We start from the raw sequence: 72089 nt of genomic DNA, 5'->3' as shown, positions 1-72089 counted from the left end.
CAGTTTCCTGAGGAGCTGATCATTCAGCAGGACTCTTGAATTTTATGAATTGTCCTTTGTTAAATGCTGTCTGTAATCACAAAATAAATTTCACTTTTTTAAATTAGTGTTACTCATTCTCATAACCAGGTTATATTTCCATAATAAGCAGTACATAAACCATTAAAATTGTAAACATGGCGATCCTCCAAAGGTTTAAAAACTACCAAAAAGGAAATTCATTTTATTATGCACTTCAAACCAGCTCCTCTAGGAACTTATAACATGGCACAATCAAGGCATAATTACCCTTTTCTCATTTCAACAGCTTTTTGCGGAGGAAACATACAGAATAAATCTGGTAGTGTCAATCATTTTAATTGTAATGCCCAGCATTTCACAATTTAATTTTGTTCTTATTTATGATGCTGAGATTGAAAATATATCTTATTAATGGGTACAATATGCAGACAACATTCATTACAAATTACAGCCTTGTCTGAGCTGGAAAAAAATAAAACGAGAAAACAAAGTGTGACAAACTATAGTTTCTGTTTAACTGGAAATTTTCAGCTTCAACTAAACTTCTTGCAAAAAAAACAACCATTAATAGTTATTATAAAACTAATTGTAACTCAATTTACATCTCAAATTACCCTTGTAAGTATATTTTTCATCAAAGGCAGTGTGGATGTGGTTGTGCTTCAAGACTGGCGGACACTCCACAGAAGGATGGGTACAATCTTCAAACCTGGCTTTAGTAATGGAATTTCACTGGCTGGGGGGACTCCAAATAGACATTTATCAGGAAATAGAGAAGTATATCATCAGTAAATAACCTGACTCAAAGGCCATTAAAGGACATTACTGAGGCATTTTAGGTCTGTGTCCTACAGATACAACAAAATAAGCGATACACCTTAGGACTACTTACGGAAGGTGTGTTGGCTATGTCTGTCAAGCAGAGAGAAAACTGCAAAAGTATCCAGCAAATATTTTCAAGAAAAGGAAAAAAAATCCACAAGCCATCCCTGGAAAATTATTTTTTCATTTATTTTTTGTTAAATTTATTTTTGCAAATATTAATTTTATTCTTATTCTGGCCACACAGTTTGGCGATGTTTGTTGCCACTGTTTTCTTATAATTTTGCATGAGTCTGACCAGACTGTTAACATTGCTATGCTTGTTTGAAGTCATGTGACACAGAGGTCATATCATGAACTGAGTCATTGTCCCCAGCCCTTTACCACTTGAAGTGCCTTGGCTGACACCAATTGCTATTGTGTTTTGTAGTTTTTAATTATTTCATCAGTGACCATGTCACACTCCTTTCCTTTCATGATTTATTCTGAATAGCTGCATTCCAAATGTCCATGTATTTTTATTTGTGAAATTTTGTTGAATTGATTGAAGAAGTTTTTCTTTGTTTTTATTTTTTGTTACATGGAAGACCCCCTATTTATGACCATAAGGAACACCATTGCGCATTGGTGTGAATCATGACTTATCTCCTCACTTAACTGCATTTGCACGTCCTTTGAATCTGGGCAAACCCTATCCTGCTTTTGTTATCGATATTGCTGAACATTGTTTTCTCAGATGTAAATTGCTGAATTTCTTCAACAGACAACTAGAGAATGATCACCACACCAGTTATTTTGGTAAACCATGACTACATTATAAACTCTCTTGATATGACACTGCAATGTTTTTCACACATTGAATACTTCATGGAATATAAAGTATACAGCCAGCATCAGCTGTGGTAATGTGCCTAGCCAGGCATTTCCAAGGAAAGGAAAATAGTCCAGTTTAAATTTGGGAGAATGATAAGAAAAGCAAAATGACACTTACTTTGTTTTTTCTTTGACTTGTGTACGTGGTGACACATCCGCTAGAGTTCCAGCACTTTTTTGGTGGGGATAAACGTAGGATTCAGTCTGCCAGACGGTATCTTCAGGCAGATGTCTCTTGTTGAGTGCCGCACATTTTGCCCAAACTTAAAATGCAAGTTTTCACTTGTGGACCAGAATTTTTTTTTGTCAGCACTATATGATGTGAAGAGATACTCTTGGATCAAATTCCACTTCTTTTTAAAAATGACTAGATACAAGAAAAGATGTTTCAGTACTATCACAAAGCTTTGGTTTAAAACTACTAAAGCATTCAAAAAGTGACATTCCAGTGGATTCAGTGAACATTAATAATTCTGCCTGGTCAGAGTGAGAAGAGTTTATCGTGTATGTATGTAAGAGATTTTTCCAGATTTTAATTGAATTATTCACACTAAGCATTATTCTTATTGTGATATTGTGAGGAGGAGTTTAAGCATAAACCTAACCTTTTTACAAATTTCCCAACTTTTCATAAATTTCCAAAATCCGGTGACAATTTTTGGGTCTCGAACAGATATGATTGACTTCAGAGTAAGCTCACAAAGTTCCTTTAATCTTTTAACTATTTTTTTTTTGCATTTAAATTTTGTTTTGTAGTTGTCAAATTCCAAAAGAAAAGAGCACAAGGGTGAAGTTTACTACTATCAGAAAAACACTGGATAAAAGTTCCTTTAATCCTATGTTTGAAACATCTACTTTCAGTTGTAATTGTAAGATACCAACAGGGTGTCTTTAATCTAAACAATTCCTTCTCTGCTGTAGGAGTCCATTAAAAAGCATGTGAAGTTTTATGTGTCAGTGTTATATCAGGTCTCTAATTTATACGCGTCTGAATGCACTCTTTTAATGGAGCTAGCTAAATTGATAGCATGATTTATTAGTGATGATGTGAGACGGAGATGATGATTATTCTTAACAATTATTTTATTCAGTTTCCTGTAATCTATGCATGGCCTTAGGGATCCACCTTTCTTTTCTAAAAAATATAAAAAATAAAAATACAGTGGAACTACTGGAATTACCATTAAAGCCATTTTCTAAATTTTCATGAATATCATTTTTCATGACCTTTGCATCTGGGTGAGAAATGCCAAAAAAAGATCTATTAGAAAAAGGAGCACCTGGAAGAAGGCTACACAATTGCAGGGCTGCTATGGTGGTGAAGAATGTGTGCACTGCTTATTACAAAATCTGAAAAATGTTGATATGCGTTGTTTAGTGCAGTGATATGTGAGCAAGTGATAAAAGCTTAGTAATTTGTTTAATGTAATATTGTCAACACTAGAAATTATAAGATATAAATTCCTTACATTCCCAATCAATTTTGGGGGTCACATGGTTATAATCAGGGAAATCCCAATAGTGCTATAGTCAATATTTCCATCACTTTTTTGTTTATATTCCTTATTGTTAGTGGTTCTTGATTGTTTTTTATAATGCTTCTTAGTTCAGTTATTATTTGTCTAATTATGTATTATCTGTTATTTTTGTTATATTTTTTTTTTATTATGTACTTTGTGTGTTTTATTATGCTGTCTTGTGTTCCATGTATTTTGTGGGTAGGCCTGCCCCTATTCAAGGATTGCCCTCAGTCCTATAAAGGCAGGTTGGGAATTAAACTCCAGGGAGGTTCATTTTAAATGCACTGTGGTGGATTTTGGTAGGAGTTCTGAGTATTGTATTTTCTTTGATTCTGATCTCTGGCTTTTGACTTATTTTTTGTTTTTGTTACTCAGATATTCTTTTGGATTTTGTTTTGGGACTATTTTGCTTTGGATTGCCTGTTTTTCAAGTTTTATTGAGTTACTTTGCTTTCTTGCTTTGTACAAGTCAGAGGGAGATAGTGTTCATCTCCCTTGTGGGGCATTTTGAGTGGTTTTTCAGGACATTTCATAGTATATTTTTTAATTTGATTTTTGAAGCACATTTTACCCCGGTGTAGGCTAAAATCAGCTACTCTATTGGAAGCTGTGCTGTCTTCTACTGCACCTTCTCTAGGCAGGCTGGTGTACCTTCTCTGGCTGTCTTTGAATGGCTCACACCACTTTGGTCACTTTTTGAGATACATCTGAACAAATACTAATGTGTGACTTGAGGTATAACAAAACATTTGTTCATATTATAAAATCTCAACAGTTAGGGTAAGTGTAGGTGAAATACAGTATATTTAAAAATTTCTTTACCTATAGGCCCTCCGTCAACTGAAAAAAATGTTTTTTGCTAGATCTAATGGGTAACTTTGGAAACAGAATTCCATTAATGTAAAACAAATTTTTACAGTTCATGAATCTATCTTTCACAATTTACATTTTCTGTTAACATTAATGCATTGATTTTAAACTTTATTTAACAGTATATAATCTTTTAATGTCATTTTCTTTTACCAGTGGTTAATGCTATGTTGGAATTTTTGCGTCATCTGTTTGAGTGGAAATCACTCCCATAATGCATTGCGGCAACACAGTGTTAAATTTGTCATTTAAGGAGCATGTTAGCTGACTATAAAGAGAATATTACACGTACTGCCACTGGATACATAACACTGATTCCTGTGCACTGGCAGCAGAGCACCACATGGCTCATTATGTAAGAAAATTAGCCAAGTGATCAGTTGTGATTTCCAAAACAAGCCTTAAAGGAACCCGCCTTCATCAGAAAGCACGGAACATGCTGTAAATTAAAAAAAAAAATTTTTTTACTTTATTAATTCTTGGGTGAAAATGTTTTTTTCACATGAAGATTGGAGGTCAGAGCACAGGGTCAGCCAATATAAAGTGCCCTGTAGCCATTATCAGGTTTAGGGCTTTTCTCAAGGATCTTATCTGGGAGGAACAGAATTTCAACTTGAAACCTTTTTGAAACCAGTACAGATCTTTAGCCACAGAGCCACCACCAAAATAAAGTGAAATAATAAAAACAAAAAAAGATTACTATTTTCAAGGTGTTTGTTTCTTCTTGGTGGAAGAAGAAAGTGTGACGCATCTGCACAGATACATTTGAACAAAAAATACGTTCTCACTGTGCCTGGAGCCACAACTTCAGAGAATGCTATAAGCAAATCCAGTGCAGTCACGTTGTGGAATAACCAACGTTTGCTCCAAGAGTGCAACTCTGTGAGCACAATGATCTTTATTTTATTTACTTATTTGTAGTTGGTGGCCAATTGTTGCATTTTGTTTATGGTATTCATTCCATAAGTGTCTTTTGTTGTTTGAGGCACAGGGGTACAGTGCTGCCTCAATGCTCAGATTATAAAGTTTGCCACAATAATCGGTCCATCATAGTTGGCAGACTTTTTCCTATCCCCCTAGAACTCTTAAAAGACACTTGCACCATTATATTCCGTTCAAAACTAATTCAATTCCTCCTTTCGCATTGACTTTAATGTATTTTGTTGAGTTTGTCGAATATTGTGAACACTTCCGTGATTCTGCCCCAGTTCATGGCCAAATGAACTGTCCGTGCATTACTACCTATAATCTTCATGTTACTTGGTATTTGACTTCTTGCATACTTCTTTTTGACTTTGATTTCTGGTTGTCATTTTTGGGCTCTGTCGATTGTATTTCTGACTTTCGGTTTTGACCTCACTGGCTTATTTCCTAAAAAGATTTCAGTGACTATTCTAATTAATACACACCAAACCAAATCAAACCAAGCATTTGCATTTAATCATTAGTTAATACAGACTGAAAAAGACCTTTGTTTGAACAGGATTGACTACAATGATGCAGTTAATGAACAACCACTTTAATTGAGGATGGTTTGCAAAAAGGAGTCAATTTTAGGTCTCCCTCTGTATGTGAAGCTCTCTTATGTTTATTTTAAATACAAGAATGCTGGTTCCCTTCATCTTGATATATTTTTTACAGTTAAAAAAAAGTGGAAATAAAATCTGTACTGCCTGAACTGATCTTCTGAATATAAAAAAAAAATGATTAATTGGTAAATTGTAAGTAAAAGGCCAGAAATGACTGTTGACAGCATGTAATGTTTTCATCAGTGTATTTACAGTAGAGGGAACAAATATAACAACCGTGATGGTTGGATATCACAGTATCTATAAAATGTAGTCATGTCTCATATATCCATGTCCTTATCAATTTACTGAATTAAATGGAATGGGCACAATCAATTATTGTCTTTATTTTTTTTTTTGGATTATGACATTTGGATTAATTTTACCACTACCTTAATTTTTTTTCTTGTCCATGACACCTTGCTTAAAAGTTGGTTCTTCAGCTATTATTATTTTGTTTAAATTATTTGTATACTATAAGTGTCTTTTGTGTTCTTGTGTTATATGTGACAGATCTTTCTTCTGCCTTTCAGCTTTTCCTAATTTTTAGATTATGAGTTTAATGAGTCCGTGAGAACCATAACTACAAAGAGGACTATTTCATTTATGTTAGGTAGAATGCCCAGACGGGACTGGACGGTCCCGTGGCCTGGAACCCCTGCAGAGTTTTTTTTTTTTCTCCAGCCGTCTGGAGTTTTTTTCTGTCCACCCAGGCCATTGGACCTTTTCTATGTTAACTAATGTTGTCTTATTTAAATTTCTTATTTTGTCTTTTATTTTTCTTCTTCATTATGTAAAGCACTTTGAGCTACTTTTTGTATGAAAATGTGCTATATAAATACAGTGGTGTGAAAAACTGTTTGCCCCCTTCCTGATTTCTTATTCTTTTGCATGTTTGTCACACAAAATGTTTCTGATCATCAAACACATTTAACCATTAGTCAAATATAACACAAGTAAACACAAAATGCAGTTTTTAAATGATGGTTTTATTATTTAGGAGAAAAAATCCAAACCTACATGGCCCTGTGTGAAAAAGTAATTGCCCCCTGAACCTAATAACTGGTTGGGCCACCCTTAGCAGCAATAACTGCAATCAAGCGTTTGCGATAACTTGCAATGAGTCTTTTACAGCGCTCTGGAGGAATTTTGGCCCACTCATCTTTGCAGAATTGTTGTAATTCAGCTTTATTTGAGGGTTTTCTAGCATGAACCGCCTTTTTAAGGTCATGCCATAGCATCTCAATTGGATTCAGGTCAGGACTTTGACTAGGCCACTCCAAGTCTTCATTTTGTTTTTCTTCAGCCATTCAGAGGTGGATTTGCTGGTGTGTTTTGGGTCATTGTCCTGTTGCAGCACCCAAGATCGCTTCAGCTTGAGTTGACGAACAGATGGCCGGACATTCTCCTTCAGGATTTTTCGGTAGACAGTAGAATTCATGGTTCCATCTATCACAGCAAGCCTTCCAGGTCCTGAAGCAGCAAAACAACCCCAGACCATCACACTACAACCACCATATTTTACTGTTGGTATGATGTTCTTTTTCTGAAATGCTGTGTTCCTTTTACGCCAGATGTAACGGGACATATGCCTTCCAAAAAGTTCAACTTTTGTCTCATCAGTCCACACGGTATTTTCCCAAAAGTCTTGGCAATCATTGAGATGTTTCTTAGCAAAATTGAGACGAGCCCTAATGTTCTTTTTGCTTAACAGTGGTTTGCGTCTTGGAAATCTGCCATGCAGGCTGTTTTTGCCCAGTCTCTTTCTTATGGTGGAGTCGTGAACACTGACCTTAATTGAGGCAAGTGAGGCCTGCAGTTCTTTAGACGTTGTCCTGGGGTTTTTTGTGACCTCTCGGATGAGTCGTCTCTGCGCTCTTGGGGTAATTTTGGTTTGCCGGCCACTCCTGGGAAGGTTCACCACTGTTCCATGTTTTTGCCATTTGTGGATAATGGCTCTCACTGTGGTTCGCTGGAGTCCCAAAGCTTTAGAAATGGCTTTATAACCTTTACCAGACTGATAGATCTCAATTACTTCTGTTCTCATTTGTTCCTGAATTTCTTTGGATCTTGGCATGATGTCTAGCTTTTGAGGTGCTTTTGGTCTACTTCTCTGTGTCAGGCAGCTCCTATTTAAGTGATTTCTTGATTGAAACAGGTGTGTCAGTAATCAGGCCTGGGGGTGGCTACGGAAATTGAACTCAGGTGTGATACACCACAGTTAGGTTATTTTTTAACAAGGGGCAATTACTTTTTCACACAGGGCCATGTAGGTTTGGATTTTTTCTCCCTAAATAATAAAACCATCATTTAAAACTGCATTTTGTGTTTACTTGTGTTATATTTGACTAATGGTTAAATGTGTTTGATGATCAGAAACATTTTGTGTGACAAACATGCAAAAGAATAAGACATCAGGAAGGGGGCAAATAGTTTTTCACACCACTGTAAATGTTGTTGTTGTTGTTAACTCTAAAGGCCAATATTGACTTACCCACATGTGTACTTTTAAGGATGTGTTCCTCTATCCAGCTAGCAACATGTAAATGGTTTTGGTAGTGTTTTCAGCTATGTTCCTTTACCTTGATTAATTGACCTTCAGTAGTCAATGAATGTGTGCTCACTTTTGACTCTTTGACTCTTTAATTTGATATACTTGATTTTTTTTGTTTCACTCTTAACCTTTTTTTTTTTTATTTGGAACTTATTCATGCCTAAAGCCTTAAATCCTATTTTGGCAGTTCTGTGCTCAGATACTTGCCTTACCTAAGACCTGCTGGCTTCCTTACTCTCAGTCGGTTACTTAAAATTGGCAGATTTCATCTCTCTGCTCCTTGAGTAGCCCTTTGTTCACTTTGCACACCTGAGACTCAATCAAAATTAAACAATAAAAACAGAAGAAGAAGGTGAAGATCTGGTTAGAAAGGTTTTATTAGTTGTGCAGACATGACATTTTAAAAAAGACTGTAATGAATTTTCTATTATACTTCTCAATGTCCTTATATCTATGATTTGGGATTTTTTTTTTATTTAATTTTTCTAAAATTTAAGATTAACCCTGGTGTACTTGCTTCCAACACATTTTACTTTTACAGTGTCTTGCGTTATTTTAACTCCTTATAAAAACATCTTAATAAATAACAACTTGACTTTTTTCTTTTGCATGCTGAAATATCCTTCTCTGTTTCTTTCATCATTATATCTCCTTTTTGTTGTAAAAATGTGCTATGTTGCTTATCACATAAGATCATTGGTATATACAGTCAATTATCATTATGCTACTGTCATGATTTCTTCAGCTTTATTAATTTACAGTTAGAAACTGTATTTTGTCTATATCCAATCCTTGTGACATTTGTCTTTTCCACTTTTGACTATGAGGTATGTAACCAATCTGATTTTAGTGCTGCATAGGTAGGCCAGATGTAAAGCTTCTTTTAGGAGTGTTTGTGTAAAAAGTGAAAAGCACACTTGAATCATCCATGAGTCTGAGTCCCAATTGAAATTGTCAGGAAAGTTTAGTTTTCATTGAGATAGCTCATAAAAAATGGCATATCAATTTTTGAAATCAGAAAAAGTCCCATTTAAAAAGCGTTTGGTATGACATCAATGAAGTCAATTCTTTCAAAAGAATGTTGGCCTCTAAACCACATGAACATTATGCCTTATGTACATATTCTGAAATGTGAAAAAGATATCTTGACAGAATTCTAGCCCGCTTTCCATGATATTATTAGTAAAGCATTCCAGATTGTTGATGCATAACAGCAAAAGCCTGCCCCACTTCTTTTTTTATGCTTGAGTCTTGGAATAATAAGCAAACAAGATTCCAATTAGGAATGCAAGGGCGCAAGCACTACAAAATATAAGAAGGATGAAGTTTATTGAGACGAATATAAACATTTTAAAATCAATTTTAAAGGACACAGGTCACAAATATAAAAATGAAAAGACTGATGAGTTATGCTGAGATTTACTTTTACTGGTTAAGATTGTTGCTGCTGCATTTTGAATTAACTGCGAATGATTTATGTCCTCCTTATGTAGTCCTGTTAGGGATGCATTACAATAATGTCGTTGGCTAAAACTAAAATCATTCATTCATTTTTCAGCATCTTGGGAGTTTATAAGAGATATAATGTTTGCAAGTGTTTCTCAAATGAATAGCTGAAGTTTGCCAATCCACATTGAAAGTTTCTTCAGTCTTATGAGATAAGAATTGATCCCTTTAAGCAGAACTCCAAGCACTCTGTCTGTCTGTCTAGACCAAGCACTGCTCATCACCTGCCTAATACCATCCCTACAGTGAAGCATGGTGGTGGTGGCTTCATGCTATGGGGATACTTCTCAGCAACAGGGACAGGGAGATGGTCAGAACTGAGTGAAGGATGAATGCAGCCAGGGTGGCACGGTGGCGCCGTGGTGGCACTGCTGCCTTGCAGCAAGAAGACCTGGGTTCACTTCCCGGGTCCTCCCTGCGTGGAGTTTACATGTTCTCCCCATGTCCTCTGGGTGCTCCGGTTTCCTTCCACATTCAAAAGACATTCAGGGTTAGGTGCACTGGTGATCCTAAATTGGCCCTAGTGTGTGCTTGGTGTGTGTTTTCGGGGTGTATGTGTGTCCTGCGGTGGGCTGGCGACCTGCCCATGGATTTGTTCCTGCCTTGCGCCCTGTGCTGGCTGGGATTGGCTCCCTGACCCTGTGTTAGGATATAGCGGGTTGGAAAATGACTGACTGACTGAATGCAGCCAAATACAGACAGATTCTTGAAGAAAACTTGCTGCAGAGTTTACATACCTTTCTGCATAACACTGACCTGAAGCATACAGTCAAGAGAATGCTGGACAAGTTTCTTAATGTGCTTGAGTAGCTGAACATGTGTGGAGAGACTTGAAGATGGTAGTTTATAGACATTTCCCATTCAATCAATCTAAAGGAGTTTGAAAGGATAAGCCTCAAAGAATGGGATAACCTGCCCCAATCCATGTGTGCAAAGCTTGTAGAATTTTACCCAAGTAGACTTATGGCTGTAGTTGCTGCCAAAGGGGATTCTACAAAGTACGAAATTAAGGGTCTGAATACTTACATGAATGAGAGATTTCAGTTTTTGATTTCTGATAAATTTGCAAATATTTCTGACAACATGTTTTTACTTTGTCATTATGGGTTGTTGAGTGCAGTTTGGTGGGAAAATGTGGCAATTTATTAATTTTATTAAAATTAAATCTACAGTGCAATAAAGTATGCAGAAAGTGAAGGTGTCTGAATATTTTCTGAATCTGTTGTATATTAATTTATGATTTTTACACATTTTTACTTCCTGTATACATTATATACATATATCTTGTGTACATTATATTTTTCATCCATCCATTATCCAATCCTCTATATCCTAACTACAGGATCATGGGGCTGCTGGAGCCAATCCCAGCCAACGCAGGGCACAAGGCAGGAAACAAACCCCGGGCAGAGTGCCAGCCCACGGCAGCATTATATTTTTACTTTCTGTAATATAAGTAAACTATTTTTTTGTTTCAGTAAAAATAGTTTTCTTTGAACATTTTCTATGACACTACTTTATGCCTACCAGCAAAACTACAGATGGTTTATAGTAGCTAAAGGGAATTAAAATGACCCTTATTATTAAACGAGTCACTTTACATTTTTTTGTATGCTGCATTAAAACTGAAATCAATTTAAAGTGCCATTTCAAACTCTATCTATAATCCCAATGTCGTAATTATATATCTCTCAAAATGCCTTTATTTTTATGGCAATCAGTGATTTTTTTAAGACATAAAAAACACATCAGTCCAGTTTTTTTGCATTTGATTTTCAAATGTTTCTTCACTGTTTACATGAAAGAAAAAGGTTGCAATTTTTAACCTTTGCACTTTTTGGCAGAATGTTTATGTGCTGAATACTAAGCTGAAATTTACTCTTCTTGTAAATATAGCATGATGCATGGCAGCATGTTTCAGTATGTTACAGAGAGTCATTTCAAGTGCTATAAGTTGACCTATATTCACCCTTCCATTTTCTAACCAGTTTATCCAGTTCATAGATAAGGGATGCAGTCAAGCTGAAGAAAGAGGCCTTCTGTTTTATTGTCTGACTGAGAAGTACTAGCAAGCCAAGAAGATGGCAGCTGCAGCAGTATTTGAAGCAAATGTGCTTGTGTGGGAAGAATTCAGTGAGACAGTGGAGAATGGACATCCGCAAAGAGGTTCTGGCACAACATTTAAGCCCTCAGAAGAATAGGTTGATAGAACAGAAATACAATGAACTTGACCGGGGATATCACTTGGACAAGGAAGAAGCTCTTTGTGGAATTTAAAAGTTGACAGATACATGCTGCTCAGAGAAGGATTTGATGGCAACATTGAAATGGGTCAGTTTCTGTGGTTGAAGTCATTGCAGTCATTCAGGTGTTGCTGATACCACCATGCACCAAAATATGGAGATTGGGCAAGAGCTCAAAAAAAAAAACCAAAACACAAGAAGGTACACGAATGAATATGAATAATGTTGCATTAGTGCCACAATGTTTTTCGAAATGAACTATACAGGTCATATCTCTGTTTTTGTCAGTGTGGCTTTGACATTATGGACCATAAGGTGCATACTAATTCAGCATGAATAGGAACAATAAATAAAATTGAATAAAAAAAATTCAAGTGACAATGAGATAGCAAGAAGGCAGATTCACCAGATTTTGTGTGTCAGCTTTTATACATCCAGATCAGAGAATTTCCAGTTCCATTGTCTCAAAACACCACTTACATCTAGTTATTCCCAGTTTTAAATAAAAACTAACAGTGTCAGATCTGGGGTGGTGGGAATGGGTATTGTATCGTGATAGTGACTGAGAGAATAAAAGTGAAAAAGAAAAACACTAACTTTTACAAATACTGTAAATTTACACCGGCTGTTACAGATGCAAATGTATGTTTTTATTGTATAATATTAACAATAAGAGCAGCTAACTAATCAAAACGGTACCCAGGATCGATCTTACCACTGCACCCCAGACGCTGTCATATTGCACTTGCACCTTTTGTGAAAATGTTTATTTAATATTTGGACTTCAGCCTTCATATATTATACAGTTCATGTCAACATTTTGTCATTTATTACAAAAACATGAAAAACGTTTCTGTTTTAACTGTGTGTTTACATAGGTTGTTGTAGACACAGAACACACATGAAATGTATGTATTACAAATAACAATCTATTATTTCCCCTCTAAAACTCCAGCACTTCATTCCAAGATAATCAAGGCTTGAGCTGGGAGAGCTTTGTGCCGTTTCTGTGTTGGTGGGGGGAATGGTATGGCAGGCTGCTTGTGTTGATTGACACATTTATGAGACAAAAGAGGCTGATGGAAAGGTGCGAAGGGACTTAAGGTGGGCCGGATTTACGAATTTTTTCGTAGGCTTTGATAATTCAAGTGTTAACGGTCTTGGGTATAAGCAAACTATGATAAATATAGCAAGATATCATCATTGTTGACAATGCATGCACTCAAGGGTACACCAGGTAACAACATAAGAAGCTGCTCTTTGAAATAAAATGAAGTTTTTATGCTGTAAACAGTCAGAATGCTCACATTCAATTTATTTTTGTGTATGTTTTTCCAGCAAGAACGTTTTCTTCTGGAGTGCATTTCATACAAAAATCAAATTACCTGCTCTCTGAACACCTGCAAACCTTTATTATGTAACACTGCCATATCAGTTTGATACAAATGGTCATATAGGGACTTTCTTAAACAATTAATATTTCTCTTCATAATCTGAACAGATTTGCATTATTTTTGTTTTGTATTAACTTTTGTTTGCATATATTGTAGGCCACAAATTATATTACTTACGTTACATAGTAATGACCTAGGCTTTGTGTTTAAGAATTATATTGAGAAACTGTACAAGAGGTATCAAATATTTTGGAGGTTATTGTATTTTTGTTGAGTGCCTTGATAAAAGGTGAATTAAAAGATTAGGGTAGAGTACAAAGATTTAGGCTCTTAATGTTTGAGTACAGACAGGTAAAATTACTTCTTCTGTCTCACAAAGTGAGTCAAAGACTGCAGTTTAGGGTCAAGTACACTGTTTAAAATAAATGTCCTAGAGTGGTTCTTCAGAGCGATGTAATAGGGGAACCATTTTTGGTTCCCAAAAGACCCATTCACATAAACGTTCCAGAAACAATCCTTATTTATTTAGATACATAATGGGCTCCATTCAGTAAATAACCACAAGTGGATGGTGATAGATTTGTGAAATATCAATGGGTCGTGATTTGAAAGGGACTCTTGCTTCATACAGTACCACAGGCTAAGTCCAGGTTAGTGTCCTGCTTGGTAGTCTATCACACATTAAAGCATTCATTTTATTTCTACATATTAGGTTTTCCAAAGCACACAGAACCAACATCATATGTAAAGAAACCTTCCCAGAATGAAATGGTTCTTTGTCAAGCAATAGTTCTACGATGAACCATACAACCCAATAAAGAACTATAAACTGTCATTAAAGAATCGTTATTGTTAAGAGTGTACTTTATCCACCACACTACACTCTTTACCTACTGTGGTTTAAAAAAGCCTGAATTTGTAATGTGATTTTATGTAATTTTATGTTTCGTAAGTGTGAGAACTAGCCCAAACACCATCAGACAGACACCTGCTACTAGACTAACACATGCTTTTATTTAATAAATATCCCCAACACAACACACAGTGCTCCCACACCAGCCACCCTTACACAAGCCTTTTAACGTCCGTGGGCCGCCTTTCTTCCTTTCGCTCGAGCTTTGTCCACCTCCAGCACCTGACTCACGCTCCCTGACTGTAGGAAGGCAGCCCCTTTATAGTCACCTGGATGTGCTCCAGGTGCTCGCTGACTTTCTTCTGGCGGCACTTCCTGGTGTGGCGGAAGTGCTGCATGAGCACCCAAAAGCACCCCGGGTGTCCCTGGAAGGTCCTTCCTTCACCTCCCCAGGTGTGGCGGAAGTGCAGATCTCCCGGGCTTAATGAGGCTTGGGGCGCCCCCTGGCGGTAGCCACGGGCCACAATGGGTTTGAGCCTCCCTGCATCTTCCCCATGGTCCCCTCACTATCCAGGGCATTTGCCCCATTGTGGCATGGGGGACGTATAGATTGCCTTCCATTCCTTCCAGGTGTCCCGGCTGGGTCTGGCCCCCAGCCTCCTGCCACATAAGTTATAATAACATTTACTATGAAGGAACTGGGAATAATGTCTACTAAGTTAGAAATATTCATTACATTAAAAAATAAATTCAGAAATCAACATAAGGCTGATTTTTTAATATTTTTGAAGTAGGATCTAAGGGATAAGTTGTTTTGTAGGTTAGAATTTGAATTCCCTTTTCTCTAATTGAAAGAATGTTTTCACATGGGGGTAATATATTGAGTTTCGTTAGTTAGGCTTCTGAAGCTTAATTCTCAATCTGCAGTTTTACAAAATATTGATATTAAAATTTCTCCACATATTAGTAATTACTTTATCTATTTGCATGTTTTGCTTGACTTCACTTGAGCTTTTTTACCTTTTCATGAAAATCTAAAAGATGTGGTTATGTTGTCACCTTTTTACTGGCAAGTGACTCTAAGAGTTTGGATAAATGTGGCTTATGTTCGAGGGATGATTTATGCCTTGTGTCTTGTCATGCCAAACGTGCAAAAAATGTCCTAGTATTCTGGGGGTTTCGTTAGAACTCAAGTGTTGGCCAAACATCAGGATCTTTCTCTGGTAATATACAGTAAGTTAACTATGGGGAATTCAGTCACTTAAGATAGGTATATCTTAGACAAATCACATCATATGTACAGACAAAGCCATGCTACCTTGTACTTCTAACCAGCATCTCACATAACATTTACTTTTCATATCACATGCGCAGTTAGCCATTTTAGTGTTGCATACACAATATGTATTTCATTGAGCAGGTTCAAGTAATTACTAGGCAAATTATTGTGGACACCTGACTTGTACACCTACAGTATATAAGCATGATTTTATGTCATTTTATGTTTGTTATAACATCTACTATGAAGGAACTGAAAGTAATACCTGCCAAGTTAGAGATGTTCATTTTATTAAAAATGAATTCAGAAAACATTACAAGGCTTATTTTTAATATTTTTCCAGTGGGATCAGATTAGATTAGATTGTTAATGTCTATTCCAAACCCATGGGCATGAATATGTAGCAAGCCCCCTTTGCAGCTCTACCATCTCCCATTTGGTACTGATATTGGTCAAGAAGACATGGCTTGTACTCGGCATTCTAAGTGTTCCCAAACATGCTCAGTAAGGTTGAGGTCAGGGCCATGTGCAGGGCACTCCAGTTGCTCCATGTCTGTATGGACCTGGTTTTGTGCACAGGGACACAGTTATGCTGGAACAGAAAAGGGGCTTCCCTAAATTAATTCCACACAGTTGGCAGCTCAAAATTGTCTTAAATGCTGAAGCATTAACAATACCCTTCACTGGAACCAAGAGGCCTAGTCCAAATCCTGAAAAATGGCCTCAGATCATTAGTCCCTCCTGCACCAAACTTTACATTATACATTATACAGTGCAGAAGGGGTTGTTCACCTGGCATTCACCAAACCCATCAGCCTGCCAGATAGTGAAGTATGATTCATTGCTCTATAGAACTTATTTCAATTGCTCCTGAGGCTATTGGTGCAGTGCTTTACACCATTACAGCCAATGCTTGGCATTTCACATAGTGATCTTAGATTCTGTCATGGAAACCCATTTCATGAAGCTCCCAAAGCACAGTTTTTGTATTGATGGTATTTCCAATGAGTGACACAACAAACAATAGGTGATTTCTATGCCCTATGCACTTTGGCATTCTATGGTTTCATTCTGTGAGTTTGTGTGGTCTTACACTTCAGAGCTGACCTGCTGTTGCTCCTAGAAATTTCCACTTAACAATAATAGCCCTTACAGTTGACCAGAGGCAGATCAAGCAGAGCAGAAATTTTACTAATGACTTGTGGCAAAGGTGACATCCTATAATCCTATAACAATGCTATGGTTAAAGTCACCGAGCTCTTCAGTTTGACCTATTGTACTGCTAAAATTTGTCAATGGAGACTGCATGACTATATGCCTGATCATATCTGTTAACAATGGGTGACCTCAATAATTTGAAGGGATGTCCACATACTGTATGTTTGTCAATATACTAAATTAGCAGCAGCCTCAACCAGCCCCTAGACCAGCACTGAAGCTCTAGTTAGTTAAATGCATGGAAGCCAAAAGCATGCAATTACAAAGGTAAAGCAGGCAAAAATTAAAGGAAACATTGTGTTTTCTTGTAAACTTAGTTATTCACAGTGAGTGATTTATAACACTATAGCATGTGTTTTTTAAATATATTTCTAGGGACCCAACAATTGAAATTCTCAGACTTTCAGGGGTTCAAAGGATTAATTTGTACATCTTCCATATTAAGGTTCGGCACCATATCACTTTGTAATGCAAAAGTGGAAAAAAACAACTGATGGATGATGGATGTGTGATTTTTTTTAACTGGCTATTACCTATTTACTGAATTAAAAACATTTTTTTTTTCATTTCCATTTTAAGTTTAGGAAAATAATTAGAACTCTTAAATACTTTTAGCTCAGGGAAGCTGTTAAAACTTTTTTCTTATCGGCACACACTTCTGCACTCTTCCAGTTTGAAAGAACATGATGTACTATTTAACTGTACCTGTTAATTCAAAATGTGTTTATTATATCAGATTTGATGTGTTTGTTGTATTTAATGAACTTTAAGTACTGATACAGAATTATACTCAATCCATGTGGTATTCTGTGTAGATGTCACAATCCAGCCTCTTTAATCCGGCATAATTTAGAGACACAGATGCTTCTGTTACTTGAAGGCATTTTATTATAAAAATAAATAGGGAATAATAAGAACATGAGCATCCACAAAGAAAAAACCTACCAACTCTGTATAGATTTGCCTGAAAACCAGGTAACCAATGAATTTCTTTAAACTTATATGCTCTATCTGAAAATAAAGATAGAAATGTTATATTTTTACTTACTTTGGTGGTGTAGTGGTAGTGCTACTGCCTAGCAGTAAGGGTAGCAGGGTTCACATACTGTGTCCTACAAGTGGAGTTTGCGTGTTCTCTATGTGGCTGTGTGGGTTTCTTCTAGGTGCTCTGGGTTTCCACCTAATGTCCAAAGACATGCTTAAGATCAGGCAAAACTAAATTGGTGCTAGTGTGTGGGTGGGTGCGTGTGTGTTTGGGGTTTGTTCCTGCCTTGTGTCCCATACTAGTTGACATATCATCCAGTACCAACATGACCTTGGTCTGAATTAAGCAGGTTAGGAAATTACATGAGTTTTTGAATGACCTTTGTGTAATTAAGTTTTAGATAAATTAAAATTTGCCCATAAATATATGCCTCCAAGACCTCAGAATCCATGTATTAGAATTATTTTTAAGATTTCAATGCACAAATTCTGCAGTATTTTTGGATTTTTTAAAATTTGTTTATGAATGTACCTTATAGTACCTTCTTTTTCTTCTTCTTTCAGCTGCCTCCGTTAGGGGTTGCCACAGTGGATGGAATGTACCTCACAGTATACTGTAGATATCAAGAAAAGGAAAAATAATTAAAGTCAATATTCGTTAATATACTAAGGATTCAGAAGGTATTTAAGATGTCTTTACTTTCTGCACACTTAATTGTGTTGAAGATTTAATTTTAAATAGATATACTTGCCATTTTTGTTAATACATTTACACTCATTAACCCATAAAGCCAAAATGAAATATGTTTTCAGAAACGTTTGCAATATTATTAAAAATCAAAAACTGTATATAACAACAACACCCTTTATTTATATAGCACATTTTCATACAAATAATGTAGCTGAAAGTGCTTTACATGATGAAGAAAGAGAAAAAAAAGACAAAGTAAGAATTAAAATAAGAGAATACTAATTAACATAGAATAAAAGTAAGTAATTAAGTGAATAGAAGTATATAAGGCACTCCACATTTTGTTCAGGTGCATTCTTTTGGGTTAAATTGTCCATGTGATGTGTCTAGAACCTAATTAGAGTCCACTTATTGCAAATTAAGTTGAACTGACATAATGTAGAAAGGCACACACCTATGTATATAAGGTCTTACAATTCTCACTGCTTGTTGGGCCAAAAACCAAGCCATTAAGTTCAAGAAACTCTCTGTAGGCTCCTACAATCAAATTGTGGTGAATCATAGATAAAAATGGTATGAAACCATTTCTAAAGCTTTGAGTGTTCCAAGAAGCACAGTGGCCTCAATAATTGTGAAATGGAAGAAATTTCGACCCACCAGGGGCCTCATGTATAACGGCGTGCGTAGAACTCGCACTATAACATGGCGTAAGCACAAAAGCCGAAATGTGCTTACGCACAGAAAAATCCAGATGCAGGAATCTGTGCGTACTCCAACTTCCACGTTCTTCCGCTACATAAATCCCGATCAGCGTGAAAACTAATGCTCGTGCACGCGCATTATGTAACGCCCCAAATCCTCCCAGAATTACGCCTATTTGAATATGCAAATCAATATAAATCGCTCTTAAGCGCAGCCTTCTGTGAAAATACAATGGGAAAAGCACGGGGGGGAAACATAAGAATTTCAGCGAATACCAAGTGGAGGCAAAGGAAAAACATACTATTTGTTTAAATAAGCCGTGGTATAATCAACAAAATGAAGTTGATCAAGTGACATAGCGTGTTGGAGAAACATGAAAGCTCACATCCACAAAATCGCACAGTGCCGGAAATAAAAAAGAAGTCACATATCAAAGTCGCCGTGGAAAGCCGAGTTGTAAGCCCACTGTCTGAGTGTCATATGAAAGCTTATTAGGGTACAGAGAAAAAAGGCACACGGTGGGGAAAAAGCACGAAATGTCCACTTCAATCTTGACATTTCCACTTTAATCACGTATTTATTTTGTCATTAAAGTAGAACATCATAAAATTCATTTTAAAATCGTTTAATTAACCAGTTTCTAAAATCACATCGTAATTAAAGTAGCACGTTAAATGCTTTGTTTTGTATTTGATTTTCTATGTGCTCTATGTGTGTGAATCACTACTTGCTTCTTAAACCGGCTCTCTTCCTCCAACTGGACACAGAGTCCATTACATTTGTGATATTACAGCTCTCTGAATAACTAAAATACTGAGATGTATACGTGATGTCATTTTCATGATGATAGGAGTTAAAGCACGTTATTAAACATGTTTCACTTCGATTAAATAATTTATTGCAGCAGAACTCAGGGGCGGCACTAAGCTTGTGGTGGCACTGGGCAGAGAAAGAATCGGTGGCTCCTTCGTCCGCCAATGTCATGCACGGTGGATGGCCACGTCTGTTGCAGACACTAGCCGCCTCGTGCTCATGACACAAGCATTTAACTTTTGCCGAAATTTGTTGCTGCGTTTTTAGCTGTGTTGTTATTTTATCTTTCTGTTTTATATTCAATATATATTGGCGCAGCCGTCACTGCAGTCAGTGCTTTTCTTTCCCCAAGTAACCGATCGCCACACAATCAGCTCTGTAATAGACGTTAAGCCATCTGTAAGCTTAGCGCCGATTCTTCAAAACGTTTAAAGAACATTGAAATATCTTCGTAGTTCATGTTTAATTATTCTATCCTTAACGACACTCCCAGTGAAGAATATAGATTATTTAAATGAAGTTAAAGTTTTATCTGTATAATTTAACAAACATATTTTGCTGCATTTCACCTTAAAAATGATATCGTCATCATATGTAAATACGCGCTTTATAAAGTGGCTCAGGTTGTGCGATATTATAACTATAGTGCAAGTTTACAGTGGGGTGATTGTACTTATAAGTACAAACAGTTCTACAAGGAGCACTTGATTGGCTGCATTTAAAGTTCTTGGGATTAAACTGTTTTGAACCGCGAGGTCCATACAGGAAAAGCTTTGAAACGTTTTGCCGTGGCAGAGACAGCGTGTGCTTAATGCCGTATAGCGATAATTCTCTTTCCGATCAGCTGCTGCTGTGATTCACACTCAGATACAGTGTCCTCAGAACTTCAGAAGTCCTCTGAGGAGATAACCTGTTGGAAGGGTGACCATCTCAGCAGCACCGCATCAATCAACCGTTTATGTTAGAGTGACTAGATGGAAGCCACTCTTAAGTAAAAGGCATATAATAGTTTAAAAAACTCTGAGAGCACATGTAAAAATATTCTCAATACTTCAACTCTTTGGGCAAAACACCATGCACTATGTCTCTCAAAGACCAGGTACTGCTCACCACCTGCCTAATACCATTTCTAAAGTGAAGCATTGTTGTTGAAGTATCGAGCTATGGGGGTGCTTCTCAGTAGCTGGGACAGAGAGACTGATCAAAATTTAGGAAATGTGAAGGCAGACAAATACAGAGAGGTCCAGAGTGCATGTGACTTTAGAGTGGGGAAAATATTCACATTTTGGCACGAGAATCACCTGAGGCATACAGCCAAGACAATGCTGGAGTGACTTCTTTGACTGTCCTTGAGTGGCTGGTAAAGCAGGCAGTGTGATGTATTGGTTAAGGTTTTGGACTTCAAACCCTGAGGTTGTGTGTTCAAATCCTGCTGCCTGCCACATGAGCAAGTCATTTGGCCTGCCTGTGCTCCAATTGAAAAACCAAAAGAAATGTAATCAATTGTATCATAAATGTTGTAAGTTGCCTTAGATAAACATTTCAGCCAAATAAGTAAATGTAAATGGCCCAGCAAATGCCTAGACTTAATCCCCATGGAGCATTTGTGGAGAGAGCTGAAGATGATGGTTTACAGAAGGTTCCCATCCAATCTAGCAGAGCTTGAGAAGATCTGCCTGGAACAATGAGATAAACTGCCCAAATCCACATGTGCAAAACTTATAGAGACTTCCACATGAAGATTCAAAGCTGCAAATTCTACCAAAGGTTCTTTTAACACGTTACTGATTCAAGGGTCTGAATACTTATATGAGGGAGAAATTCCAATTTTCATTTATTAATACGTTTCCAAATCTTTTTAAAAATATGTTTTCACTTTGTCATTATGGGTGTTTGAGTTATGAGACTGATGGGCAAAATTGCAAATGAATCCATTTAACATTAACTCTACAACATAATAAAGTGTTCAGAAAATTAAGAGGTCTGAATACTTTCTGAATCCACTGTAACCGTGTAATGTAGGCTTCTTCACTTTTTGGACATGTGTAAGAATATTGGCATTGCTAGATTGGCCCTAGTGTGTGTGTGTGTGTGGATGTATGTGTTTGGCCTGCGATGGACTGGCACTCTGTCCATGTGACCCAGCCCTGTGATTACTGGGATAGGCTGACAAATTGTTAATTTAGTAAATATTAATTAAGTTTCCTGGGATTTATATTTGTATGTTTTTTTTTTTAATAATCTGTACAACATAGCAGAAAGCCTATAGCAGTACAACTTAAAACTAAAAACTGTTATGTACTTTTCTTCATAATATTTTACAATTACTTAAATCCAAATCATGATTAAAATTTGGAATGTTACACTCAGACAAGACAACACAAAAGAAGCACCAGTTAAGCTTTTCTTTTTCTTTAACCATGGTTTATAAATTTTTCCTGCTTTATTTACAATAAGAGCACTTTAATTTAAATTTCTCTTGGATAGGCATCAGCTTTCTGAATGTGTTTGCTCTTTGTAGCCTTAATCTGATGTTAGTCTAAACAAGAGCTATGCAAAAAAGGCATTTTAAGATAAATGTCACGCTGTTTTGATAACAGCATCAAAGTACCAAGAGTTTTATCTTTATCTTTTGCATGTCAGTTATTCATGCCACACAAAATGGTTTGCATATGTATGTGGGTATAGATATGTAAATGCATCTTTAACATTTGTAGGAATCAAGACCAGTTTTTTTTTTTTTTTAATTAAAAACATCTTAATTATGTGAATAAAGGAGGAAAAAGACATTCTTGTGTCACCCTTTTCATTAGATCTAATTTTACCCAGGGCAGGAGATCTCAGCTTTCCCTACCAAGTCAAGCAGAAGCGGGGACAGCTTTATGTCTCTTCCCTCTAAGTTTCTGTCGTTTTGTCTTTCAAAACAGAGCAACTTTCTCTTGCGTCTCCCCCTCTGCCACAAAGACTTCCAGCAGAGAGCAGCTGGTGCTGCGCTTTGGCTGCATTCCCTGGACTCCAAGCGCTTTCACTGAAAAATCAATGGCTGCTTATTTCCCTCTATACTGAGTTTTTTATTTACAGGCTGACATGGTCACCACCATTCTGACCTGTTATACGGAGTTGTTTCAGTTCAAAAAAGCTGCTTTACAAATAGCGGAAATTAGTGGGGGGCAGTGTCAAACCGCCTGTCACATCATGTTTTCAGCCTGTTGAATTCAGATATATAGTGCCTTTATTAACGGATTTTAGCGTCTTTTGAAGCAGAAAATCCATCTTATATGTTCCCTTGGTACAGAATTTGAGCAATGTGATCACTAAGGCAAATAATGACAATAATTTGTTTTACTAATTTGCATGGCCTTGTCCCTGACAAAGGTCTTTCTGCCTCATAGGACAGTCATTTATAAGTTTTTCTTTTAGCTTTTACTGATGACAGTTTATGTGTTTTTTTTTTCATACAAAAGTTGAAGTAGCCTAGTTTACTTTGAGAACTTTTATAATTTTCTAATTAAACTTTTCAGCATTAGCCTTTCTGTTTGAAGACTGAATCATCCATTTTATATTTTCTCTTTAATGTATATTGCAGTTGCCATATAGCTGTTGACCCAATGTTAGGAATACTCTTGTAACAATTTTTTTGAGTTTTTCTTGAAAGAATACTTTGAATCAAAGTGAATTTTCACATATTTATTCATGTCAATAGCTCACTGTGCTATGTTTGCTGTATTAACTGCCATAAACAATCTTAAAAAGCAGCTATGAGAAGCAATAAGATGGGGAATAAACACAATATGTAATACTAGTTCAGAGAAAATGCATACATTACTAAACAGCAAGTCCTGAAATGCTTTCTTATAAGCCTGAGGCGTAGGACAAATACTGGCATTTTTACTTACTGTAGGATATATTTTACCAGATTAGCATATTGTGCCTAATCTTACTGTACTACCAAGGAATAAGAAGGTGGCATCACTAAGAAATGGTAGGAATCAGCAGATGAAAGCATCAGTCAAAAGAACTAGTGAGGGTCAGAACCAGGAAGAGAAACTAATGTACATCAAAGCCCAAAGCCTCAGAGTCTATAATCTGAGTAAAAGGTGTCAAGGATCAAAATGGAAAGGTTTTGATTTGTATCCATACATTTGGACACAGGTACGCACATGGCATGGGATTAAATAACACTGCATTGATGTCGTCACGTAATATGACTTCCAAGACCACACCACTTAACGTCATGATGACAAATACAAAGAATGGCCGTACCCTCTAGATGGCGTCATGGGAACTACCAAACATAATAAAAAAAGGCACTAGAATAAAACAAAACAATGGTAATAAATGAAAGTGATGATAAATTCACTTGACATTCAAAACCTCAGGAAAAAAATGAATAAGTCAACAAGAATAATTTATTAAATCCTAGATAATTCACAAAAGTCTGCAATTTATGACACTTGCTAAGATGATTTCTTTTTAACATTACAAATTGTATGTATATTTCCATGTGCGCTGCTATATTGTGTATAGCAACACCACCCATTTCTTGTAATGTGGTATGAAAGTCACATGACATGTGATGTCATCTCATTGTCTCAGTAAAACATGACTGTTGATTACAACCCTCTCAAGTCTGCTCTTAAGAATGATTTTTGCTGGGAATGACTATGAAATGAAAAAAAGGGCTTAAAGGGATGATAATCTAACCAGCAAATCATCTTTTTAAAAGAAATACAAGAAAAACTGTAGTCAAATAATACCAGCAAACAACTGAAGCCAAATTGAGCAAAAACTACAGTAACTCTAACCAAAGAAAGCACAAAGTAGCGCACATTTGTAGATCAAGATTAAGATAGCAAGCATGTGACACAGCCACCTTAATAATCGATCAATGATAATATTATGTATCGCTTCAACATCAGCCTTATCACAGCAACCAGCCCAGTAACTGGTAAACAGTAAAAGGTAAAAATGTTTTAAAATGGAGGTAAGATGGTGTCACTATCTAATGAGAAAAATAGTAAATGGTATGGTGCTTCCCTAACTAAGATATTAGTGTAGGTTTTTGGGCTTTCTTTATTTGTGACTTTCGTAATTTACATTTTGCTTTAGGTGTTCTGGCTGTTTTCTTTTTTTGTGCTTTCACTTTAGCTTGTATTAGCATTTCTATCTTAACCTTTAGTTAACCTTGTGGGGACAGGGAAGAGGGATTTCAGGTAGCCAAAATTCAACTAATCAAGTCAAAATCTTCATCAGAACTATTTTTTATTAGAAAAGTAAGGAATACAAAGAAGGATATAATGGAGGTTTCAAGCACAGGGTGAGAACAGCGTACTGTGATTGACTCTTTCCTACCATCCACATTTTTATTAGTACTCTGGCTTTTTGTTCTCCTCCAATCCACCACATTCTTCAATCCATGCCTAACTGCAGACTCCCTCAGTCTGAGGAATGAAAGGCTCTCATAAGGTCTGACCTAGAAATATTTATGGAGATGTCAATATGATACCGGAAGGCCTCCCAAGTCAGCCATAAGCCTAATTTTGGGTGCTTCCTACAGATACTGAGTGATTCTTTCCAGCAGGCTGATGCTGCCAGGTTTTTATTTTCCAAGGGGCTACCTTGGATTGGTTGTAATGGCAGATAGTCCTACGATTGCAATCTGTTTATCTGGAGGATAAGTGATTTTTCTAACCAAGCCCTCCAGCCTTTGTTTCAATGTCTGTCCTCTCCAGGTACTTTTACAAACCCTCTCCAAGGACGGTTTTCTGCATTTTGTCCAAGGTGTGGTCCGGAACATTTTTCCTGGTGGGAGAATCAGATTCCTGCAGTGACCTCTAGCATTCCACTTACAACAGACACTCTGAATCCCGACCCTTGCAAGTGTGTCTTTCCTGGATTCCCTTTTAAAGTAGTTTGCATCTCTGCTGCTCTGAATAAAATAAAACTGGGAATTCTCTTCCTTTTTTGATTGTAACTTCATGGAAACCTCAAAAAGTAACATCACGTGGCCAAATTCAGCACATAATTCCAAGAGAATGGCTCAAAGCATATTATAATAATGGCTTGATTATATGAATTATTTCGACTTATCATTTACTTGGTTTGGTTGCATTTCCCTACTTGATCGAAAAATACATAATTTCCCAATTTTTCCTAAATCTTGTGTACGGATGGATCGGAGTTGTTGTGAATATATGCATGCTCACCAGTAATGTTTCTTTTTATAAATTTTGACTTTTACATGGAAAGTTGCAAATGTACATTTCAGGCTACATATTGTCCGTACATGACATATGACATAAAGTTTCTCAGTAACATTATTGTGTGAGACATACTTTTTTACAAATGTGTTTTTGCTTGGCTAGCAACCCTTACCAGTGACATCTCAAAGATCAAACAACAATGATCACATATAGCCAAAGCTTTTAAAATTCATGGCAATTAAACTTCTACTAATAACCATATCCAGAACATTTCCAAGCGTCCCTATTAGGAAATATCGTTCATCTTTCTCTGTCAGATTATTTGGGGTGTTTGCCACCAACAAAAACTCTGTTAATAGTATACAATCAAGTTTGTGCTCTTCTGCAAAATTATTAACAATAAAAGTTTTGTTAAAAAAAAAGTTCCAATAATACATTTGCCATTGTGGGTTCAATGTGAATGTAACTTGGGGTTCATCAAAAAACAATGAGTAAAAAGGTGTGCAGAATAAACCAGTACAGAATATGTCCAGAAATAACCTTTTAAATTGGAGGAATATTTCAACTGATGTCATTTCCTACACTGTCAGAGCTCTAAAGTCAGATTTGATAGATAAGACCTTTTTTGCCAGAATGTATTCCATTTACTGTACATAGTAGAAGATTGGTGTTAGGCAAAATGTGTAACAATTATGATTAACATTTTAGTATATTCTTTGTAAAACAAAGTAGGCAAATTGTTCAGGGAAAGCATGTGACTGAAAGTTTGACAGCCTCTTATTTGGTCAGGATATATACAAAAATGGTGACATTCTTTTTCTGTATTTTATCTTTTTTCAGTTTGTTATATAACTCCGGGATAATACTTTTCAAAATGTCAGCTCTTCAAAGTTTTTTTAATCATTACAGCCAACATATATATACTTATAAAAAATAAACTACCCACTTGTGTATCACTATCCTTTATCTGAGAAGCAAGAACTATACACTGAATGACCACTCATTATTGCATGACAGTCCAATGCTACTAATGATGAAAGGCCCAATTATCAGCACTTCTTCAGGGTCATATGAAGAACTGTCAAAAACGAACAGGATCATGAATCTGTCGCAGATGGTTCTTGCCATGGAATGTAAAGACTGCTGTTGCTTATTCTGCCTTAAGTGACTGTACCTGTCTCCTATTACTATTGTGCGGTGAGGAACAGAATGCTGAATACATGTCAAAATATGCTCTCAAAGTTCACAAAAGTCATCACAGAAATGTGCAATACATATAACTAAAAATAGATTTTACATTGTCCATTTTGTGGCAAGGACTGAATCGTATGCAGGTAAAAAAGAAAAAAGTCCACATTTGATTTATATTGTTAAAGTGAGTCAAATTTAAATATTTTCAATTCAACTCAAATTCAGCCATTTAAATTTAGATACTGTCAATAGTCTGCTGTCACTTTTAAAGATTTACAAAGGCAGCATCTTACATGCAGTTCTTACCTAAACTATCCTGAGGATTATCAAGCAATGATTAACTGTTTTCCATTTAAATAATTTTTATCAGTGCCAAATTACGAATGTATTTTAAGCACAAAAATCCACAATATTTTGATTTAAGTTTTATCTACTTGTTATGAATCTCCATTTCAGCACGTGTAAGTATGGTTTTTCCATCTTTGGAAAAGTTTAACTTATTTTTCTCATTTTATATTTTTAGTAGTTATGGTGGTGACATCAGCACACTGCAATTGTGTAAGGATTTTGTTGTCTGTTGCTTATGGTGCAGGTTCAGGGGCCCAGCCATTTTGCTCTTTGTAATTCATGTAAAAGAGTGATGATGCGACACACTTTGTTATCATGCTCTAACTAGGTAAGAAGGTGGCACCCAAAAGTGTGTTATAATGGAAACACATAAATATGACCAAGTGCCTTCTGGAGAAGTTGGTGGACTGGTAGCTATAATGACTAATAAAAATAGAAGATGGACACACTGGTTAACGAGCAAGTAGACAAACAAAAACAAATATGCATATTTATATTTATACATATTAAGTATTGGAAACCTAAAGATTTGTAAATGTATTTTTAATAAATAATTCTTGTCACAAAAAATATACAATTATTCCTATTCCATAATACCTAAATATTTAGTTTTTTATGATACATTTGGATTCTGCAATACTATACATTAGTAATCCATTATAAACAGCTATTGGCAATCTATAAATAACTTATGAATTATATAATTATCAATGATATTAATAATTATAAATAAGCCATTGTCATTGTTAGTTTGCAAAATTTTCTGTCAAGTTAAAAAACTTATGTTTTATAATTTGTATTATACCTCAAAATATTAAATATAATTTTTTTTATTTTATGCTAAGTAAACTCTTCAATATTACTGTATGTAAAATAAATTAATGAAATAATGCAGGTAAATCAGGCATTCTATTTCATGCTTTTTGCAAATTAATATGTATTTTTTTTCAGAAGAATTGGTCGTCAAAAAATTAGTAATTCAATAAAATTGTATTGCCCCAAGAAGGAAATTTGGTTTGTCAGCAAAATATACTGGGAGACCAGGGCCCTCATGTATAAACGGTGCATATGCACAAAAATGTTGAATAATCCTGTTTCCATGCTCACTACAAGATGTATATAAACTATACTTGGCATAAAGCCACGCACATACTCATGCCAGCCTTACCCTGTGCATATGCAAGTTTCCACTCGGTTTTGCAAGCTGGCAGCACCCAGCATCAAAGCAATGCTACTGTTCCTGTGTGGTTTCCTATTCGTTTTTAGATTCACATCCCTGACACGGCTTTATCAAATACACTGAAATTAACTGCATATTATTTATAAACTTAAGGCATCTGATTGTAATCAACTTGTAACAATATAATGGTCTATGGAATGGCCAAACTATTCCAAATACTATAGCTGCTTTAGCATTGTTACTATCAGTGCACCAGTATTTTAACCCATTGTATCTGAGTGTGAAATCACAGGTGTACAGTAGCTGATCGGAAATTCTACAGTGGGCTGTGTCGAGAGCGCAGAAAATATTTGGAATACAGCATCTAACCCAGGAGCTCAGTGATGCCCTAGTCCATATCTTGGAGGAGATCCCCCAGGACACCATCCGTCGTCTTATTAGGAGCATGCTCCGATGTTGTCAGGCATGCATACAAGCACGTGGGGGCCGTACAAACTACTGAGCATGATTTTGAGTTGCTGTAAAGAAATTTCAACAAAATGGACTAGCCTGCCGTATCACTTTTTCACTTTGATTTCCGGGATGTCTTTGAATTCATCCCTATGTGGGTAGATAATTTTCATTTCCGAGAAACGATGTGGCATCCTTTCGTTCCTAACGCATTACCCAGTCCATATCAGTATAGATATACAGCATGATTTTTTTCCCATTGAGGTCTGTTTTCAAAGTGTTCCTTTAATTTTATGAGCAGTTTATATAATTATAATGGCAAAAATGAAAAGTATGAAAAAATTGCAATACAAATTATTCAAAATTGTAACACTATGAGTTAGCAGCATGGACTCGTGTGCCACTCCTGCTGCCAGCATGACAGCATTTCAGATGCTTAAAATATATTTTTCTTCATTAATTATCTTATATCTAAAACACCCACATTTCTCACTGCATTTGAAAAGATAGATATTATGAGAATAGGCAAAATTCTTCATCTAAAATCAGCTAGTAACTGTGTCTTCCTTGCCTTTTATATATACTATCTCCACACTTAATTCTTTTAAAATAGAATCTTTTCTTTCTACTATACTGATGGTGAAATTGCTATGCCATTTATTAAATCTTCTGTCAAAATGCTTCTATATACATTTGCAAGCTCTGACCAGAATCTCAATAACTTTTTGTGACTTATTGGATCTTGAGCTTGAATGATCTTGTAATCTACCTTATCAAGTGTTGTTTTGGATTGTGTTATTGTTTTTTCATAAACCACTTTGCGATTTTGCTCACTGTGAAAGTGACTAAATCACATAACATTTGATTGAATGGCAATGGCTTTGAAAGTAATTTAAAGCCACAGCAGTTAATTTTCATTTTCATTTTTCACACTTATAAAATGGAGAAGAGCAACTTATAAGAAATCCTATTATCAAATGAAATGTAATATGAGGATAAAATCCTTCTCCAGGCAGATATAAGCTTTAATGATAACAGAAAGTTTATCATCATTTAAAATACTTTACTCTGAGTTGTAAAAGGCAAACTTTAAAGAATTTGCAGAGCAAAAAGTGTCCCTATAGATTTTGGGAAGTAGTAATGGGAGTATTGGGATGTGCCAAAGTTGAAAAGGGTTTCAAGTTCATTAAACCTTTTATTAGCATTTTTTTTTCTTACTTCTTATTATAAATACATTTTATTGATGGAAGTCTACAGTATATAGTACTTATGTTGCATTCTTGTTGCTTAAAAGATGCTTTGACTTTGGCTTAATTTTCATGTCTTTGTCATGTTTTTATCAATCTAACTAACAAATTATTATTTATATTCTTCTTCTCAGTCAATAATTGGATGATTAATGCAGCATTAACTATAGGATTTGATTTATTCTGTTTATCTGCATTTTAGTCCTGAAGGCATAGTCCTTTGTTAAGACTGGAGCCTGAAACAATTTAAATTTAAATCTATACTCAAAATAAAGAAAGCAACAACAATTGTAGCATTATGGTGGATTGAGAGACATTTCTTTAAAAGAATAAACACAATTGACAAGAAATATTGACTGACGGGCCATGAAGCCTGAGCAGATATGGATATTTTTTATCATTTCAGTACAAATGACATGATTGCAAGATACTGAATATAAAAGAATAAAGTAGGTTTTTTTTTTATTCTAAACATTGAAACATTACGTTATAATCCTTTGTTGTTCTATGGATGCACAAAACACTCCTACAAATCTGATGATTGTTCTGCCCTTGAATAACTGCATAGTTATACAAATGGAGGCTTTCAAAGAAGACAAATAAAACACAAAAGTTACAACAATATGACAAAATAACTAATTCCCACTCTATACATAAAGCATTCTAAACTGCCAAAATTGCTTTGGTAGCATTTACTTGTAATTTTTGTTGTTTAAAATGGCAACCAGGGTAAAACAGTACAAACAATAACAACAGCAAATCACCTGCATTATAATGAATAAAAACCTTAACTGTACAATGCTCTGTGGCTTTTATCTGCCCGTTATCTTCATATATGCTATTAAATTTATTAAAATATCCTTTTTTCCATTGATGAAAGTGTCTTAAGAGCATTTAATAAACTGTGGAAAAATTATTTTTCATTTATTGTATTAAACAAAAAAAAAGCCTGGTTTGTTTTTTAATTCTATTCACTTTAATATTTAAAATCAGATTTAATAACATAGCCTTGACTTTTTCTCTTAATTCATAGTTGAACTCCCTCAGTGACTGCTGTGCTGTTTAATTTATTTTGAGATATTTAAAAGCAGCTCCCCTGGGGTGTGATCTGCTAATTGGAATTATGATAGATACAAGTAAAATTATATTATGTAGGTTTAACTCCATGTGTTTCTCTTTTATTTATTTATTTCTATTTTGCAGTTGACTTCATTATACAGTTTAATTAATTAATTAATTTATTTTTTTATAATGAGAGACGTGGTTGTTCAGTAGGTAGCTCTGATGTGTCCCATCTTCAGAAATCCAGGCACATGTCACTGCCTGCAAGCTATTTGAGTCACATTTGTATGTTCTTCTCATGTCTGTCTGGATCTTCTTCTCCAGCTTAATCCTACTTTAGACTGATTTAAATAAATGGCAGATAAAGTTAGAAATTTAATCGATAATTAAGGATTGTACATTTCTAATTTATCTTCTCTAAGAGCACTTTGCACTTCATGTTTAGCATAAAAGTGTGTTTGTTATGGAGGTGTTGAATAATTAGACTCAACGTGACCTCACTGATTGTTTAGTTGAAGAACTTTGTGCAGTATGCGATCACCACAATTTGCCCTATAAGAACAGTCCGAAAGAAATGATGTCCAAAATAATTATTTATTGAAATAGAAGTCCATGCCACTCAGGAAGTTATATACATCAATGCTAGTATATATATACACAGACATTACTTTTACACAATAATGAAGCTGTATTATACAGACATACAGTGGAACCTTGGGATACGAACGTCTAGGACCACGTACAAATCGGGGTACAACCAAAAAGTTCACCGATGATTTCTGCACGTGTTCAGTCTCTCCCTGTGCATTCCCTGTGCAGTGAGTGAGCGAGCGAGCAAGCGAGAGAGAGAGTGAGTGAGAGAGAGAGCGCGAGAGAGAGAGAGTGCAATAAGTCAGTTAAAGAAGACAGTAAGGCCGAGAAGGCAGTTAAAGAATGCAACGGGCTTATTTTTAAAGAGACTGCTTCGAGCATTGTTTTAATCTCGTTGTATTTAATGAAGACTTTTTTCTATTGGATTTTAACCTCCACTTCACTTGTGTTTTTATGGGATCATTTATTTATTGAAGGATTCTGAAAGCACTGCACTTTAATTTGGACTTTGTTTTTGATTGTTGTTTTGTTGATTTTAATAAAAGCACTTGGCACTTTTTGCACCATCCGATTGCTTCATTGTAGTGCCTCACTGTCGTGCTCATCTGTAGCATTACTGACGGTGACGGGTTTAAGGGTTCCCGGAAGCGAGATGGGAGCATGCAGTGAACCTGCATCTTCACAGACTTTACCACAAAACTGTAATCTCCTCTCCACCCAGTTCCTCCTCACTTCCTTCATGCTAGAACTTGACTTATGCAAGGTTAGTTTTGTTGGTTGTTTATGGTTAGTTTTTGTATAAATTACGGATTTTCAAACGTTCATTTTTTTCCCTGTACTTAAAACTCATTAAAAAAGTGTTTACAGAGAGCGGTTCGTAAGGCTGTAGCGTGAACTCTTGCAGTTAGTTTTCTCTGTTCAAGGTTTTCTCAGTGTTATTCAATGTTTTCACATTTAGTTTACTATTACACTGTGCATTCTATGGTAAAATTAACTATTTTTGTCCTTAAAAATCTTTAAAAAAATATATACTGTATTTACATACAGCTTGTGCGGTCCGGAATGGATTAATTGTATTTACATACAATCCTATGGGGGAAAATTACTTCGGGTCACGACCAAAACTGGGTTGTGACCCGAGGTTACACTGTAATGCACATTTCGTAAAGATGCACAATGATTACGTTTCAGAGATGTTTCTCGATGTGAAGAAGATATGAAGCCTGCTGCAGACGAGAAGTTGTTTGAGAAGTCTATCAGAACGGTTAACTATATAAAACTTATTAAGAGATGCAATGAGTTGACCGTTTCTCTGGACCTGGCTGATACAACAACTCTTGGGCTGATATCAACTTTAGTTGGGATGGCAAAAGTGCTTGGGCCGGTCTCTGTATACAACTTTGACAGATTATATTAGAAGATAATTGGCTGCTCTGTGAGTAGCAAACCTGTAGAGGACACTCAGGGTTGAAACCAGAAAATAACTGCAGCTAAATAGCAGATATTTTATAAAGAGTTATAGAAATAAATATTGTTGTTGTTGACAATGTTAAATATGAAGAATGAGTCTGTTATAATGTTTCCATCTTTAAACAAAGAAGTTGTTGCATTTAAATTGCTTGTGATAACTCAAATGAGCAGTAGACAAGCCTAGTAAATGAGTTCATGCCATGTACCAAGTTGTCTAACCATTGCAGAGATAAAGAGAGCTAAAGGACCTTGTTCCTTTAAGAACAAGTGGTTGCATATAATTTTATTACTTGGCAGTTACATTAATTAAAAGCTCCACAATGTGTATTAATAAAAAAGCTATATTAACAAAAATTTAAAAAATTAAATTACAAGTCCTTCTTGTTGATAACTAGTAATGCAGAAACCCCTCTAAGTTTGCTTTGCCTCAAGTTTGGTGAAATTGCAAAAACCTCACAGATAGTCTTTTAAGTGTCCCTTACAGCTAGAGAAACATCTGCCAACTATGTGACCTGAGCTGTAAAACAGTAGTGCTAAACACTGTTGCAATGTGCGTTCGTGAAACAAAGTTATTAGAATTAAATATCAGAACAGAAAAGATAGGGAGCATAAATTTAGTAAGGGTTGCACCCCACAGAGTCAATCAGGCACTCACATCTCTTCAACTGAAAAGTACAGTTTGATTTTTCCTCCATAACGCTTTTGCTCGTTCACTATAGTTCCTTCCAAATAAGAGCAGCACTAAACCACATAGATGCTTCACTTCTTTCTGTTTGCACCAACTGTATAGCACTCTGGATAATATTAAACTAATAAGTCTTGTATATTACATAAATGTCACATACAAAAATACACTGACACATTTCCAATTTACTTCTGCATGCTTGATTTGTGTTTAAATGTATATCCAAACTTTTTAAAAATTTTTAGCCCACTACATCTGCACTATATACTTAAAAGGCTGTCTCATCCAACATTGGCTGCTACAGCTCTGTGATGCTACACTGGCCTTGCAAAGCATCATGGGGCAATGATGGAAAAAAAAGTTTATCTAAGCTGGACACACAATGAATTTCAAGGAAAATTCTTGGTGAACAAGGTCACTGGTTAACATAGCACATTTTCTTCGAAAACACTTTGGAGAATTTCACCACTCAACACTATTGATGATATTTTAAATGATAGCTTATGGAAGGTTAGAATTGAATCTGTTAGCTTAGAAAGTAAATACAAAATTAACTGTGTCACCAGATGTAATTCAAAAGGAAAACGAAAGGAGCTGATGCGGTGATAACACCTGTCATTTTGAAAACCCGAGTTGTTCACAAGGATGGAATGATTTTCTGAAATGAAAGTTGGCATTAGTAAGAGTCAGAAGCACGGCCCCAAGAAAGAAGAAATGTACAGATCAGCAAATTGTCTTTTGACCCAGGTTAGTCCCAGCTGGGCTTTTGAGAAATTTCCACAATATTGAGAATTAGGAAACATAAGCTGTTGGCACCATTGCAACCAATGGAATAGTTCATCACTAAAACTCTGTATTTTTATATGAGGCAGACTAATCTTTATTCTGTCAAGAAACCGAGTACTTTTTTTTTATCTTCTACTGCTTACTCTGTTTTCATTCTGCTGGTTTGTTTAATATCTGCTTCTTCCAGATTACCTGGAATCAAACACGGTGGCCACCCTATTGACTAAGGACATTAAAACGCTTTATTCATTATCAGTTTTCTTTTAGCAGTCTATAAACCAATGTAAAATACAAGAAAATAAATTTTAATGAAAACATTTATTGATTAGCACATACTGTAAATATTAATAAATTTAAATGTGCTAAATCTTGTTTCAGCAGGGTATGATATCAGCATTGAGTCAGCAGCATTGCAAGATAGCTTTCCAACATTAAAGTCAGCAGCTTTAGTGTCAGCTATAGAAAAGACAAGCCTGTCACAGTCCCACAGTCTCTATTCTATTTTTAAACCTGATGCAGCCACAGGTATAGGGCAGCTGGTATGTTATTTATTTCTCCTTCTCACACAATATTCTATATGCATGTAAAACAGAGTTATAAATAAACTGAGCATTTAAATACTGTATAACAAAAATGAAAACAATGACAGTTAAAATGGGTGTGTAGATGTTGGTAAAAATATCTAGAATTGTCAGCAATTTGGAGTTCAGTGTATCCATTAGAAACAGGATACTCATGGAAATAATGGATCAGACTCACTGGAGAAGAAGTAGACTACAGTGGGGCTACGAAGCTCATATATGACAAGTAATGGATAAACATCCAAAACAGAAGTGTGATTATCTTCTCATATTGTACAGCTGTAGTCCTGCCCATATGGAAAAGGTGGTCCACACAGAAACCTTTATGAATGGCTTGGTGAGGGATAAATAATTGAATTAATTATAAAAATACATTTCTTTTGCAGTGAAACACAAGTTGATAAGGAGCTGAGAAACTTACACACAGACATCTGTGGTAGGCCACAGCTTTATACTAAATATTTTTAAAATGTAATCATAGCCTACTGTTTTGTATTTGATTTTAGGGGATTTTCAATTCATTTCAATTAACTTGCTATTATTTTGGCAAGGCAAGTATTTTTTCAGGTATTATCATTTCACACTAAATAACAGACGATAGTTTAATTGGCAGTTAGACAACAGCACTGAGTACAAGAGGACAAACAATTAAAATGAAAATGGGTTAATAAAGAAAAAAACAGAAGGATTTCGATGAATGTAGAATTTCAAACTCATTTTCAGCCAAATAATAACACAAAGCTAAAATACTACTATTTGTCGGGGTATTCCCTATTCTCTTTACAAAGAAAAAACTCAGGCTTACTTGAAAATTCAAAGGGGAATGGGTACTGTATAAGATTATGAATGGCGTTACAGTTATATTTATACTGTGAATAGATGCTTATAATGTTTAAATATTATGACTGCATAAGTAACATCCTGGTGAGCGCACTGGCCTTTACAATCCATTGCCAGCTTGCTGAATGTGTATGGAATGTCAAATCAATAAACAGGATGTGACTGTGAATTTTTGGTAACAAACTCCTGATGCTCACCTAAGAGATGGTTATACTGGCTGCACTTGATCAGTTTCATTATGCCAAAGCCAGAAAAGCTGATATAAAGGTCATCAACATAAAAAAGACAAATCTCTGGCTCTGCTTCAGAATTTATGAAATTTCGCTTTTATGTTGTTGTGAGCTCTGGATTTGTGCCATGTTGATCACAAGCAGAAGTCTCTTGGGTATAATGGAAAACAAATATTTCTCAAACAGTCATACTCTTGTTGAAGTCATTAAAATGCCTGTGGAAGAATTCAGCTAATTTAGTTTCTCAAAAATGTACACCTGACCTGTCTTCTGTACCATGAAGTGTTGGAAAAAGTAGCTTACTGCACATTTGTGGTACAATTATTTCATATCTTCTGCAGTTTTGTATTTCACTGGACACCTCCATCTTTGAAATCTTTGATTGTGTGTGAGTTTTTGATTATTGTGTTTTTCATTTAAGATCCTTAGGGCTACTCTTTTTTGACTGTGAATTAGGACTATTATTTGGCTTTCATTGGGCAAAATTTTGAAAATGGATTGCGACAAATTACACAATGTTTCTTCTCTTTGTCGCTCTCATTTCAACATGGTCAAAACTTAAAGAGTCAGAATAGGATGACAGCATTATCTTTCTTGTATTTACGATTAAATAATAGTTAATGTTTCTTATTGCCTTTGCACGTCTCTGCTTTCAACTGCATTTCCTAACTGTTAAGCCCTTTTCGAAGATTTGAATTTTTTTGACGCCTCCTCAACATATACTGTCCCTCCTGCTTCTTGATTCATCCCCAGATCCCACAAGTTTACCACCCACATCAGAATATAAGTCATAACTACAAATAAGAGAGTCCTGGGTAAAACACAGATTTTGGAGGAACTCCATTGAAGATGTCATTTCATGTGAAGCTATGCGTTTTGTTTATTTGTTAGGAACTGAGTTAATGTCAGTATTTAAGTTTGGCTGTCTAAGTCAGCCAGTCCTTTTTATGGTGTTCAGTCTTCATCCTCTCCTGTGCCATTTAGATATATTGTCATGCCAAGTCATTTAAAATGTCTTCTTCATCACTTGTAAATATGATGGGGTTAATATTATTATTTACAGAAAGTCAGGAATTTTTCTTATATCTCCAAAAAACTGTGAAAAAAATAATTAATGTCTATTTTCTGGTATATTTTGATTTCTTATAAGGATCATGTGCAACCTATAAGTTATTATTCTCTAATCATGTTGTCATTAAAAACAATTCCAATTAATCCAAATGCTGCATGTTACAGCTGCTCAGTCAAATACATTATTACCAGACACTTGATTAAACAGAATGACGCAGGATTTCATTCTTAGCTGTCATTGACAGAATAAACATTCACATGCCAAAGTGCTAAATAAATTCTAGTTCAAACTCAAGACTATCATGCATTACACAGTACAATGAAATTCTCACTTGCATCTTACCAACATCAGACCTAAAAAGAATGAATGAAACAGAGGTATATTTGCAATATATACAATATACACACAACAGCATGTATTTGTCGATATTAGCGGCTTAAAAAATAACAATAAAAAACTCACTTAAAACTTGCTACTTGTGCACATTCTAATTGTCCTGTAGTATTTTCCAGAAAGGTGGAGGACAGTTGAGTTCTTTAATGATAGAGTTTGCCTTTCAAAGGCAGTGTGTGTGTCATATATGTTTCAAACAAATAAAACTGCTGTGTACCAGTAGAATTCTTGACCAGTAGTGGCACACTGCACGATAATGTGCAGTGAACACACTTGACCAGAGCATTCCTAATTTTCATCCTCTTTCTCTGTCTCTGTTTAGCATTCGTTTGCTCAGAGGTTGATACGCTTGCTGCTTCCTGAGCAGCTCTTCTTTTTTCCACCTTAGTGGCCCACTTCTTCTCTTCTTTCATCAGCATCTTTTTGCGTTAAAACTGATTAAGTCAGTGTTTGTGTTGCAATTACTTAGTACGTTTTCTTTAATTTTTCACTTAAGCTGGCACTTAAGTCTTCAATCTGCCTCAAGAATGATTTAAGATATGAAGAGGTAGGGGAAGTTATGGCGAAGGTGGTAGGGATGAGAATGGTGCCCGTACATATGCACCGCATGGCCCCCCTGCTGGCTGCTGCTGAGAGTTTATTTTACAGTAAAATAAAATAAAAATGAAAAGAGGAGTAACCATGAAGGTCAATCATCACCCCGAAAGCAGATAGTAGACGTCACGTAGTATATGTGTACCAAATTTCAGGTCAAACGGTTTGTGAGCTACAGGTGATTTAAAATCCCAGACAGACAAACGGACAGCCATGGTTCCGTATTTTATATATAAAGATCAACTTCATCACCTCCTACAGTGGCCATTGGACATTAGATGAAAAAGAATCATTCAAATAACTAATGTTTTAACCTGGTAACTTTAAGCGTTCTGTGTTTAACAACATGGCATCAAGCCTTAAGATACTGTACACCTCTCTGCAGAAATGGAAACATATTAAGTGAAATGAATAAGTATATATTTAAAAAAACATAAAAGAAATGTAAAAAAAATATACTCAAATATACTTTTTTAACTTAACATTTATTCTCTTTTTATATATTTTTTTAAATAATGTACTTATTTATATTATTGCTTTAATATGCCACCATCAATCCTTTTAATGGTGTTAAAAAATTAAGAAGTTACTTTTACCAAAGAGAAGTAGGAGTCGTATTATGAATCAGTGTGCTACACCACTAAAGGAGATTAAGAAGAATTATTTAGTGGTTCAAGAACCTAGAGACTTAAAATGAATGCAGTGACCTTCATAGAGTTTAGATCTGAATCCAGTCAGAGCTATATACGAATACACACACTCAGATAAGGCTGCATAAAATATAGAAATATAGACAAAAATACTAACTAAACCTTTGATGGAAAGTGGTATAAAAAATATTGGTAAGAGATTAATGATAAACTAGTTTCATCATTACATTTATTTTAAATATTCAATTAAATAATAAATAGTTTATTAGCAATAGGTAGTTTATTATATCTATACTGTATAAAAAAGAAAAAGATAATTAAATAACAGATTTTGAAATATTGAGCACCAACATATTTAATTCAAAGGAAATTAACTGAAAAGAAAAATCACAGACGTCTGGCACCCTCAGTACCTTTCTGTATGTCAAGCTTGATCTCTTCCAGAACTCCATCTTCATTGGTGTTGGGGTTGGTAATGAACAGCAAGTTCTGACGTCTTTATTCTTTAGATTGTCTGCGCTGTAGAAGAGGTAGGACCTCCAGGTTAAAGCCCAGGAAGTGATGTCAATGCTCGTTGTGGGGCTTGTCTTCTGGTCTGCGAATGAAAAAAGTGAGGACATCAGCAACTGTGCTTCCCCCTGTGCTGGTGCCTTTATGCTTACTTTAGTAGCGCCATGCTGATGTTTCCAAAGCATATGTGTGTGACAAAACTAATACAGAAGCACAGAATTTTCATAATGATAAATTTTATTAATGGAAACTGTAGTAATAAAATTTAATAAAGTTTGAAAAATATATAAAAAAATAAAAACTTTAATTGAGGCCTCTTTTACCATTTGGTTTTAGCAAGTTAAATTTGTATGGGTGTTTTTTTTATTTTATTGTAATCTAACTTTACAGATTACATTATACACAACACTTCCACTAGTTGAGATGAATTACTTTTTATTTCCTACCCTTATACAAGGTAGTGCATGAAAAGTAAGCCCTGCACATGATAAAGAGCCTCAAATGTAGTGAGGTTAAGCTATTATTCGTCTCTGTGTACAAAGGATTTGTGAAACAGTGTCATGTTGCAAGAGCTCCTGTGAAACAAGTGATTCTGCAATTGGTAAAAATGTGGCATACCTCTAGTGCTGTGAGCACTGCAATGAAATCAAGAGTGTTTGTGAGTTAACAATTAAAAAAAAAACGTGTATGGAATTGCTATTGCACTATCTAAATATATTAGGATTCTGAATACTTTTTCAAGGTACTGTGTTTAGTCTTTTTAAAAGCAATAAGAAATTCAGATTCATTTTGTTTCATTAACTTTCCTGAACATTGAGTGCTATAAATAATTATGAAATTTATTACCTTGAAATTTTGTTTAATTTTAATCACTATTACTGAAAGTATTTTAATTGTGCTCACTCGTTATATGTTGCCTTAAAAATAACAGCCTTGGTGCCACCTTCTACATGTATAATTTCATCCAGAATGACTATACGATTACCACCAGCAACATACCAGCAATGCTATTTTGCAGTCTTGCACCACTGTTGAATTAATGGAAAAGTTAGAGAAATATTTTACTTTAACACATGCAGTAATCATGTAATATTCAGATCGCTAAGAAACAGAGTGCCTGCCTCACTGGAGGCAAGGCAGGAACCAACCTTGGACTTGGCCAGTCCATCATAATCCCTCTCATCCACACTCACACTAGCGCAAGTTGCTTATTAGACTAAAGACTAGCTTTCTTCTTTGCTTGCAAATACTTTATTCATAAAATCCACACAGGGATTTGAAAAGAGGAAGAAAATGTTAACTTCATGCTGACACATCAAGCACAACATCAATTTGGTAGAATGGTGAATGTACTTATGCAGGCAAATGGCGTTCAAAAAAATTCAATAACATTCTCTTCATTTGAGGAAATCATTGGAATCTTCAGGTGTGTGCAGCAAAAGAGAAACCAAAAGGAGAGATCAAGAGAGGAGCCCAGCAGTTCACCAGCAGTAGCACTGCTGTGCTCTCTTTTAAACACTTTACTCATTTTCACAGCCTAGTGGTTTTACAGGCTACAGAAATATATGAAGTTTATCCAGCATAGTTTGTATTTTTTGTTTTAGTTATTTGTTTTTTAAGACATTTCTGTAAAAACTACATTGTCAGAAGCATATTGGAGTCATTCACAATTCTATATGCTCCCTTCAGTCAAACCAGGGAAAGTTTTCCTTCTTGATCACAAAACTTGTATGGGGCCGATTTAGAAAGCCCAACATACACTTCTTTTATAGGTGGGAAAAAAAAACTAAAGTGGGCATAGAAAACCCCACATAGACACAGTTAGAAGTGCAATTGAGAGCAACAAAGGCATGGAATTCTAACCAACGATGCTGAATCCTAACCAGGGATTCACCATGCCAGCCAGTTCTTAAAATTTTCCATGTGAATTCTTTGGTATAGTGAGGTCCGTGAGCCCCTAGGAGGTCCATGGATGGGTTTCAGGGGGTCCGTAAGGGTCAGATAAAAATTAAAAATTTATATTCACTATATCTATATACACTATACTACTACTATACAGTAGTAGTAGTAGTATTAATGGTAGTAGAAAACGTAGTAGTAGTAGATCTGTTTTAATTTGCACAAGAGGATTATATTTCATAATTATAATGATTGGCAATTACTATTTGCCTAAGAAAGGAGTGGTTTTTTTTAGATTGTTTACTTTAAAGTTATTCTTTGTGTTTGTCATATATGTATAAGGCAATCAAGTCTCGATAAACACATTATATAAATACATTATATATATATAAGTACATTATATTCATTGCATGCAAAGTTGTGTTTATGTGAATATTTCTGGGGAAGGGGGTCAATAGCCTTCATCAGATTCTTAAAGGGTCCATGACTCAAAGGTTAAGAATCACTGGTTACGTGCATGCCATCAATACTAAAAAAAATCCAGGAAAAAACATGATTATTAAAGCCATTTGAGCAACTATGGTAGGTACCTCCTTGAACATTTTAAAAATATGATCTAGCTTGTACTGCACTGCAAACGAGGCAAAAACAAATGAATGCAAGTTAAAGCAAGCATGCTGCTATTACCGTAGTTTGCACATCACACAAAATATGGTGACTCAACTATTACCACTTTGTGTGACCCACTTGTAACAAAGAGAAAGAAAAAATCTCCTTGACCTGTAGCTTGAACAGGAGATTTTGCTCTAAAAAATAAAGAATAAAGAGGAATCAGTAATTTTGAAACTGTGTTAATGAGGGCAGAAAATGTCCCACCATCTCAGTTCTTTTAGCACTTGTGTGAAGATGCATCTTAGATTTTTGCTTCTTAATCTCAAGTAGCATATTTAAGGCAAACTAAGTTAACACATTTCATTATATAGATCCAGCCTCTCTGTCTGTGTGCAGTTTGCACATTCTGCTGTGTGTGCTTTTCTCCAAGCATGTTGGCTTCCCTTTAACATCACAAAAAAGTGCAGGTTATGTTAACGCTTTGAGGGCACACTTTTCTGACAAGCACACAAAGCAATGGTTTCACACAAGAATTAACATTAAATGTCTGTTGCTGCATGCTTTGGGCACGCTGGCTCCGAGGCTGTCTTCACATGATGGGGGACGGGGCCAGCAGTGGTGGTCGTAGTGCATTGTTATCTGGTTTGTACCCCCTGTCACTGTAACTGGCAGTCCTCCCAGGCAAACATTGCCATAGTCAGCTACACAAACCAGCTCAGCACCACAATCAGCATGATGCGGGTACCTCACATTCATTTTCGATCACTTGATTCAAAATCGGAGTCTGAAAAGTCAGAGTTCAATTCAGCGATAAAGTGCAAAGCATTGTACACAGAGTATTTTGCTTTACACATTTGCTTCGATCTCTCGCCAGAGGTCGATGCCATTTTTGCCGTAGTTTGCCTTTCTACTCGTGCTAGCACAGGGAATCTCAGTCAAACCAATGAATTTAACATTCCTTCTAGCAAAGAGAGTCCAACTAAAACATAACGGTGGGTTTTGCCACTATTTACAGTTGATTACCCCTCCTTTTGACAAAAGTCGACATGCGTCCTGAAAGAGTTAATTACAGAATCTAAATTGATCTTATGTGTGTTGATCCAGCAATGCACAATACCTGTTCAAAGACTGATTCCTACTTAAACTCTTGCCCCATCTACAACCATGCATCAGATTTTGTTTGAGCATATTCTGCATACATTAACAAAAGATAGGAGAACAAAATATGTTGGCCATCTAAAATCAAGTACCATGATAGTCTCGGTTGCTCGGGGTCCTCAGCTCAGAAAGCTGAATTTGAATACAGTAAAGAGATTGCTCAGAGCTGAAAGAAGCGACCAACCAACATCTTGCTCTTGAAAATATCAAAGCAACCAATGCTAGTGAAGGTGAAGAATAATTACACCGTGCACCTCAACAGACAGAACCAAAAAAAAAAGGTTTCAAAAGTACATTGAACAATGGGCCATTCGTTTTTGATAGAACACACCATTTCAAAGCAGGCTATATCTTATTCAGTGGTACAGCTGAGAGCAAATGAGACACTCAACCTTGGACATTTCATACAGTATCATTGCATTCTCAGAATACAATACTGAGTGTCTCTGACTGCATTTTACTAACAGCAAGAAATGAGTCAGTCTGAGCCAGCACCACAGTATTGCAAATCAGAACTCAGTATAATTTAGTTTTATTAAGTTTCTTAATTTTAGTTATACTTTTCAGAAATTTGAAATGGTATACAGTGATCCCTCGCTATACTCACTAGCCTCGACTTTCGTGGCTTCACTCCATCGCAGATTTTATAAGTACTGTAAGCATATCTAAATATATATCACAGATTTTTCGCTGGTTCATGGATCTCTGCAGACAATGGGTCTTTTAATTTATGGTACATGCTTCCTCAGTTGGTTTGCCCAGTTGATTTCATACAAGGGACGCTATTGGCGGATGGCTGAGAAGCTACCCAATCAGAGCACGTATTATGTATTAAATAAAACTCTTCAATGATATACAATATGCTTCCCGCGCAGTGCTTTGCATACTTAAAAGCCCGAACAGCACATATTGATTTTTGATTGTTTGCTTTTCTCTCTTTGTCTCTCTCTCTCTCTCTCTGACATTCTCTGCTCCTGATGGAGGGGGTGTGAGCAGAGGTGCTTTTCGCACACTGGTCTAGAGGTTACGGACACTCCCCTGAAAAATGCTGAAAGACTACCTTCACATTGTTTCCCTTGTCGTGGTGCTTCACATACTTAAAAGTCCCAACAGCTCCTATTGATTTTTGATTGTTTGCTTTTCTGTCTCTGTCTCTCTCTCTCTCTGACATTCTCTGCTCCTGACGCGCACTCCTTTAAAGAGGAAGATATGTTTGCATTTTTTTAATTGTGAGACGGAACTGTCATCTCTGTCTTGTCATGGAGCACAGTTTAAACTTTTGAAAAAGAGACAAATGTTTGTTTGTGGTGTTTTAAAGTCACTGTCTCTACAACCTCCTGTGTTTCTGTGCAAATTTGTGACCCAAGCATGACAATATAAAAATAACAATATAAACGTATGGTTTTTACTTTGCGGATTTTCACCTTTTGCGGGGGGTTCTGGAACACAACCCCCGCGATCAAGGAGGGATCACTGTAGATAAATAACTTTTTTCCGATGTAAGAAAACGTGAGAGGGTAGATTGACAGTGCCTGAATTGCATGATCAACACATCCTTTATGTTATTGTACAAACGTAGGCTACCACAGCACAAGGCTTTGTGACTTCCACATTTCCCCTGACAAGAACAACAAGAAAATCATTCTCGTCTTTCTACTTGATCGTAGCCATTTTACCTTTGTACCACACAACCACTTGCACCAACTGAATTCACCAGGCATATCACGGTGATTCTAAATCAATCATTTTTTTGTAATAAAGGACATTATTTTTGGTATTTTCAAGAGTCTATGTTGTCTTTATCTCATGTACTTTTGCTTTCACCTAGTAGCACCATTATCAAGATCGTACCACGAGTTCAAGGGCACGGGGTTCTACAAAATATTTATGATTTTTGGTAGCATAATGTTATCCACCAGATGGCAGCAGACTTCTGTCCCGAAAGTTATTTGGTTTTAATCCCAAGCCCGAGTCACACTCTGGGTAATACCAGACTCAGACCCCTTAATTATTTCTTTTTTCCTTAATTTCTAGCAAAATAATAATAATAATCATACAATATCTGAAAATAAAGAAAGGTGAAGGTCTCAAGTAATGTTGATCTGCTTAAGTTTACAAAAAATTTGACGGTGCTCTTAGAAAAAAGAAAATCAACACTTTTATAAATGTCGGATGTAGTGTGAGACTATCAACAAACTATGGAATTAGGTAACGGGTTTAATTAACAACAAGAACTGACTGCTAAGAACCTGATTTGAGTGAAATCAGTTACATTTTAAGACCATAACTTAGCTGGTCATCTTTTGACTCACTTACCATCTATTTTTTTTGGCTGCCATTTAAGGTAAAAGGGAGTAATTTAGAGGACTGAGTCTTAAAAAAACAAGGCAATTCAAATGAGAGGAAAAGACATCAGTTAGCAGCAGATATTGGTCACTGATTAATATAGTGGTTGGAGTAAAAAATCTGCAGTTGATGTTGCCCTCCAGGTTCAGAGTTAGACATCCCAGATTTAAGTCAAAATTTATCAATCAAGATAAATAAGAGAATAGCCTTCCTCTCCACTTCATTGCCAGATAATGTCTTGGTCAAATCTCAACATCTTGAAATGTTAAATTTGGAATGTAATTGTTCATAGGATGCAAAGACGTTGTCTATATAAAGATCTCTAAGCAAGTTAATTCCAAATTTTTTCCAGATATTAAAACTGCATATGTTTGTGAGGGTTGAAAGAGGTGGTTCTTTTGCAGGGGTGCCACAGAAAGAAGCTTCTCCGTCTTAAAATGCTTTCTACATTGGTTCCAGATTCTAAGTGAGTGGAGCACAATTGGGTTATTAATGTATTGCCGATAACGTGTGTTTATTGGAGCGCAGAGCAGGGAATACAAAGAAGTACTGCAGGATTTTACTTCTATTGCGGTCCATGCCTGTATATGTTCTTCTATTTGTGTCCAGGTTCTTATCGACTGTATATTTGCCGCCCAGTAATAAAACTGGAAGTTAGGTAGAGCCATGCCACCTTCTGCCTTTTGTCTTTGTAGGGTCGCTCTTTTGATGCGTGGATGTTTAGAATTCCAAATAAATGAGGTTATTGTTGAATCTAATTGCTTAAAGAACGATTTATTAATGTATATTGGTATGTTTTGAAATAAAAAGGAGCTTAGGAAGAATATTCATCTTAACAGTGTTAATTCTTCCAGCTAGTGTGAGATGAAGGGTTGACCATCTATGCAAGTCTTGTTTAATTTTTTCCATACAGACGACGAAATTTTGTTGATAAAGAGCTTTATGTTTACTTGTGATGTTTACCCGAGGTATTTAAACTGTTCTGCAATGATAAAAGGAAGGGTGTCTAATCTAATATTATATGCTTGCGAATTCACCGGAAAGAGTACACTTTTATTCAGATTAATTCTGAGACCAGAGAGCTTTTGAAATTCTGTGAGTGCTGCTAAGACTGCAGGCACAGAATTTTCTGGATCCGATATATACAGTACCATGTCATCTGCATATAATGAGATTTTCTGTTCCAGTCCTCCTCTGCTAATCCCCTTTATCTGATCAGTATTTCGACAATGTATTGCCAGTGGTTCAATGGCAATTGCAAACAGCAGTGGTGACAAAGGGCATCCTTGTCTTATGCCACGTTCTAGTTTAAAGTAGTCTGAGCAAATGTTATTGATGCAAACTGAAGCTTCTGGGTTAGTATACAGTAATTTAATCCATGCACAAATGTTCGGGCCAAACCCAAACTTCTCCAAAATAGTAAAAAGGTATTTCCATTCAATCATGTCGAATGCTTTTTCTGCATCCAATGATAATAATATTTCTGGGGTGTTTGATTTAGTTGGTGAGTATATTACATTAAACAGGCGTCGAAGATTTGAAGATAAGTGTCGGCCCCTAATAAATCCAGTTTGGTCTTGTGATATTACTGAGGGGAGCACTTTCTCCATCCTTCTAGCTATGATTTTAGAGAGTATTTTAACGTCGTTATTCAGAAGTGAAATTGGTCTGTATGATGCACATTGTAATAAGTCCTTATTTTGTTTTGGAAAGACAGTGATTAGTGAATTTAACATTCCAGCTACAAATTTCTTTCACTATCTTCAAATCAGGAACTTTGTTAAACAGAACCTTCCAGATTTTCCTCATCTTGCACCCTCATCCACGCTGGAAAAATTATTGCTCAATTTCAAGGAGTTAGACTCCATCTCTACAATATATAAAATCCTTTTACAATCCCTTCCTTTCAAAGATCCAAGAGGACACTGGGAAAATGACCTCTCAATTAATATATCAGAAAAGGAGTGGAAAGTAGCAATGCAGAGAATTCACTCAAGCTCCATATGCGCAAAGCATACAATTATACAACTCAAAATTATATATCGAGCACATCTGTCTTGACTAAAACTCTCCAAAATGTTTCCAGGGCATGATCCAACCTGCGAACGTTGCAACCAAGCCCCAGCCTCACTAGGTCACATGTTCTGGGCCTGCTCCAAATTAACATTATTCTGGACAAAAATTTTTAATTACCTCTCAGACAGTCTTGGACTCACAATCCCTCCTAACCCATTAACAGCTGTGTTTGGGGTTCTTCCAGAGGTTCTTAAAGTGGAGAAAGACAAACAAATTGTGATTGCATTCACTACACTGTTGGCACGCAGACTTATTCTGATAAACTGGAAGAACCCAAACTCTACTCTTTTAAGTCAGTGGGAAACTGATGTGTTATATTATTTAAAATTGGAAAAAATCAAATACTCAGTTAGAGGATCTATGCAGACTTTTTTCAAAACATGGCAGGATCTAATCAGTAATATTTTGAAATGATTTTATAAAGCACAGAGAATTTGTTGATTTAGGTATTTTTAAAAGCCTTAAATTTTACACCGTTTGGCTTGCTCTCTCTCTCAAGGGTGGGGATCGATCTGTTCTTAGCATAATTCTTTTTTTTTGTAAAAACTTGATTGCTATGTATTGATTGTAATAAAATTAATAAATAAAAAAAAAAAAAATCTCAACATCTGAAGTATAGTTACTCTGAAATGAAAACACCATTCTCTAGGCTACCTTTTCTTTTCACATATGAATACAGAATTATGCATCAGCCTTTATGGACCACTTCTTAAATCTCCATTCCTTGTTGGGTCCTGTTCTTCTCTCTTGCACCATTCTAGTGTTAACTCCATCATAGGAAGCTCCCTGCACTCAGAAAAGTGTTTGTATAGTAACAATGAACTTCTTTTATAAGTTGAATGTTCTAATATAATTATTTACTGTTTTATTATTATTAGAATGATTAACAGTTGCATCCATAGCATGTACCCCTATTTACCCTAAATGTTGCTAAAACATAGTGCTGTATTTTGGTCTTATATTGTTACATTTGGAGCATCTTAAAGGATAACTTCAGTAATTTTCAAATTAAACAATCATGGTATAAATTATTAGCAACATAATATAATGTTGTAAGGTGAAGTGTTTTTTATAACTTTTATAAAAATACTTTGTCTGTTCTAGCAGCTTACAATAGAGCTCTATAGAACCCAGAATCTATACATGATAGAAAAAGCCTTACAACATACCAAATATGTCCCGTTAAGTGGAAAAGGTTTCAGTTTAAGAAAATGTGCCTTCCAGACTTATGAGGTGTCCTTGTGATAATGGAATGAAACTAGAAATAATTATTTTATGACAGATTCTTGTTCCTATTTTTTTCAAATTAAAGATACGTTACTTGCTCATTTGTGCGCTTGCCACAGCCATGGAGTTATGCCAACACAATGCCAGACCCTACCCTCATTAAAATCTGTGTAGTGTAAGAATGCTAGGGGTCACTGTCGCCCCTTAAACCCAACAGACAGACCGTTAGGGCATGGGGTAAAAGTACCAAGACATATTTTAATGGTTCTTGTTTTAAGAAGTGCCTCCAAAATACTCCAGCCACAAATAAAAAGGCAATGCACAATAATAATCCCAATTAATACTATACAAAATCTCTCAGCAAGCTCTGTCACACTCCTCCTGACTCCAGCTCACTTGCTGGGTTCACAGCAGTCCTTTAAATAGTCCTTGTCCCGGAAGTGCTTCTGTCCTCCCGTCCATTTGAATCATTAGCCCTTCTGAGTCAGATGGAGAACTTGTAATTTCTTTAGCCCGGGCATCCGGGGCACCGCTGCAGTCCAGGGAAGCTGCCATCTATTGTCTTGGGGGAGGCAGAATTCCTGATAAGTTACCTTCCCCCATCCTTCAGTTACGGGGGTGTCCTACAGTAGTTATTTCACAGGCCATGAAGCATGTATGCCAAATGAGAGCGTACTGAAAAAGAGCACCAACGAGTTTCATTGTACTTTGTACACATAATAATAAATCTGAACCAATTACACAGTATTGTATTTTTAATAAAAGCCTCAGATTTTTTAAGTCATGTTTTGCATAGTCACAATCAAAAAAAGTTAGAGTGTATGATTGGGCAGATTGAAGTGCCATAAATCAATTACTGATTATGTTTTAATACATGTTGAATCACTCCTGCTGACAATATAACTGAGCATAACGTTTTTGAGTGAGTAAATTAGTTTAACCCGATGCCAGTCAATATGTAAATACAGAAAGACTCCATATAGTGCCTGGCACTGTGAAGCAGGAATGATAGCCCAACCTGCCCATATCAAACATCTGTGTTGAATTTCTAAACTTCAGTCAGATTAACTTAGGTGAATTGGTGTTGCTAAACTGGCCCTATAGTGTGTGTGGGTTCTGGTGATTGTTCCAGCCTTGTGTCGAATGCTTGCTGGGATATGTGCCAGCTGGACCATGATCCTGTCCTGGATAAGCATGTTTGAAAGATGAATGGACTGATTTATGGATGTATGTAAGGCTTGAAATGGGACAATATGCATCAATACATTGTACTGGCTTTCTCCCATTCAAGCAATGGATATATACCGGTACCTGAAATGCCTGTTCTTGCGAAAAAAGGTCACTAATTAAGAAAAGGGTTAGAATGAAAACCTGCAGCTACTGGGGCCCTCCAGGACTAGAGTTGCTGACCCCTGACTTAGTGCATTTTTGGCTGTTTCTATTATGTATGGAGGCTGGGTTCTATAAAGCCCCATTGTAAGCTGTAATTCTTAAAAAAAACATCAAACTTTAAAGCACAGTTTTATGTGGCAAATTAATATATACCACAATTTTGAAGAAATAACTTTGAATTGAAAAATACCAAGCTTATCCTTTAAGTAAAAAAGTATCATTAAAATTGATAATTCTAGTGTAAATAATGAATCTGAAGAAATATTTTTAGGTTAGGTTTTTTAAATAACTTACTCTTCTAAGAACAAAGTGTGAAAAGATCTCTTCACGTTTAGAAAAAAAATTAAAAGTGCCTTAGAAATATAAAATAGGCTTAATTTGATAAGCAATATACCTGATATGGCAAGCTCTTGGAATAAATTACCATTTAATGTCACTAAATATCTGATAATATCTATAACACACATATGTTATTTGTAGTATAACAGTTCGCACTCCAGACTTTATGCCATTTTGAAAAAAAAAGAAGTTCCAGAAACATCATGAAGATCTTTGGGGAAAGAAAATCCTGGGAACCCATGGCAGGTGCCTGAAGTGTAATTCTGGCAAAAGCAGGCCAACTAGCCACCTTGTCCCTCCCCAGGCACTGTCCAGGCAGTTAGCCAAGAATGAAGTGACCACATGTGAAATAATGAAGCTAAACCAACCTTGGGAATACTGTGCAATGACACTGCTTCTCCCACCTGCTGTTAAACTACATCCCGCACCGAGAAGAAAAAGCTAATTGGCTGAAATGTAAACTGGAAGTCAAGAGACAGTAAAAGAAATGTTAAGATAAAAGTTAAAGTCAGTGAACATGAAAATCCTACACTCTGTATAATAGCAAAACTAAATGTCTAAAAATGCACCAGACAAAATCGCATCGACTGCTACATCAGCAGTCCTTACAAGAGCAGACTATGCTAAAATAATGAGTCTCTAGCCATACTTTAAATGCTGAGACCAATGAAGAATTTATCACATTTACTGCCTGAATATTCCAAAGTTTAGGATCAATGTAACTAGGGGATTTACTGCCGTTGTAATTTTGTGTATTGCCAGAATTATACGATAGCCAGCATCTGATGTCTGCAGAGCACATTGTTATGTATAACCATTAATATGCTCAGCTAAGTAAACTCAAGGTAAACCATAAACTGATTAATGCAGTATAAAGAATATTTTAAATGAGCTCTGCACTTAAGCTGAAACTAATAAAAAACTTAAGAAGCACAGTAATATGTTCATGTTTATTAGTTCTTGTTGTGACTTTTATCCTTACATTTTGCTTTATATGAAGTACACAGAGTGGTTTAAAGTGCCTAAATGTAAAACATTACAGTAATCAATCCTGCTTAATGAAAATACATTAATTGCTTCTGCATCTAGTACACTTATAGAAATTGCTTTAACTCTGGCAATATTTTAAAGTTGGAAATATATTTTATAGTAATATAAGGGGAGTAGATTTTAGCTGGTATGATTACACATTAGTATATGTTACTGCATCTTAGTTTCAGGGACCACTATTTTAGGAGTCTTTATATGGACTCGAGCTTTACCCATGGCTGGTTTCAGAGAAGTGCATTTTCAGAAATCAGTTCACTAACAGATCTTTGTGTTCCCAAATAATCATTCCTGAGTTGCATTTTGTAGGAAAAAATAAATAAATGCTTGTTTAAAATAGATACTGTAAACTGTTTTCATTATGAGCAGTTATTTATTCTGAGATCTAAGTTCAAAAAGCTGCATAAATATCATTTCATTGCATGCTTTTTCCTAAATAGATGATGCTTGGTTTTGTCTAGTCATAAGGAAGATTTTTCAAGAAGCATTAAAGGTAGGTAAGAATATAAGAATAAGGACCAAGACACTATCACATCACATACATTCAAAAAACTACATGTGCTTTTGCAGAGAAACAGGGCTGATCCAAATATTCATCCATCCATCCATTATCCAACCCACTATATCCTAACTACAGGGTCACCGGGGGTCTGCTGGAGCCAATCCCATCCAACACAGGGCACAAGGCAGGAAACAAACACAGGGCAGGGCGCCAGCCCTCTGCAGGCTGATTAGAATATTGATGATAAAAATTACTATATAGTTTATTTTTCACAGAGCAACTTGACCTACCCTCTCAATCCTGACCACATGAATGAAGGGTTAATCACCCACTAACACTCTTAAATTTAGTCTTGTACTACAAAACCTTGAGTAAGAGCCTGTGAGTAACTTTGCAGGAATTTACACCTCTACTTTGAACCTCCAAACCAAATTCAAAAATGCATTTAACAGTCAAAAGTCTTTCTACTATGCTACCCATGATTCCCTCAAACACTTAAAGGGCAGAGTCCCTATGAGGTCTTTTGTGGTATTTACTTGTGTTGGATACAATAACATGCTAAAAGAGAGTAATTGTACTACTATACCTATGTTCAGTAACACAGACAACAACTGGGGTGCAAGGGAGCTCTTGCTTCTTTACTGAATTGCCACACAGACCTCTGTTCTAAGTTAACCAACATACACATACAGTATCTTGGTATAGCAGCCAAATAGACCACATTATGTCATACTCACAGAGCATCTCAAAACAGTAATGGATCATATAATATTGTACATTTTCATCCTCTTTTGGTGTGCAGTGTCCCACAATTTCCAAGAGAAAACAAGAGTAAATTTAAATTAGTAAGAAGAAAATGAAATTGAAATCTATCGTATGATGTATCCCCAATGCTGGAATGGTTGTAGAGAAATATTATGCTGGTAAAATTGAGTCAAAAAGTGCATAACAGATTTGAGTCTATACATTGATTAGGACAACTAATTAAGGTAGATTAGTATGTGATCATTCAGCACAACTGGTAACCCAAGGTAACATTTAAATCGTAATGTTACCGAAGCAGGTCTATTAACCCTGAACAAAAATTTAATTTTGGTCCCTGAAATAAACTGACTAACCCAATATCATTACAAAAACATGGAAACAAAATATAGTAGTCATCTTTACCACTGACCCTGATTTCTGTTAACTCAGTTCGCATCAGCAAATATAGAGAATGCAAAATTGTCAATGCATCATCTCAATGTATAATGTCAGTTTTCAAACAAGCAGCCAACTTTAGAGAAGTTTTTAGTGAGCAAGTAGTGAGTATGAGGAGTTCAATTAGTCAAATCATATTTTAATGTATGCCCATTTAGTTGATTTTTATATTTTTTGACTTTAAATTGAATCAGCTGTGGTTGAGTGATGAATCACACATCCCAATCACTTAATGCTGGGACACTAAGCCTGGTCATTCCAGCTTACCTCAAACAAAATAAATTAAAAATTACAAGCACTGAATGGTGTGGAGGTACTGAGATAAATGCAAAAAAAAGTAGTCAAAATCGGGCAATAGTCTTCTTGTTCTTTCAAGTCGATCAATCTTGCTTCAAGTGCTCCATCCTGTGCGGTACACTACTCACAGAGTGACATCAACCATGTGACTTATAGATGGGAAACCAGAAGTGGCAGAGTCAGGTGCACTCACTGGGTGTCTTCTTGAAGCTGTGGAATGAATAGGAGAGGACATGATTAGCAACAGTGTCCTCTCTGTCCCAGGGGTGGTATCACATGCCTTAGAGGAGCCCACCGGGTGATAAACAGACGTGCATACGTAACACAGTCTTTAGTAACGTATTTAAAGCCTTGTGTGACAGTAATGTCGTGTTTATTTTGCCATATCTATTTGTTCAATGCTAATTAGAGGATTATTATTATTATTATTACTGTTGTTATTGATATAGCTTTTGTTTTACAAAAACGAAGCACTACAAAAACAAGTTTCAAGCAGAGAATTTACATCAAACTTGTTTTTATTCCAAACAGCATGAATATTTCTTATATATGAAAAATAAACAAAAACAACTCAATAGTAGCCCACTAGGGTTCTTTGGTGCTGAATGTTTATCTACCAATGATGAATCTCTAAACTCAACAAATATGTATGAGTCAATGGTAAACTGCTGAATACGACCCAATTCAATTATAACTATTAATATTGTAGCTATCATTAATGAGCTCCCCAATGCTTATGACGCCAGTGCCCATACTTATACGGTAAGTAAGGACATCATTTGAAGGGCAGTGAATAACAGGATATGCAAAGGACCTCTACTTTTCCTTTCCCAGAAGCCGTGGCTGACCTTCCATATGTCCTGTGCCAATCTATTACCTCAGTAACCTCTAGGCAACTTTGAAACTCTTCACATATGATAAATGCATTAATGATGTTCTTTGTAAACTATTACATACTGACTTGCACTCAAGCAGCCTTAAGTGCCAGCTGATATCTGCAATTGATTTTATGTAATGTAATATCTTTCAAGTCATACAAATCAATCTTTATATATGTAGTTTATTCCAATTAATCTGGATATCAGCTAACATATGTAGTTCGATCACACTATGATCTAATAATTGCCTGTCAGTTGCCCCTTTCTTTCAATAATTTGAACTCCTGTAGTCTATAATTGAAATTGACAGTATCTGTACAGTATTTGCCTGAAAGTTTTGGTTGAAAGCAATCATTTAATTACCCCAAAGACCCTCGATTAGACTACTAGTTTTGGCATTCCAGATGTGAATTCATCCATACCAGATCAGTCCCAACACACGTGGCAACATTTAACCACCTATAAAAGATATAATCTGTGGAATTTTTGATGTTAATTTCATAGTAATTTTTACTTATTAGCTTAAAAGAAATAACATACCTACTGTATCTTATATCTGAACAAAAAAAGAACTGGACTAAACTCTTACATTTATCATCATTTCATCAATAGTAATGCTTTTGTGCTATTACATTAACTGTTTTGCAAATTGTTTTTGAATTGACCTGTTTTTCCTTTCCCCAGGCTGGCTATGAATCACACATCCAGTCCAAGTAATTATTCTGAATGCTAGCCTTGTATTACACAGAGCCTTTAGGTTTCAGGTTACTAAAGAGATTTGGTAACTACCACAGAGGGATAAAATTATATATTATTTTTTACCACCCTTCTGTATTTGCTTTTAGAAATCAATAATAACGTGGAGCCAAAACTATTGGCAGTAGCTTGAAATATGTATAGTATATTTGTAAAAATTGTGTCCATTTGGTAACATTAATAGAATGAAAAGAAACAAAAACATGTGGGTGTATGTTTTCAGTTATTATAAAACTAACAGACAAAGCAGTGGTGATTTGAAGTATTTCATTTTTGTACAAGTATAATATCATCTAACCATTTGCTGATCTGCTTTAATCAAATTCATAGTCCAGTTCAGGAGAAAAACTCAAGTGTTTGATTATGTTCCTTTCATATTTTAATGTTGAGACTTTTAAATGAATATTTGCCTTGTCTTGTCAATAGACTACTCCAATGTTTAATTAAAGAAATTTATTTTTTCTCTTGACCTACAGCTCAACCCACTGTCTAGTTTTATGATACTTGTTTCTTGTACTGATACTTAAAATGTGCGACTGGAGAGAAACATAAAGGAATATATCTTTGTGTGTTGACCATATGGTTTGGTTGGTGCTTATCAAAACAGTGGCAGTGGTTTGACATTAGTAGGTGATATGTGGCACTAGTGTATTCATTTATGAATACAAAACAATTTATTTTTGTATAGACTAAAATCACACAAGGAGTACCACAATAGGCTTTAGCAGGCCCTTTCTTTTGACAGCCTCCCAGCCTTGACTCTCTAAGAAGATAAGAAAAAACTCCCAACAAAACCCTTGTAGTGAAATAAAATGGAAGAAATCTCGGGAAAGGCAATTCGAAGAGACACGCCATTTCAGGTAGGTTGGGCATGGAGTGGGTGTCAAAAAAAAGGGATGAAAGGATCCCTTTACCTGATGATTCCAGTGCTCTTCCGTCAGAGATTACTTTTCCTTAGGCAGCCATACAACTTAGTAGTAGGGCAGTGGCACCAAGTGCCACATTTGAGTACTGAGAAGAGAAACAGAATAGGTTAGGGTTAGTAGCAAATTATAACTATCATATTACTTATGTTTTAGTGCTAATGACTAAAAACAGAGATGCAGTATGCACAGTTAATCAGCAGCTCTAGTCTGGGTATGCTAAACTGAAGTAGTGAGTCTTCAGATGAGATTTGAAAGCTGAGACTGAAGGGGCATCTCTTACAATAGCAGGCAGAGCATTCCACAGTTTAGGGGCCCTCTAACTAAAAGCTCTACCTCCCACTGTTGTTTTATTAATCGTTGGAATCATAAACAGGCCGGCATCTTGAGATCTTAATGTGCACTCTGGTTTGTAAGTCATGATAAGTAAGTCAGGCCTTGGCCATTTAAGGCTTTATACGTTAAAAGTAGAATTTTGAAATCTGCCCTAAACTTTACCAGGAGCCAGTGTAAGAATTTAAGAACTGAAGTTATGTGTTTGGTATTTTCTTGTTCTTGTAATAATTCGTGCAGCATTTTTGGATCAACTGGAAGCTGTATAAAAAACTATTTGAACATCCAGTGAACACCACATTGCAGTAGTTAATCCGACAAGAAATAAATGCATGAAGGACAATGTCATGAATGTCAGATGAGTAATTTGAGAAAGGTATTTGGCTCCTGCACTTGGTACTGAGTCCTTTGATACACCATTTGATGACTTTCTGAGTGTCAGGGATGCCAGGGGCAACGACCCGGCCGGGACGCCTTGAGGGACCGGAGGAGGGTCTGTGCGCGCCCTGGATCACGTGGGGGCCGCCATCCTGGTTGCTTTGTGGGCCACGGGCACAGAGCTTTGAAGCTCCACCCTGTAGGGGCCCGTGGTCGCCGCCAGGGGGAATTCCCTGGATCTCATCACTTCCGCCACACCAGGAAGTGCTGGGGGGAAGAAGAGCAGGGACACCCAGAGTGCTTCCAGGGATGCAGCCGGCACTTCCGCCACACAGGGGCATGTCGGCGGGTAATTGCCGGAACCCACCTGGACCACATCCGGGTGATAATAAAAGGGGCCGCCTCCCTTCATTCATTCCGAGAGTCGGGAGGACTGAGCTTGCTGGAGGAGGCAAGGAGGCCTGAAGTGGAAGAAAGGCATTGTTGTGACCAGGACTTAGGGGACTTTTGGGGGTTTTGTGGTGCACTTGTGAAATTATTTGTAAATAAACGTGATTGTGGGTGAGATGAACGTGTCCGCCTATCTGTGTCTGGGCCAGTCTCCATAAGAGCCATTGAAAATGTACAGTACTACTGGGCAGTCTCTTGGTATAGAGAGCAGAAGAAAAAACTGCTTCTGGCTTTAATAACGCAGTAAAGTTGAAATGCAAGCTAAAATATTTGTTGCAGTTTGTTTTGATCTACAGTTATTTCACTTTTGGAGTTTTTTTGTATATTTTTTTAATCCTGTTTTTGTTTTTTTAAACTTGTTTTTAATCTTCAGTCTGATTTTGTCATTTAAAGTTTATGTCGAGCTGGTTTCCACAGATGCTTCTCTATATTGATTCTGTGTTGAATGTATGTGCCAATCAGTTTGTTAATTGACATAAAGTTATTTAAAGGCTCCTTTCACTGCATTTTACCTTAAAAGGAGGAAACGTCTTCTTCATGAGTAAAAAATAAAAGGAGGCCTTTTGGTAATACAGTAGAAAATCCTAACAGTTCGGATGATCAAACATACATAAGAATACTCAGTTAACACAAAGCAAAGTGTAATTAGGCCTACAATTAAATAATTGTACACAAGGTTATCACTGCTGTATTGTAAAATATTAATTTATTGTAAAAAATTATTTAGGAAATAATTTGTAAGCCATAACAAACACATTTCGAAGAAATAATGTGTTATAGGCATTTCAATTCAATTTACTGAATCGATTACTTTGAACTACCCCTCCCGTTCCTGGTGGGGTTTGGGCCCCCTCTGATTGCCTCACAAAAATGTCATTAAATAATTAATATAATAATTAGAATTTATATATATATATATATATGTGTGTGTGTGTGTGTGTGTGTCTGTGTGCATATACAACAAAACAAATTATGGTTCAAATTTAAAATAGGACATTACGTTAAGGAATCACAAGTGAATGAGAATTTTGCAATTAGTTATGTTTTGTTCTCAAATCAAATGAACAACAATCGTTAGACTGATTCTCAGGCAGTGAGTTGTTCACAAATCATGCACTTTACACATCCACCTGCAGGCGTTGGCAGCGAAACTGATGACAATGACAACACTGGTGAATCTATAGAAGGATCCTGGATTAGATCAGTTTATGGAGTTGGGGAATGTGAGCATGGATGGGGTTCCCTCTGACTGAAAGTGAAGGGTGTGAGGCAGAACCAGTGGCATAACTGTGCAGATATAGACAGTGCATGAGACAGAAGAGAACGCATGGGGACACCTGGCAGATCAGATGGAGCTGGTGAGCCAGGCTGTGAAATAAACCTTGGGGTTGGGAGGGTTGGGGGTTGGGTGGGGGCGATATTTCTTGTTTTCCACCCTAAGCAACTTTTAAAAAGTTTAAATTAGAAAATATACAAAACTTTTATTTGCTGTCTGGGAGTTTATCTGTTTTCAAACCCAGAAACTTTTATGTGTTTTCTTCACCAAACAGAATACATTAATCCATCCATCCATTACCCAACCCACCAAGTCCTAACTACAGGGTTACAGGGGTCTGCTGGAGCCAATCCCAGCCAACACAGGGCGCAAGGCAGGAAACAAACCCCAGGCAGGGCGCCAGCCCACCGCAGGGCACACACACACCAAGCACACACTAGGGACAATTTAGGCTCGCCAATGCACCTAACCTGCATGTCTTTGGACTGTGGGAGGAAACCGGAGAACCCAGAGGAAACCAATGCAGACATGGGGAGAACATGCAAACTCCATGCAGGGAGAACCTGGGAAGCGAACCTGGGTCTCCTAACTGCAAGGCAGCAGCGCTACCCACTGCACCACCGTGCCGCCTGAGAATACATTAATATATGCCATAATTTAGCTCATATCAAGGTACATTTGAAACAGTAGTCTAATTGTTCAATAATTGAGGTTGTACAGATGCTTTGTGTATTTTAAGGTGGACCATTTCAGAAGTTTGTTGATGCTTTTTAATCTTTGCCAAACATTAATACAGAGCCCTATACTTGACTTATTTTTAAGAAAACGAGATTTCTTGACAAATATCCTTGAAGAATAATTGTACCAAATTTCAATGAAACTGGTCCACTGTTAGCTGAGTTGTTTCATGTAAACATACAGACAGACCTGACAGTGACCATGGGTGATACTCATTTTATACTAACACACCTAAACAAACTCTCATGGCCTTGAGGAGTGCATTCATAAATGATACACTACTACCAACAAAAAAAGTACCACTATTCTTTACTGATGCCTCTCATAATAATGGGGCCATAGAATCATGAGGTTTATACATTATCATTGATGTCAAAGCTAGCACGACCTTTGATTCACCAGACCAGGTGGTATTTTTTCCTGTTGTCCAGTGGCTAGTATTGATGTCACTCAACCCACCACAACCACACTGTCTTGTTTTTGATCAGCAATGTCAGCAATGCTAGAATTCATTTAGGTTGTTGGATAGCTAACATTTCCTTCAGCAGTGATGCTCTCTATAATTAAAAGGCCAATTAGGGTAATTTACCTAATAAAGTGGCCACTCACTGTATTTTATATTCAGGATCTAGGATGTTTGATTTCAGGACTTCAGATTAACTGTAATTTCTTTTCACCTGTGGTACACTGACTGAGGAAATTTATGATCATCTACTGTCTGGTTCTCTCATCAGTGTACACAGCAGCTGTCTTGGAAATGGTGGGAGATTTTGATAAGGGCCATGATTCTGCTTGGCATATCTAGTATGTCAAATAAAAGTGACCAATGAATGTCAAAAAACATACTTGTTCTAAATTCAAAGAGATTCAGCCTTGTCTGCTATGTTGTTGGAAATCTTCTGCTTCGTTTTTATTTGAAAATAAAGAAGGAAAGATGCCTTTCTGTCTCATTTAAAAAAAACATGTACTCAAATTATGTTTAAAACACCACGGGCCTCATGCATAACACCATGCGTAGAACTCACACCATAACATGATGTAAGGACAAAAGCCAAAATGTGCTTATGCACAGAAAAATCCAGATGCAGGAATCTGTGCATACTCCAACTTCCGCGTTCTTCCACTACATAAATCCCAGTCAGCGTAAAAAGTAACTCTCGTGCACGTGTGTGCTGTCCCACCCCAACTCCACCCAGAATTACGCCTCTTTGAATATGTAAAGTAATATAAATAGCCCTTAAGCTCAGCGTTCTGTGAAAAGACAATGGGAAAAGCAAAAGGGAAAATGGAAGAATTTCAGCGAATACCAAGTGGAGGCAAGGAAAAACGTACTATTTGTTGGTTTAAACAACAAAAGGACTACGACTGACATAGCGTGTCGGAGAAACTCAAAAGTTCAAGTTCACAAAGTTGCTCAGTGCCCGAAATAAAAAAGTTGTCAGATACTGTATCAAAGTCGCCGTGAAAAGGCGAGTCGTAGCCCACCATGTGAGTTTCATATGAAGGCTTATTAGGGCACAGAGAAAAAAAAGGCACACAGTGGGGAAAAAAGCATGAAATGTCAACTTCAATCTCGAAATGTCCACTTTAATCACGTAGTTTATTTTGTCATTAAAGTAGAACATCATAAACTTCATCTTAAAATTAATTAACTAGTTTCTCAAATCACAATGTAAGTAAATTAGCACGTTAAATACTTTGTTTTGTGTGTGTTCTTCTGTGTGCTCTATGTGTATGAATCACCAGTGCTTCTTAAACCAGCTTTCTCTTCCTCCGACAGGACACAGAATCCATTACATTCGTGATATTACAGCTCTCTGAATAACTAAAATACTGAGATGTATACGTGATATCATTTTCATGATGATAGGAGGTAAAGCAGTGATTATGCGTGACCTTCGATGAAATAATTTATTGCAGCAGTACTCAGGGGCAGCTCTAGGCTCGTGGCAGTCCTGGGCAGAGGAAGAATCGGTGGCTCCTTCGCCCGCCAATGTCAATATGGTATTTTATGCACGGCGGATGGCTAGGTCCATTGCGGACATTGCAGAGCTGCTTCGTGCTCATGACACAAGCGTTTAACTTTTGCTGAAATTTGCCGCTCCGTTTTTAGCTGTGTCGTTATTTTCTCTTTGTTTTATATTCAATATATATTGGTGTGGCAGCCTCTGGGATTTGGCGGCCCTGTGCAGGTTTACAGTTTGCACATGCCTAAGGACGCCCCTGCAGTACTGTCTCTTTCAAACGTACTAACCTTCAATTCGTGTCCTTCCTTTTCTTTCTCCAAGTAACCGATCGCCACACAATCAGCTCTGTAAGGAATGTTAAGCCATCTGTAAGCTTATAACGCCGATTCTTCAAAACTTTTAAGGAGCATTGAAATATCTTCATAGTGCATGTTTAATTATTCTATCCTTCACGCCAGTCCCAGTGAAGCATACAGAGCGAGTGGAGCGGAGCGCCAAATCCTTGCTAGTGCAGTGACACTGTGTCTTTTAATTATTAACAATATAGATTATTTAAATGAAGTTAAAGTTTTATCTGTATAACATAATAAACATATTTTGCTGCATTTCATCTTAAAAATGATATCGTCATCATATGTAAATACGCGCTTTATAAAGTGGCTCAGGTTGTGCAATATTCTAACTATAGTACATGTTTACAGTGAGGTAACTGTACTAATAAGTACTAACGGTTCTACAAGGAGCAGTTGATGGAGTGCGTTTAGAGTTCTTGAGTTTTCTGAACTGCGAGGTCCATACAGGAAAGGTTTGAAGCATTTGTCATATGATTAGCACTTCAAATAGGAAGCATGGCTGAGGCAGCGTGTGCTTGATGCTGTATACCGATAATTCTCTTTCTGATCAGCTCCTCCGAGTGGTGCAGTGAGAGTAATATGGCAAAAGATGATCCAATGTGGCAAACCCTAATGGGAGCAGTTGAAAGAATAAGAACAAGAAGAAGAAGAAGAAGAAGGTGCAGTGAGAGTAACAACGTTAAAGCAGCTATGGTATTTTGAATAGTTTGACCATTCCGTGGACCATTATATTGTTACTGGTTAATTACAATCAGATGCATTAAACTAATAAACAATATGTGGTTAATTTCAGTGTATTTATAAAGCCGCATCAGGAAAAGAAAGGATAACCACACAGGAACAGTAGTACTGCTTTGATGCTGGGTGCCGCCAGTCTGCAAAACTGAGCGGAGAACTTTCGTACGACAGGGTATCTGTTACCATGGAAATGTGCGTGGCATACGCCAAGTTTAGGTTTTATACATCACGATTTGAACGTGGAAACGTTCTTACGCAACATTTCTGTGCGTACTGTCAGGGATGCCAGGGGCCATGACCTGGCCGGGACGACAGGAAGGACCGGATGTGGGTCTGCACCTACCCTGGATCACATGGGGGTTGCCTTCCGGGTTGTTTTGGGGGCCACGGGTACAGGGCATGGAAGCCCTACCCTGTAGGGGCCCGTGGTCACCGCCAGGAGGCACCCCAGTGCCTTGGAGACCTGTTACCCCAGCACTTCCGCCACACCAGGAAGTGCTGGGGAAGATTTATGACGGCGCCCGGAGAGCAGCCGGGAGGACAGCCGGCACTTCCGCCACGCTGGGGCGTGGATAGAAGAGGAATGCCGGGAACACCTGGGGCTCATCCGGGTCCTCTATAAAAGGGGCTGTCTCCATTCATTCGAGGCTAGAGTCGGGTGGAAGGAGGACGAGGCAAGAGGAGCTGTGGAGGCGGCCCGAAGACAAGGCATTGTGGCAAGAACTGTGATTGGTTTGGGGTTTGTGCACGTGACTAGGTCTGAGTGACCACTGGACTGGGTCTTTGTGACCATTATATTAACTGTAAATACTGTAAAATAAACGTGTGGTGGTTTTAAGACAACATGTCCGCCTGTCTGTATCCGGGCCGTGTTCACAGTACGCACTGTTTATACATGAGGCCCCAGGAATTGAGGAAAATGTTTAAATACAACATTTAAATATGAAGCAGCATCACCTTTTATTTACTGTAAAAACAATGTTTCTGATTGTGCTAAACTGAGTCTTCAGTTTGATAGTGTTCAGCAAAACCTTCCTCCACTTTAGTTAAATTTATTGTAACTCTTGTGCTACCTTGCCCATCCTAGCTGAGTTAAATCATGTATTTTTAGTATATATTGATATCTTGCTGACTTTTTAAAAGAGTGAAGTTCTCTGCATTTTACTTGCTTTTTTAAAATAAGCATTTTTTTTGTTTTAACCTTGAAAATGTTAGAAGATGTGAGACTCCTCCAGAGAACTATTTATGCAAACCTCCAGATAAGGAAGTTGAGATGTGTATGAGGGGAAACTGGTGTGGCTGTTTCATTTTTACTTGGCAGTAAAATGAAAGAAGTTCAAGGTTTACTGTTTTTAACTTGTCTGAATGTCAGCTGTGTGAATTTCCAGAGACCTTACAACAGTACAGAGACATTATAGAGGCTTCTCTACCCACTGGCACTACAGATAGCTCTATCTTTTAAATCTGAAAGAAACATTCAATCAGTGGGTGCAGTTTTAAAAATCTTCAGGGTTTGTCAGCCCGTTATCATCAACATGCATTACCAGAACACCTTTAACTACATGTTGATCGTACTCAGTAGGACTAAACTATATAGCTGACATGCCAACCTATAAGATTTAAAGTTTTAAGGTTTCTTTATTTAGTCATGTTTACACAAGAAAACATGAAATTTGCCTTCTCAGTTGCATCTAATAACAGACAGAATGAAATAAAACAGACAAATAGAAACAAGACAGGTTATGGTAAGGCAGTTAGATAATACATACAGTATTTACACCAAAAAGAAAAAAAAAAGGTTACAGGATATATATTAAAACCTTAATCATTATCTCCAATATTTCTTATTGGAAAGTCCTATGGCACTAGGAAGAAAGGAGTTTCTGGAGTGATTTGTGTGGGTTTTCAAAGCGACTATCCTTCCTGATTTACTGAAGTTTAGTTCTACATGTAATGGATGTCTGTCATCAGTTGAGATGATTTCCAGTTTCTTTATCATTGTCCTCTGACACACACAAGTCAAATCATCTACATCAGCCCCAATAACTTTAGCTGCATACTTCATAATTTGCTGGAGCTTTTTTGAGCTTTGGTTTGTCAGACTATTAAACCAGGCAATGAAACTGAAAGGGATCACAGACTGGATCAAACTGCGATAAAAGGACAACATGAGGTCCTTGTCTACATTAAATAGTTTGAGTTTATGGAGGAGAAATAAGTGCTGGTTGCATTTAGGGAATAATTTTTTTGTATTTGTATTCCAGTTAAGATTGTTATCTAGGTTAATTCTTAAGTATTTATATTCATTCATTATTTCTACCTCCTCTCCCAGAACTACAATGGGTGAACATACAGATTTCTGTCTCTTAAAGTCAAATATCATTTCTTTGGTCTTTTTTACATTCAGAGTGAGAGAGTTTTTATTGTACCACTTTACCATACAGTCCACTTGATTTAGATAGTGGCTTTCATCCTCCCCAGATATGCATCCTATGAGCATGGTGTCATCAGCATACTTGGTAATGGAGCAGTGGTCATTGTTCTGTCTCAGGTCACTTGTGTACAGAGTAAACAGTAATGGTGATAAGACACAACCCTGTGGACTTCCTGTGTTTGAATGAATGACTATTGAAAAAGTGTCCTGTACTTTAAATGTCTGTGAACGATTTAAAAGAAAGTCCAGAATCCATAGTGTAATAAATGGGTTTACATTCATACTGTTCAATTTCCCAATCAGTATATGAGGCTGTATGGTATTGAATGCTGAAGAAAAATCTAAAAATAATGCTCTGACATATGAACCAGGCTGATCAAGAAAGGTGTAGATCTGATGTAAGATAACAAGCAGAGCATCTTCCACACTTCTGTTTGCACAATAAGCAAATTGATTGTTGTCTTGAAAAGACTTTGTCTCTGTCATTAAAATGTTTTTCACCAAATGTTCAAAGCATTTCATTGGCATAGATGTAAGTGCCATTGGTCTGTAGTCATTTAAAAAGCTTGGCCTAGAAACCTTAGAAACAGGGGTAATAGTTGATTGTTTCCACAGATTAGGTACAATACCACAGGTCAGAGACCAGTTAAAAAGCAAATGAAAAACTGGAGAGAGCTGCTTAAAGCAAGACTTTAAGAGCCGACCTGATATGCCATCTGGCCCCACTGCCCTGTTTATTTTAACCTGCCGCAAGCCTTTCTCCAGTTCAGTTAAACTGAATCCCATCACAGCAGAATTCCTGGGGTTTCATGTATAAACGGTGCATACGCACAAAAATATTACGTGTAAACGTTTCCACGCTCAAATCACAATGTATAAAACCTAAACCTAAACATTTCCACGGTAGCTCATACCCTGGCGTATGCAAGTTCTCCGATCAGTTTTGCAGACTGGCGGCACTCAGCATCAAAGCAGTGCTACTGTTCCTGTGTGGTTACCCTTTCTTTCTTAGATCCACATCCACGACGGCAGCTTTATCAAATACACTGAAATTAACCACATATCATTCATAAATTTAAGGCACCTGATTGTAATCAACCTGTAACAATATAATGGTACACAGAATGGCCAAACTATTCCACTGCCATGGCTGCTTTAGCATTGCTAGAGGACATTGCAAATGGAAGGATTAGAAGAGGAAGCATTTTCCGAGATCATACTGATTTCTTGGCACATAATGATGACTGGCTTCTAAGTTGGTTTAGATTTCCAAGAGCGATCCTCTTGGAGCTGTGTGCTGAGCTGGTGCCGGCTTTACAAAGGCAGACTTTGAGGAATTGTGCTCTACCTGCTCCGTTGCAAGTTTTGTCCACTGTCGGGTTTTTAGCCATAGGAGTTTTTCAGCATGAACTGGCTGACCGATCCGGTATTTTTCAGTCATCACTGAGTTGTGCCATGCCAGCTGTATGGGATGGTATTATCTGCTTGTCAGGCAGATGTATAAGATTTCTGTACACAATGGTTGAGCAGGCAAACATCAAAGCGCAATTTGCAGCAATGTCCCTTCTTCCCAATGTAATCGGAGCAGTCGACTGCACACACATTGCTCTAAAAGTACTTTCACAGAATGAATTTGTTTATGTAAATAGAAAGCATTTTAACTTTATTAATGTGCAAATCATCAGTGATGCGAAAATGCACCTCACTAATATTGTTGCTCGATGGCCTGATTCAACTCATGATTCATTCATCCTGAGAAACAGTAGTGTGGGGAACAAACTTGAAAATGGTGCTGTGCGTGATAGCTTCTCGGTAAGATAAGACATTTATCACCTTTTTGGACACAGTTGTACGTTATCTGTATGATGTAACCATATAACACGATTACTTAGGTGATCCTCACCCCTCTCGCGAATCCACTGACTGAACAAGAGCGACGTTATACTGATCTCCACTCTCAGACACGGACGGTGGTAGAAGGTAGTATAGGGCAGCTTAAGGGCTGTTAGCACTGCCTGGATAAGACTGGCGGAGTGCTGCTCTATAGTCCACAGAAAGTGTGTTGCATCGTGCAAGCATGTAGCATTCTACATAATATGGCACTCATTTGTAACTTGCCGATACCTGAAGAGATGCGACATGATGAACCTGACCCTGGTTGTGATTTTGAATTGAGACATCTAGGCGGCCACAGCAATGCAAATAAAGACACTCAAGACAGAAGACTTCTAGAACTGCTTCAGAAAGGAAGCAGTTCTGGAAGTCCTCATTTGTGGAGTGCCTTTAGTTGCACTGTTGTGACTGTCTTGATGTCAATCAAGATCAAACATTAAGGTGATGATGACTGTGTTTTATTACCTTGATGGAATTATGAGAGCTGAATTTGAACCAAGAAACACTATGGTGAACTCTGAATATTATAAACAGCATATTAGAGCATTTAAAAAATGATGTGTGTAGAAAATGACCTGAGAAATGGGCAAACGGTTTCATCCTCCATCATGACAATGCTCTGTGTCACACATCGCTTCTAGTACAGCAATTTCTGTCAAATAAAAACATTACAGTGTGCCCTCATCCACCTTATTCACCAGATCTGGCATGGTGCGACTTCTGGCTCTTCCTCAATGTCAAAATGACCATGAAAGGTAAACATTTTGCATCGATTCAGGACATCAAGGCAGCCACGACAGCGTAACTAAAGACACACACGAAAGAGGACTTCTAGAACTGCTTCAGAAAGCGGAAAGAATGTGTGTTTGAAACGAGCAAGAATATTCTGAAGGGGATTAATGGCAAATGTGTTTTACTATGTATTTTATTGATCACACTGTATAAAGAGCTGTGTAGATTAAGGTGTTGCAAATCAAAGAAGGAGTTTTGAATTGGTAAAACCTCAGTAGTAGCAATATTCAAAAGTTTATTCTCACCTTTTATATTTATTTTGCACTTGATTGATTTTTGATGACATTTTATTAATGTTTAAATAGACTTTGTTTTTATTATATGTTGTAGCCTATTTTTTTCTGCTAAGTGTACTTGCATGGTTATAGATAGAATGTTGGGTGGCTCCAAGTTTCTATCCAGAGGCCACTACCTAAGGACCCATTTTTTAAAAAAAAATATCATTTAAATATCTATCATGTTAGAAACAGAATTCTTGCATATATTGACCCTTTATTTTTTTAAAGTACACAAAAAACACATTTATGTTCTAAAGATTGTGTTATGAAGATTAATGTACTAATGAATCAGCAGGATGTTTTGTCCTGGCACTGTTGTTCACTAAGATCTTACTAAGTCCATCTGCAGTTTTAAAGAAATAAATATACACTGTAATATAAAATTGACATGTTTTTGCTTATGAAATATTGAACATTAGTATTATTTCTTTTTTGCCTTTTTAGAATAAATTTAGGAAGTACTGAAAAACATTATGTTTTATAATTTAATGTTAAAATGTTTGCACAAACAGAATATCATGAGAGTCAAGTGAATATATGTCTATTATGTGTTTATTCACCTACACATGGTTAATTTTTTTTTTTAATAATCTCACTGAGATGATGCCTAAAACTGGCCAGCTGGCAAAACCAATCTTTAAATCACTTCATGTGGTTGAAAACTAACACAAACGTGTGAAATTTTCTAAAATACTTTGGCATACATTAGCTTCCTGTTGTTTCCAAGAAATCTTTAAAAATGCAAAAAAAATAATCTTGAGTTCAGCAATATTTGTCAATGAATTACTTAATATATAATGGTATTTTTCCAAATGCCAGACACACAAATTGTTCTTTTTATTGAGATGATCAATCTTTTTCCTCCATTCATTTATGTTCTGATCATGCTATGCCCATTACAGTAGTATAGATACATACACAGGAGTTTTGATGGGCAGTGACTCAAAAGCAGCACTTAACAGGACAGGATTTTTTTACATATGTTATTGGCCAGTTATTTTTGCAATTTCACAGGAAAAATATTGTTTCCATGATTGCTGATTATTTTAGATTTTCAGAAAGGACTCTATACACCCTATTTTGCGTATACAGTTTATTTCCCTAATACAATACATCATAACAAGACAAAAGAGCAAAAAGAGAATCACCATCAGGTTTAATGAAATTTCAAATTAAGTTTCTTTCCATCTTATACAGTGTCATTCAAGCTCAACCAAGGAACACTTTCAGGGCTCATCTAAGGTATGCAATACCCCGGCAGGGTAAGAGGGTACACTGCGGCTAAAAGTAGCTTTTTTTTTCCTCCACAGCAGCAAGAAGATATCCCTGGACAGCAACTAACCCCATCCTCTTCAGCCCGAGAGCTGTAAGAATCTGACGGCCCCAAATGTTGGCATCTCATTTAGGCCTGGACAGTATTGAGGATGGAGCTACGACACTCTGACCCAGTCAGAGGAACCACTTTAGACAATGTCAAAAAAGTATAATTTGCGCCCAACAGTGCATGTTTTGTTTATTGCTTGCCACTGCAAGTAAAAAGGGTGACCCAGCTGGAAGCCCAACTCTTCATACAGTTATCCTGTATTCCTTCCACAAGTCCACAACAGCAAGTGTTCATATAATAGCACATCAAATCAACACATTTTTTCCTCCTTAAGGTACCTTTAACATAAGAACATCAGAAACTTGACAAATGAATTGAGACCTTTAGTCCAGAAAGCTCATTTGTTTAACTAATAGCTAAGCTGTCCCAATATCTCACTCAGATATGTCTTAAAGGCTGTCAAGGTTTCTGCCTTAACTACATTGGTGAAAAGAGATGGAGTCGCTTGGAATTATTGTTAGCCAAAAGATAGAGGACAGGAATTACAGTCAGGAGTAATCAACAGAAACCAGGCCAATGTAACATGAGTGCTATACTAAAAATTAAAGTTAACAGAGTCAAAAATTAATTTGTAACTGTTGCAGAGCCTTGCAGTTTGCAAACCTCAAAAAAGAAACTAACTACACTAGAATGTTTTTTATCCACCAAGAGATAATGTGACCCAGAAACAAAACACTACTTATATCTCACCACCAGTGATGCTGTCAGTATGACAACCACTGTCACACAACACATCTCTGTCATATAAAGAAAAGACAGAAATAAAAATTAACTTTATCAAAATATTAAGAATGGTTTCAAATCACAATGCAAATATTTGTAAGAATAAACAACCTATAATGTAATCAAAGAACAAAGTTAATTATGATATTTTGTTGGATGAAATATTCAGGAAACCACTGGAACTGATCATCTGTTACCATATATTTTAATTGCTTTTTGTACATTAGATTTTCAGCAAAGAAAAGTTAATTTTGTATGATTCAGAACCCTGAAGTACAATGAAAAAATGATTTCATACATACTATATTATTCAGATCTCTAAATAAAAAATTCAAAAAACAATGGTGGCACCCTTGTGCTTTCTAGTTGTTTTCTGCTTTTGGGTTTATAGTAAAGTCTTTTGGATTTCATGTTTTGCTGTATTACAATGGTTTCATCTTTCTTAATAGTGATATCTTTCTCTGTTGATGGGCGTAGAAGATCAGAAAGCTGTTCTTGTCCACATACTGTAGATTTTGAGATTGGGCTCAACCTTAAAACTAAATGAAAAGCTTTGTTCAGCAGTTGATGTTGTTACAGGCAATGTGACATAGCTTTTCAGTGTTTCAAACAGTATAGGGTGGTCCAGATCTAATTATGCAAATTTCATTACGCTATACAGTAACTCATTTAGTGTATTACATAGAGAATTCACAAAAAAATCTTTTTGTTGCCGATAGATGGCAGCACCTGCTCTGCATTCCAAAATGGCGGGGAGATGGTTGTCAGTCAAACAGCGGGTGCGATGTGTTCGCCTTTTCAAAATTGCAGAATTAGATCTGGACCACCCTGTATTGACAGCCCTAACTTTGCATTAAATGCTCAGAATATAATCAGTATTGGTTGGGTACTATTGTTTGAGCATCTGTATGCTGAATGACCCCAGCAGACCCCACCTGACAGAGCTCGGATGGTACTGCCAAATCTGAAACCCCAACCCAAACACCAGTCATTTTCTTTTCCCATCAGAGGAAACTGACACAGAAACACATTTTCACAGACAACCACAGTTTTATGATGCTTTGCTTGATTGAAATGTACATGAGATGACAGACATAAAATCCTGTACATTATGAAAAAGTTAATTTATAAATCTGCAATACTTTTTAAAAGCAGGGAGTGGCTGATAATTGTAACTGGGTGACTAGAAAAACTGGCATTATTAACATAGTGAATATCTGCAGCTTGTATACAGACATTACAGGAATATTTCACGTCATAAAGTTATACAAACCAAATATAACCAGCACAGCCTTATTTTTTATACATTTTTATTTAATAATTTATGCACAGAATAGTAAACAGTAGCCTGCCTAGCTTTATCAAGGCCTTGTGCTTATTACTGCTTTTTCACTATTACAACAAAAAGGAGTTGTGTACTTGTGCTCAGAAGTGATCAGTTTAGGTCTTAATAGAAGAACAGGACACTTTGGTCAATGAAGGGAAAGGACAAGGGACGTCAACCACTGGAGTAATCCTTTTTTTGTACATCAATGGAGTAGCATAAGGAGCATGGAAGAGACAACCTAGAATGGGACATTCATACTCAATCACATCAGGCCAGTCTTGATTTTCCAGATCACCTAATGTGTGTGTCTTTGGTATTTCAGTATAAACACAAAGGAAACCCAGGGAGACATGTGGGGAATGTGCAAACTTCATACAGG

The 72089-nt window shown here is 36.5% G+C and overlaps 1 long non-coding RNA gene across 1 annotated transcript; it reads right to left on the bottom strand.

Annotated features, from left to right (window-relative positions):
- Positions 1-18238: 18238 nt before the first annotated feature.
- On the bottom strand, positions 18239-56726 carry LOC120532690. The gene is made up of 4 exons (XR_005634342.1): positions 56638-56726; positions 54060-54299; positions 39898-40079; positions 18239-18319 (listed from the first exon to the last, which is right to left on the bottom strand). It is a non-coding gene; the product is annotated as an uncharacterized LOC120532690 (long non-coding RNA).
- Positions 56727-72089: the final 15363 nt, after the last annotated feature.

This window comes from Polypterus senegalus, chromosome 7 (genome assembly GCF_016835505.1).
Source record: "Polypterus senegalus isolate Bchr_013 chromosome 7, ASM1683550v1, whole genome shotgun sequence".
In the NCBI taxonomy this organism is placed as follows: domain Eukaryota; kingdom Metazoa; phylum Chordata; class Cladistia; order Polypteriformes; family Polypteridae; genus Polypterus; species Polypterus senegalus.
Note: the sequence above shows the minus strand (reverse complement) of the source record. Positions and strands in the feature narration are given on the sequence as shown.